Here is a 72089-nt window from a genome sequence, read left to right as displayed (position 1 = left end):
ACAATACTCCTTTATCTTTCTAGCTTATGATATGTTGAGACCTTTAGACACTTACTATGGCATTTCTTTCTATTATGATTGAGGGTGAGCTAGGAACTTGTCTTAGCCCCATTAAATCTAAAAGTTAGAGGTATTGTTGGACATATGTAAGTTGAAGATTCACTATTATGATTTCCACTTGTTTATTTATTTTCATTACCTATGAAAGTCTAAAAGAATGCTAAGAGGATTATTTGAGGCAATTTTGGATTTCTCATTTGTCATGTCACGTCTAGACCCTAGGCTTGGGTCATGACAAAAAGACCAAAATGTCCCTTTAAAAATCTGACCAAAACTGGCTTCACAAGAACCCTTCATGGTCCATGGTGCTCACCACAGCCCGTGGTGGGGTCCTGTGGTGTTTAACTTGGGAAAATATCTTAGAAAACCTATAGGGTGGGTCTCTAAAGTTTCTTCACGAAAGACCTTAATGGTCCATTTAGAGCAGCACGGCTTGTGAAGCATAGTCGTGATGTAGGTCCTGCAGGAGGACTTGCAAGAGTGACCATCAAGGATCACACCATGGTCCGTGCAGAGCTCCACCGCCCATGGTAGTCTTCCTTGGTCCTCGACTTGGGAAACCTTCTTGGGGCTTAGGGGAGGGGTCACCACGGAAGACTTCACGGCTTGTGGTGTTCACCACGTTCCGTTATCCTCCATCATGGCTCCTTTATTGCAAGTCTTAGCCTCTAAATCTTTACCACGGTTCATGGTTCCACCAAAACTCGTGATGACTTCCGTGGTCAAGTCCTGGTACCAGTTTCTACAACCTTCTGAGATTTTCTCCTTTGTTCCTTGGTTTAGGACCTTTCACATTTTTGAGATCTTACAATATCTCCCCTTTAGGAATATTCATCCTCGAATGAGAATCATTAGCATATGAAAGAACACGGCACGAGGACTAGCAACCCAATATGAATACAATGACACTTGAAATGCATCAAACATGAAACATTTAAACGTTAGCATAAATATAACCTTAAAATTTCAACTTTATGAAAATGCATGCATATGAAAACTTTGGAAAACTGGAATATAAGAGTCTTAAACACTTGAGAAAGAATAACTTAATACCTTAGGCTTGAGTAGAATGAAAGAGACGAGGGTATCATTTCATAATCTCTGCTTCTGCTTCCCATGTAGGACTTTCAATTTGTTGATTCCTCCAAAGGACTTTAACGGATACAACTTCTTCATTTCTAAAAAAATTGAATTGCTAGTCCAAAATTTCAACCGGAACCTCTTCATAGGTCAAGTTTTCTTCAACACTTACTACCTCCAAAGTCACAATAGAACTAGGATGACCGACACAATTTCTCAATATAGACATATGGAAAACCGGATGAACCGTGGCCATTTCCAAAGATAATTCCAACTCATAAGCAACTTTTCCAACACGTTTCAGGATCCTATAAGGCCCTACATACCTAGGGTTTAATTTCCCTTTCGTACGAAACCAAACCACACCTTTTATGGGTGAAACCTTCAAATAAACCCAATCAACCACATTAAACTCAAGATCTCTACTCCTAGTATCGGAATAGGACTTTTGATGATTTTGAACCATTTTAACCTTTCTCTAATAACTCTCACCTTCTCTAAAGCATCTAGTACTAATTTGGGGCCCAATAAGATAATCTCACCTACCTCAAACCAACCAACCAGTGATATACATCATCTCCCATACAAAGCCTCAAACGGCACCATCTCGATGCTTGAGTGGTAGCTATTATTATAAGAAAACTCTATGAACGGTAGATGATCATCACAACTCTCTTAGAATTCCAACACACAATCCCTTAACATATCCTCTAGTGTTTGAATTGTTCTTTCAGCTTGCCCATCGATTTGAGGATGGAATGCGGTGCTTAACTTTACCTTAGTACCAAGGCCCCTTTGAAACGACATCCAAAAGTGAGAAGTGAATTGGATACCATGATCTGAAATGATTGATAATGGCCACCATGGAACCTCACCAACTCCCGAATATACAACCTAGCATAATCTTCAGCATTATAGAAAGTCTTGGATAGGAAGTAAGCCGATAAAGTCATTTTATCAACAATTACCCAAATTGAATCATGATGCTTCCGGGTATGAGGCAAACCCACTACAAAATCCATGTTCACACCTTCCCATTTTCAAGTAGGTATTTTGATATCTTGTGCTAGGCCACCCGGCCTTTTGCATTCAACCTTCACTTGTTGGCAGTTTGGACATTCGGACACGAACCTTGCTATGTCCTTTTTTATGCCACCCCACCAATAAAACTCTTTTAAGTCTAAATACATTTTTGTCGAATCGGGATGAATAGAGTAGAAAGAATTATGAGCCTCCTTCAAAATCAAACTCATTAGTTCAATAACATCCCGAACACATAACTGACCTTGGTTGTGCAATACCCCATCTCTCCCTTGTGAAAAGACCTCTACTTTCTTTCCCTTTACCAATCGCTTTAACTCTACCAATGTTGGGTCAAGGTCTTGTTTTGACTTAACATTCACCATCAAAGAGGATTTTGACCCATTATGAACAACCATACCACAACCGGCGGTACCACTCAACTTCACCCCTAATCTAGTCAACCGGTGAACATCTTTTACCAACTCTCTCTTCCCTTCATCAACATGGGCCACACTCATATAGATACCCTATTAAGTGCATCGGCAAATACATTATCTTTACCTAGTTTATAATACACATTTATATCATAGTCTTTGAGGAGTTCTAGCTACCTCTTTTGCCTTAGAAGGAGGTCCTTTTGGGTGAACACATATTGGAGACTTTCATGATTGGTGTACACATCAACATGCACTCCATAGAGGTAATGCCACAAAAATTTTAAAGAGAAGACGACGGCTTCCAATTCAAGATCATGGGTAGGGTAGTTATGCTTATGCACTTTTAATTATCTAGAAGCATTGGCTATAACTTTACCATTTTGTATCAAAACACAACCCAAACCAATCTTTGAGGCATCATAATAAACTATAAACCATTCTAACCCTTTCGATAAAGTCAAAATAAGAGCGGAGGTAAGTCTATTTTTCAAAGTTTGGAAACTCTTTTCATATTCATATGTCCCCATGAATTTCACCTTCTTTTGGGTCAATTTCATCATAGGAGATAATATGGAAGAGAACCCTTCAATGAAACTTCTATAATACCTGGCTAGACTTAAGAAAATTCTAATGTCCGAGGGGGACAATGGTCTAGGCCAATTCTTGACAGCCTCTATTTTCTTAGGATCAACCTTAATCCCATCATCGAACACTATCTGATGAAGAAAAGTCACTTCTTTCAATCAAAATTCACACTTACTAATTTTGCAAAAAATTGCCTATCTCACAAAGGTTGAAGCACAACCCTCAAATTGTTCTTATTTTCTCCCTCACCCTGAGAGTAAATCAAAATGTCATCAATGAAGACCACCATAAAAGCATCAAGGTAGGGTTTGAACACCCTATTCATTAGGTCCATAAATATTGTTGGTGTATTTATCAGCCCAAAACTCATCACTACAAACTTGAAGTGACCATACCATGTTCGTAATGCCGTCTTGGGAATGTCACACTCTCTCACCCTTAGTTGATGATAACTGTATCAAAGATTGATATTGGAGAAGTGATTTACCCATTGCAATTTATAAAACAAATCATCTATTCTAGGGATTGGATACTTGTTCTTAATTGTCACTTTGTTCAATTGACGGTAGTTTACGCACATTCAAAGCGACCCATCCTTCTTCCTTACAAATAGCATGGGAGCACTCCATAGTGAAATAATTGGCCTTATGAACCCCTTTTATATCAAGTTCTTTAATTATTCCTTCAACTCCTTCATTTTCACCAGGGCCATTCGGTAGGGAGGAATACAGATATGTTGGGTATTAGGGAGGCATACGATACCAAAATCAAATTCCCTTTTGGAAGGGATACTGGGAGATCATTGGGAAAGACATCAGGAAACTCATTGACTACGGGGACTGACTCAAAAGGAGAAATTTGGTGTCGACATCCCTAACCCTCAAAATATGGTAAATGCAACCATTAACAATCAACTTTTGGGCCTTAAGATAAGAAATTAACTTACTTTCACCACCAAATCATGACCTTTCGATTCAATAACATACTTATTTGGAAATTGGAACTTGACTCTACGAGTCCCACAATCTATGGAAGCATAAGATGCATGTAATCAATCCATCCCAATAATGACATCGAAATCTACCATGGCAAGTTCAATGAGATCACAAGGAACAACTTCAAGCAAGATAGACATGGGACAACCCTTATAGACTTTTCTAGCAACAACCGACTCACCTAGGGGGTAGACACCAAATAAGGCTCTACTAATATTTTGGGCAATATATCAAACCTATTAGATAAGAATGGAGTAACAAATGACAAACCCAGATCTAATAATGCATACACATCAAAAGAAAGGACCTTTAACATACCAATAACAACATTGGGTGCTTCTTCAACCTCTTACCTTCCATGTAAAGCATAGAAACGGTTGGTGCGTTGGATACCTCCTTGAGCTTATTGACCATGAGAAATTTGTCATTGAGGCCTACCACCACCACCACCACCTCTATAATCCCGAGCATGATGACCTGATTTTCCATACTTGAAGCATGCATTGGAGTTGGCTAAGCACTACCCTTTGTGAGTCCTCTCACACTTCTTACACATGGGGAAAGCTTGATTACCAACATTCTCTCTTGGGGACATTTGATTAGTTCCCTTGTCCTTATTGAATTTGGGAGGAGGAGTATTAGTAGGAACTTATCCCACAAACCGTTGTCCACCTTGGCCCTTGCCATTATTACCATAACTGAACTTTTGAGGGTTGAAACCTCCACCTTCCACTCTATCCTTCTTGAACCCTCTAGACCTCTCCCTCAACTTTCCTTCTTCAATTTTCTCTGCATAGGTCATTAGTCACGAGATGTCCATCTCCTTGACCAACATAGCTATCTTGCACTCCTTGGACACCAAGCTTGAGAAACCGAAAATGAACTTGCTTATCCTTGCCCGAGGGTCGGATACCATTAAGGGAGAATACTTGGACAATTTATTGAATTTGAGGGCATACTCTCTCACACTCATACTTCCTTGATAAAGATTGATGAACTCTTGGATCTTGGCCTCCCTTATTTTCAAAGGGAAAAAGAGGTCTAGGAAAGCACCTTTGAACTCTTCCCATTCTATCGGCCCCATTTTTGGAACTCTCTCAATGACCCATTATTCATACAAAACTCAAGTCACACCCTTGAGTTGATAAGCCACTAGCTTGGCCTTCTCACGTGAAGGCACACCCATAATAGCCATGATTTGGTATACCTCATAGATAAACTTCATAGGGTCCTCATCTATTTTAGAACCATCGAACTTGGAAGGATTCATCCTTTAGAAATCTCGAATCTTAGACACCGGATTTTGAACTTCAGGGGGAGGAACACCTTAGTTCCCTTGGTTGGCTATGGTATGAGCCAACAATGTGATGATATTCTAGAATTCTTCATGGGTTACCCCTTCCTCATGATAGGGGGCATCGAGAACCGGAGAAGCTTGGTCCTCATCATCAACCCTTTCTCTTGGAGGTACTCTTCCTAGAGGAATTATCTAGAGAACATAAAATGGGTCATTAGTTACAGAAAGTCTTAGGACACTCTAGGGCACAACATGAATTTGAAAGAATTAAAAACTTTCCTAAATGTCCCGTAGTTCACTATTCATAGTTGTGGTGCTCTTCACAATCATGAGCAATACCCTATTTGACACGGTATGTTGGACTTCGAGGACCATTTCAAAACCTTAGACTCTAATACCAAGTTTGTCAAGACCCCAGTCTAAGGTCTAGGCGTGACACGGCAAATGAAGTACCTGGAGGCACCTCATCCAAGCCTCTTATCATTTTAATAAAATTTTCATCAGTAATGATAATCAAATAAGTGGAAACTTAAGGTATAACGAGACTAAGGGATTTCACACAAAATAAAAGTCCAAGTCATTTGAATATCTTACATTTTTTCCAACCATACCTTCTACTTTAAAGACTTGGTGGGTACTAAAACATGTCCCTTGCTCACCTTCAAGATATAAGTCAAAAAGTACCAAACATAACTCAACACTCTATACAAAGCATAAGCTATAAATATAGGAATGTTATTCCCGAAACATAAAAACTCACCAACTAGTAGTAGCCATCAACGATAAACTTTGTCATGGAGAGGAGAGTGTGGAGCAACGCCGGTCCCTACATGGTGATATCATGTAGGTAAAAGTATATGTTAGTACTTTGAATGTACTAAGTATGTGAGCATGATATAGAATGAAGAATATTAAGACATTTATAAGCAATATGCATAAGTAAATACATGCAGGAGAAATCAACATTTTAAAATTCATTTTATGGAAACATGACTATAACCGACATTTAAGACCATGCGGGCTATTACATGAAATCCAACATAACTCCGTACATTGGCACGGGGAGATTACTTGTTTGGTAGAACTCCATCAACTCTAATCATTTCTTTAACTTTAACTTTAATGGCTAATTGTGGATCCACTAGCCTAAATAGCGTACAAGGGCTTCTATATTGGTGCATAGTTAATGCAACATGAGATTTTACTTAAGGACCCCTTAAGTCGAGTTCGCATTTACATGCTACATTCGGTGCTAGGTCAATCCCATCGAATAACATTTAGATATCATATTAAGATAAGAAATTATATAACTTTAGACATTAAAACATCATTCGGTGGAATATCTCATTAAAACATTTTATTTGATTCAAAATATGAGAATTTTCCTATTCACATTGAATCCTTTATTTGGCTAAGAAGCCTCTTCATCATCATTCAATCATTCCATATGACTCCCTTAAACATAAACATTTTCTTTATAAACTTTCATTTGGAGTCAAAACTTTCATTTCAACTTTACTTTAACATAAGGAAACTAGGTGGGTTCATCTCATAACCTTTAAATGCATTCAAACAATACTTATATGCATAAGAGCGATGGAAATTCATTAAATTAAACATCTTAAAATAACCCACCATAAAAACTTTAAAACCACTTTCAAGCCTTAATATAAGAACCTTAACAGATCCTTATTTTCACGAAATTGAAAGTCAATATACATCAATATAGGAAAATAAACTTCAAATATATCATAATCTATCCATTTAGAATTATCATGTAAAAGCCCATAAGAATTCATCATTTAGAATTTAAAATATCAAGTTGAGGAAAACATTTAGGCTCCATGGGTGGGATAAACCATGGATGAAACCCACATACCTTGGGGGAAACAAAATCCCTAAGGAAATCTTGAGAAGGAAAGGAGACTTGAAGATGCCTTGAGATGAAACCCTAGCTTGGCTTGAAATTCTTGGTAGAATTTGAGAAGAGAGAATTTATGATTCTTAAGTCTAAGTGTGAGGAATGAGGGTTTGTAAGGGTTTAGGGTCTTTAGATGGGTTAATTCTGACCTCAAGACAACTCCACTTTGATTTAAAATGCAGGAATAGACCAAAATATACCTTTAAAAATCGGATCGGAACTAGCTTCACAGGACCCTTCGTGGCCTTTGGTGCACACTACGGCCTATGGTGGGGTCCCATAGTGTTTTACTTAGGAAAGTGTCTTGGAAAACCTGTAGGGTGGGTCTCTGAATTTTCTTCACAGAAGACCTTAACGGTCCATTTAGAGCAGCACCACCCAGGAAGCTTGGCCGTGGTGCAGGTCCTATAGGAGGACTTGTGGGAGTGACCATCACGGATCACACCATCATCCGTGAACAGCTCCATAACCCGTGGTGGTCTTTCGTGATCCTCAACTTCAGAAACTTTCCTGGGGCTTAGCCACGAAAGAATTCACAGCCCATGGTTTTCACCACGGTTTGTGGTTCTCCTTCATGGTTCCTTCCCTGTAAGTTAGAGCCTTTAAATCTTTACCACAATTTTTCACCATGGGGTAATGCCTACCACGACTCATGATGGCTTCTGTGGTAAAGTCCTGGTGCCAGTTTCTGCAACTTTTGGAGATTTTCTCCTTTGTTCCTTGGTTTAGGACCTTCCACATTTCTGGGGTCTTGCATAAACACCCAAAACAAAATTACTTATACAAGTTATAGGGTCTAACACCATAAATGGAGAATACTTTGAGACTTGGGTGAATTTGAGGGCATACTCCCTCATACTCATACTCCCTTACCTAAAGTTGATGAACTCTTGAATCTTATCTTCCCTTAGCTCAAGAGGGAAGAAATGATAAAGAAACACCTCTTTGAACTTATCCTAGGCGATATGATCCACTTCTCTAGCCCGTTCAACATTCCATTAATAAAAATAAATTCTAAAAACTCCCTCAAATAATAAGTAGCCAACTCCAGCATTTCCACCGGACTAACCCCTATAATCTCCATAATCTTGTGAATACTTTCAACGAATCCTTGTGGATCCTCATCCACTTTGGACCCATGAAAATCCGGGGGACTCATCCTCATGAAATCACAAACTATTATTGCCTCTGTACCCATATTTGGGTTCACGGGAGAAACTACCTCTTGGTTGGCTTAAGCCGCAATAGCTTAAGCAAGTACTTGGAAAGCGGCTCAAAACTCTGCATAAGAGACTTTCTCATTCAGGGGATCATTTGGATCTTTTCACTCCTCCTCAACATTTCTTCAATGAGGGATTCTTCTTGAAGGCATGATTCTATAATCTTAAAGAGAAAGCATTAGAGGGAAAAACCTTAAAGTTCAACTTTATCGCACAAAAAGATCATGAAAGAAGTGGAATTTCCTAAAATGCCTCAGAGCCTCCTATTCATAGATATGGCGCACTTCACACCGATGAACAAGACTCTACTTGATGTGGAATGTTAGACTATCTAGGACATCTTAAACCTTATACTCTGATACCAAGTTTGTCACGACCCAATCTAGGCCCTAGGTGTGACACGATGATCAAAATCTCGAAGGATTCCAACCAAGCCTCTTAGAATACATCACATACATAAGGTAATAAAAAATAATAACCAAGCATAAGTGGAAGATAAGTCTCCAACTAGAATCTCAAATAGAAAGGAAGCTCGAACACCTATGTCCAAATAAATGGAACTACATACTCAATAAATTTCTAAACATGCCTCTACTTTAATGTAGATGGGGGCATAAGACATATTTCTAGATCACCCAAAGAAAAGAGAATAGTGTCATAGGAAAAGAACATAAAACTCATATTGATTGCACCACCAAGTCATTAGGACTGACCAACTAAGTGATGATAGCATTATAAGACTCTAGCCATGAGCGGGTGGAGCGTAATTTTCGGACCTTACATTTTGATTTAATGTAGGCAAAATAATACGTTAGTACATAGAATGCACTAAGTATGTGAGAAGCATGCATGAACAATGGTAATACAACATGAGCAATATGAACATGGGATGCATGACCAATATCTTTAAAAGCATGCATAAACTTGAAAACATTTAAATAACATCATAACCATATGGTCAATACATCATAAAATTGACATAAAAGCTTATACCATAACCTATACCTTTTGTGTAGGATAGAACCATGACTGACACTTAAGATCATGTAAGCTATATCATGGAATCTAATGTAACTCCCACATCAAGAAGAGAGAGGCTACTTGCCAAGATAGACTCAGTGAGAACCTCTTAACTTGAGTTATTTATGGATCCACTAGCTAGGCCATAAGGCAAACCTATGCGGGCAACATAGTTAGGGACTAAAGGTTACTACTAGGATTCCCTTGGGAAACTACTTTAGTTTACGAACTGAACCCACCTTAAATTCCTCTTGGTTCTTAGTCATTATCCCAATAGAATACATTAAAACTTAACCATTAACTCCATCATGAAGATAGTCATAAGAGTAGCTCATAAACATGATTGATTCAAACAAAAATGAGAAAATCTTTCAATTCTTATGAATTCGTGAGTTGGTGAGAAAACCTTTCACCTTTTTAACATGAATATGTGAGAATTACCTTCCACAAGCATAGATACATCTTTGAAACATCATACTTCATCATCATCATAGTTTTTTATAAAATACTTCATCAAGTCATGATCATAATCTCATAGGTTCTTACTTGAAAATAACATTAGGCATGGGTCCATAGAAATCAACTTCAAATCATACAATTGAACTCAATTCATGCATAATTAAAACAATGATAATAAAAGTAACTATGATTGAATTGACCCACTGCAATTTCATAAGAATTAGGGATTAGCAATATAATTCAATAAGAAGAATTTAGGGAAAACCTTGGGACTCCATGGATGGGAGAATCCATGGATGGATTCCTACCTACCTTTATCAATGAAGCCCTAAATGAAGAGAATATGGAGACTTAATGTTACACCCCATATTTTTGTACCTTGGAACGTGTTCTTAAGTCTCTTGAAAGGCTCTTGAGTTTCTTGCAAGGATCGTAAGCCTCTTAAGTTTCTTAAAGTTTCTTAAAGCTTCTTAAGACTTCTTAAGAACTCTTAAGCTTCTTAAGGGTTACCATGTGAGCCGGATAATCTATAATGCTGTCAAACAAATCTAAGAAAAGGGGAATGTGATACCCCATAGTAGAGAAGATTGAAAATAGAGTTATAAGAATCTGTAAGAAGTTGGAGGCCAAATAATGAGTCATAGGAATCGAATTATTTATATAAGAAACCAACTTGGAAATCTAACATACTTAAGCTACTTGAATACATACCAAGACTACGTGGCAAGGATTACATAGGTTCATCAAGCAAGATGAGATTACGAACCCACGAGGGGAAAAGAGAGTACCACATGGCAGCATAAGAGAGTGCCACATGAAAGGAGCTGGAGCAAGAGTATTGGGCCCCCACATGCCACATGGCAGCCCATAATTGGAGGAAAGAGGTGTGTTGGCCTAAGGAGGGCTTGACATGTGCCGCCACTTAGGGTTGGATGTGTCACCACTTAGGGGTTGACACGTGTCACCCCTTAAGGTGGCCTATATATATATGGTTGATGACTTTTAAGTCATATTTATCATTTAGTAGTCATCTTTATCAAAACTAAAATTCTAGAAAGAAGAAGAGAAGAGAAACTTGAAGCTAAAGAGAGAGAGCTCGGCTTTGGGGGAGAAAAAGAGGTAAGTCTCCGATTTTGTTCTGTGAATTAATTATCTAGGGTATACCAAGATGTTATGAAGGTATTAGTAATGAATATTTATTGATTGGAGCCCCAAAACATTACCAAACAGCCAAGAAGTTTTAGGCACGCTAAAGGAACCTCCGAGGCAAGTTTTGACGAGTTTAACGAGTTCTGGGCAAGGTAAGAGTTTCTCTTTCGAACTGGAGTTTATGATGATGTTATGAGGTATATTAAATGTATTAAATGATGCTGGAAGTGGAGAAATTTCACAAGGATGCTTGAAGTTAAAAATAAGCTAAATTAAAGTCGTAGTAGCTAAATTGAAGTCGCGTAGTGTGTTGTCGTTGTGGTGTTGTGGGTGCAGCTGATGGGGTTGCGTGTTGTAGGGCTTTAAATTTTTTTAAAAAGGGTGTGGGTTCTACTGGTTACAGCCACATGACCCTCCTTTTGTATGGTTAAAGATTTTGCAAAATAAAGATTAAAAACTCTATTTTTGGCATCGTATTTTGGTGCTAGTGGTGTGGAGCTTATATTTTGCCATGTTGAAGTGATTTACTTGTAAATATGCTTCTGGTTGTTGTTGTTGGTATAGTTGTTGATAAAGGTCCGAGTAGAAATTTCATGGACATTAAAGTTACAAAGGAAATGCTGCCCAATTTTGGGTAGCTTCGGAACTAGTAATAAGCTAGTCGAGGGTAATGGATAGGAAATGAATCCTATTGGTACTTGGTTGTAGAGTGGGATATTTTAAAGTAAAAGGTTATTAACCTTATTATTACTTTCATGTCAAATAGGTTAAGGAGGTATCAAGACAAGACGGATTTCAATTAATCCCTAAAAGGTATGTGAAGCCCTTCTTTCTCTAGGCATGTTTTGGCATAAGTATGTAAAGCTACCCTTCTTCTCTCTTGATATTTCTTGACATAAGTTATGGAGTTATGATGAAATTTTATAGTACCGAGTCCCTTGATGGGCCGGGTATGGCATATGTTACTATATACGGATCGAGCTGAACGTTCCTCGGTATATATTACTATATAAGGATCGGGCCGTACGTTCCTCGGCATATATGTATATGATGATTCCATGAGGGAAAGTAGAGAGTATATAAATCCTATCCTTTCTCTTCTTTTGGCATATCCTAGATGTACGTAAAAGATGATACAATCTCGGGGGTGACTCCATTCCTAATTGTTTCTTACTCATTCTCTAACGTTGGAACTCTTACAATAATTGAGGTATTGTTTCTCAAGTTTTTCTATAAATTGGGAAGTAGAAAGTATGTAAATCTAATCTTCCTTTCTTTTTGGCATGATCTTTATGAACAAATAGATGAAGTGTATACGATTTCAAGGAAGTTCCTCTTCTTAAAGCCACTAGGATAGCCCACTTCTTGATTCCCAAAAGATATTGGATGAATACTTGATACAGGAATATGATTCCAAAAATTCCATTTTGACCTAATCCATAGTGGCAATCAAAAGGGTACTTGATATGACTCTTGTCTTGGTTTATGAATAGTAGCACATTTGAGTATTCCATCGAGTCTCAAATACGATCTACAATGCCTATGATTTCTAAGACTCTTTTGATATGATCAATAGTGATATTCGAGAGATGATTGATATGACTATCGTCCTGATTTTCAAATGACAATTCATCTTTAGTACTTTATTGAGTCTTTGATAATGATTTAAATTGCATATGGTTACTCACTACTCTACTCGTGTATACCATAACCCTTCTATCACTGAGTCCCAGGCCAGGAATGTAATCATGTGCAATTCACTGCATTATCCACTGAGTCCCTCACTAAAGGGCTGGGTACGCTATATGAGGAAATGATAATGCAATGACATAAACAACTCACCGAGTCCCTCACTAGAGGGCCAGGAATGTATGTATATATATATATGATGATGTGATATGATGTGATAAGGTGATGATAGCGCCGGGCCCTATGATGGTCCTACAAATATGTGTTTCACCGAGTCCCTAAAAGGGCCGGCTATATTGTATAATATGAGCATGCATGTTTTTATGATTCACAAGGTACAGTTACAGTATTTTCCTAAGTAATGAATTTATCCCCCTGGCTCTCTTTATTTCAGATATGTTTTCAGTTATGCTTTACATACTTAGTACATATGTCATACTGACCCCCTTACTTCGGGGTCTGTGTTCATGCCAGCAGGTACAGATGCACATTTTGGAGACCCACCAGCTTAGGACTCTTACCAACAAGTTTGGGAAAAGCTTTATTGTATGGGAACCTAGTTGTGGTACTGGTCTCTTGATTTGTACACTCATTTTATTTATTCAGGGGTACGGTAGGGGCCCTGTCCTGCCTTATGTTATCATTATACTCTTAGAGGTCTGTAGATATGTATGTGGATTGTATATGGGTTGTATATGCACGTATGCATAATTGTGTTGATATGGTTCATGTTTTGGGGGATGTTTTCCCCTATCCTGATAGTCGTGCCAACTGAGTTGTTATCTAGTATATTTGTACACTGTGACTTAAATGGGGGACAGATTTGCTAATAGCTAGCAAGGGTGTATGCGAGCGTCCAATTTGGGCACCCGCCATGGCCTACGGAGTTGGGTTGTGATACTTAAAACCTTGGAATCCTTGAACCCTAGCTTTCCTTGAGGATTGTTCCTTAGGAGAGTAGTTCTAGAGAGAGAATTATTGTAATTGAGGATTTGAGAGTGAATGAGGGGAATTCAAAGGGTTTAGGTAGTTATAGGTTTAGAATATAGGCTTTAAATGATATAGTTTAGGAATAAAGTTGTAACACCCCTTAAAAATATTGTATATGATGTTCTAATTCTCGATGAAAATAATATTGCTTCTTTATTTTAGGCATAACTTTTAATAGAATGGTTCACATTAGGTGATTCAAATTTCTAAATAACTCAAACATCACTACCTACAACTTTTATGAAAACCATATTTTAATTTTCAGAGGTTAAGTAGATCAAATAAATTAATTATTGCAAGACATGGTGTTACACCCCATACTTTTGTACCTTGGAACGCGTTCTTAAGCCACTTGAAAGGCTCTTAAGTTTCATAGAAGGATCGTAAGCCTCTTAAGTTTCTTATGGTTTCTTAAAGTTTCTTAAAGCTTCAAAAGCTTCTTAAGCTTCTTGAAAGATTCCTAAGTTCTTGAAAGCTTCTTAGAAGTTACCATGTGAGCCGGATAGGCTATAACACTATCAAACAGCTCTAAGGAAAGGAGAATGTGATATCCCATGGCAGGGAAGATTGGAAATAAAGTTATAGGAATCCGAAAGGAATTGGAGGCCAAATAGTGAGTCGTAGGACCCGACTTACTTCTGTAAGCTATTACTTTGGATGTGTTACATATGTAAGCTACCAACTTGGAAATTTTACATACTTAAGCTACTTGGGTACGTACCAATCTTACGTAGCAAGGATTACAAAAATTCATAAAAGAAGATGAGATTATGAACCCATGAGGGGGAAAAGAAGGTGTCACATGGCAGCATGAGAGAGTGCCACGTGGAAGCAGCTGGAGCAAGGGGTGGGCCCCCACATGCCACATGGAAGCCCTGGATTGTAGGAGGTGATGTGTTGGCCCAATGAGGGCTTGACATGTGTCACCACTTAGTGCTTGACATGTGTCACCACTTAGTGCTTGACATGTGTCACCACTTAGGGCTTGACACATGTCACCCCCTAAAAGTAGCCTATATATATGTGTCCTATGACTCATCAAGTTCCATACTTCTCTACAAAACTCAATACAAAGAGAGAAAATTCAAGAGAAAGAAAAGAAGAGAGGAGAAACCTTAAGAGAGAAAGAGAGAGACCTACAGTTTTGGGAGGAGAAAAAGGTAACTTCTCCAATTCCGTTCCGTGAATTAATTATATGGGATATACGATGAAGGTATGAAGGTGTTATTAATATAAATTTATAGTTTGGAGCATCCCCAAAATGTTAACAAACAGCTCTGAAGATTCAGCTGCGCTAAAAGAAATTCCGAGGCAAGTTCCGGCAAGTTTTGGCGAGTTTCGGGTAAGGTAAAGTTTTCTCTTTCAAATTGGAGTTTATGATGTTGATATTAGATATATTAAATGTCTTAAATAAGGTTGTAAGTGGAAAAATTGCATAAGTATTATTGACGTTAGAAATAAACTAAATTGAAGTGGTTATAGCTAAATCGAAGTTGAGTAGTGGGTTGTCGGTGTGGTGTTGCGGGTGCAGCTGGTTGGGTTGCGTGTTTTAAGGATTTAAATTGTTTAAAAATGGTGTGGGTTCTTCTTGTTACATCCACACGACCCTCCATTTGGTATGGTTAAATATTTTGCGAAATAAAGATATAAAAACTCTATTTTGATATCGTAGTTTTGAGCTAGTGGTTTGGAGTTGTATTGAGTAATGTTGAAGTGATTTACTTGCATATATGATGCTGGTTGTTTTTTTGGTATGGTTGTTGACCTGGTGGCATAGTTGAAATCTCGAGGATGTTGAAGATATAGGGGAGCTGCTGCCCGATTTTTGGTAACTTAGGAACTAGTAATGAACTAGTCGAGGGAAATAGATAAGGAAATGACCTCTATAGAGACTTGGTTGTAGAGTTGGAATTGAAAAGTGAAAGGTCATTAACCATAGTATTATTTTCATGTTAAAAAGGTGCAACGGACGACAAGGCGAACGTATTAGGAGTAATCCGTAAGAGGTATGTAAAGCTAAATGTTCCTTCTTTTGGCATGTCTTTGGCATAAGTATGTAAAGCTTATTCTTTCTCTTGGAACGTTTTGACATAAGTATATAAAGATAATCTTCCTTTTTGGCATGGTTTTTATGAAATAAGTATATGACTTTTATATGATTCCAAGGAAGTTCCTATTCATAGAGCCGCTAGGATGGCCAACTTTTTGATTTCCCAAGGAATATTTTATCATGCCTAGATACGTGTATATGATTCCTAAAGTTCTATTTTGATATAACTCATAGTGATATTCAAAAGGTACTTGATACGACTCTTGTCTTGATTTTTGAATAATAGCTCATTTTGTTATCTCCATCGGTCTCAAATATGATTTAAAGTGTATTTAGTTTCTCACTACTCCACTCGTGGATGCCTCAATGCTTTTTTCACTGAGCCCGGGTCAGGTTTTGTTATCATACATACTTCTCTACATCATTCATCGTGCCCTAACGTGAGGGGGAAGGTATGCCCTGTACATGGGATTTGTGGAGTTATGATGTGCCATGTACACATATGATATGATATGACCATCTGATATGATATGATTTATTATGGAGATATTCCCTACTCTAGAGTATGATGTGCTGTGATGCTAGTGACAGGGCAGCGAACATGATTTATTCACCAAGTTCCATAATGGGGACGGATATAGCATATGTTTTTCTATATACATTATCTGTGGTTATGAAAAGCATTTTGATAATCTGGATATTTTGCTCATTTTTGCACCTTCTATTCTGGTAATGGCTTTACAGTCCATGCTTTACATACTCGGTATATTATTCATACTGACCCCCTTTCTTCGGGGGCTGCGTTAAATGCCCGTAGGTACAGACGCTCGATTTGCTGATCTGCTCGCTTAGGACATCCACCCTATTGGTTGGTAGTGCTCATTTGTCCGGAGCCCTATTTTGGTACTAATTTTTCCATTGTACATTTGTACATATTGGTTAAGGGTATGATGGGGCCCTATCATGTCATATGACTAGGCTATCATTCTGTAGAGGTTTGTAGACTTGTGATGTGGGTTATGTATATATGTTTTGGTCTTTGTGTTCTGTGATGGCCTTAACGGCCCTCTTATGCTATATCTGCTCTCATGCGCTCTCTAGCGACCCCTTTTCAATTTCTACTTTTGTTTATTCTGCTAACACGCTAAGTGGAGATAAGGGTATGTATGGGTGCCCAACTCGAGCACCAGTCACGGCCTATGGAGTTGGGTCATGACACATGGTGCTGTGATGAAATGGAGTGTTTGTAGAATAAAACTCATATCTCACTGTAGGATGCTCAAAATTGGTTGATTCTTGAACTACATCAACGTAGACTTCTAGAGAAACAATTCATATGAGATACCAAATCCTAATGAGGAAGTTATCTTTTTCAAACACAGCTCCGAAAAAGGGCATTTCCTTAAAAGAAAGTTCATCTCACCAATCATGGAAAGATCTAGATTTATTTGACATCACCCATGACATCAATAGTCCTCCATTTGACATCATCCATGGCATCACAAACTTCCATTAAATTTTTAGATTTTTCTTTCTAATAATTTTAATTATTGTTAGGTCCCTCCTTCACACCTATAAATATCCACCTTATTTCATCATTTTATTCATCAAGCTTTTTCAAGTAACTCTTCTCTCTATACACTCCTTTAATCATTCTCAAAATATAGTTTTAGTTCTTAGTAGTATAGAAATACTATTTTGGTGATTCATATACTCTGGGTAGTATATAAAACACTACGGCGATGAGAAAATGCTAGAATTTAAGAGTGTTTATTAAGTCCTTCGATTCTGAATAACGCTTTGGATTCCAAGTATGTAACGCTTTATAAATTATGTTTATTTTCTTTAAGCTTTACTCTAAGTTATGTGAGTGTTTATCCATTGTTTCTTTCACCCATGTAGTCCAAACTCTTTCAACTAAATCTCTTAATTTCAAGTAAGATTTTTTTATAGGTAAATTTTTATTTCTACTTAATAGCATGAATCATGGTTAAACTAGTGATTATTGGTCTATTTTGATGCAAAATAATTTCATATGTATGAATTGATGGTTTGCAAGTATTTTCTCTATTTAGGTCTTTAAAGGTTCTTGAAATTAATGGTGGGTTATTTAAAACATGATTTTTAATTGATGGATTTCAAAGTATTTATGTATAATTTCATTTACATTCATGTTTGCAAGTTGAAGTGATTTGAACTCACCTAGTTTTACTATGTTTTCAATAAAGATTGAATTGAAAGCTTTGACTCTAAATAAATGTTTATGAAAGCATCTATGATCAAAAGGGAGTCTTATGAAATGAAAGAATGATGAAATTATATGAACGATGAATTCTTTATGAAATAAGGATAATTTTTGCATATTTGAATTACCAAAGGTTTTAATGAGCTATTCTACAGAATATGATGTGTTGAATTCTCAAGCTATATGCTATGACTATTTTGAAGTATTAAACTACTCCGTGGGATTGACTTAGCACCGAATGGTTCATTGAGGTGGGATTCGATAAGGGAATCCTAGTAGTAACCCTTTGTCTCATTAACTATGTGCCAACATAGGAGCCCTTGTAGACTAAGGCTAATGGATCCACAAATAGCCCTTAAGTTTAAAGTTAAAGAAATGAATGAAGTTGACGGAGTTCTACCCGGCAAGTAGTCTCCCCGGCTAACGTAGGGAGTTATGTTGGATTCTATGTAATAGCTCGCATGGTCTTAAATGTCAGTTATGGTCATTTTCCCACAAAATGAATGTTTTAAAGGATATCTATATGATTGATTATGCATGCATTGCATTATGTTTCATATTACCTAATTGTTTTAATGTTACCTCAATGTTCATGCATGCTTACATACTTAGTACATTCAAAGTACTAACGCATACTCTTTTTCCGACATGATATCACCATGTAGGGACCGGTGCTCCTCCTCATTCTCCTCCATATGGCTAGTTGATATTTCGTTTGAAAACTACTTTTGGTGAGTTCCCATGTTCCGAAAATAATATTTTTTTATCTTTCTAGCTTATGATATGTTAAGATCTTTAGACATTTACTATGACATTTTTTTCTATTATGATTGAGGGTGAGCTAGGGACTTGTCTTAGCCCCGTTAAATCTAAAAGTTAGAGGTATTTTTGGACATATGTAAGTTGAAAATTTACTATTATGACCTTTGCTTGTTTAGTTATTGTCATTACCTATGAAAGGCTAAAAGAATGCTAAGGGGCTTATTTCAGGTACTTTCAGGTTCCTCATTCGCCATGTCACTTCTAGGTCCTAGGCTTGGGTCGTGACAAAAACGAGCTGGAAAGGACAAAAACAAGCCGAAAAGGACAAAAACAAGCCGAAAAGGACAAAAATAACCTTATTTAAATTGGTGGAGGACATTAGGCGAGATAGGTCGTGCTCGCTGACCCATTCAGTGAGATACCAACCTTTCCCTAGTCCTCGCCAACCTTTCTCGAGTTCTGACTAAAACCCTCAGGGAGTATTGTCGAGCTCGACTTTGACCGCCTAATGGATCGGTGAGTCACTAACCTTGACATCCCCTCCTCATGTTCTTCCTTTTATTTGCTAACCTCTTTAATTTTTTTGTGGAAGGATAACTTGCTCGCCTATCCAACTCGATGTGTCGCCATTCCCTCCTAATCGGCAACTTGCTTTGCTTCTGAGAAGAAATTCTCAGAAGTTTTTAGTGAGGCTAAGTCCATTTTGATGAGTCACACTTTCCTTTAGGCGAGCTTCAGCAGCCAAACTTCATTGTTTTCCCTTTTCAACTTCAAATTTCAACCTTTTAACTTTTGGGCCTCACACGGTGTCCCAACTTGGGATAGAGAACTAAAGGAAGTCAATTGTTATAAAAATTATATGGCTATGCTAAGCTTGATAAATATTCATGTCCCATGCAAGAATGAATATATCTTACTACCAAATAGTGCTCAATTGATTAAGGCATTAAGTGCATCATTTGACTCCCTTGATGAGAAAAAGATAGAATCCACTAAGCTTTACAATGATGTGATGCTAAAAGGAAGAATGAAGATGTATAATGAGCATCGAAAGTGGAAGTTTCATGTCAAATATGAAAAAGGGAATGGATGGATGCTTTTTGCGATTTAGAGGCGAATGTCAACATCGTGCCATTGATCACATTCCATATTAGACCCTAGCTTCCATCTCAAACAAGGTTGATATTGGGGAACCAGAACAGAAAGGACATTGTGGGAATTATTCAAGACGTGTTAGTGACTACCAAGCATGTGACTATGCTGATGGATTTTATGTTGGTACACATGGAGGATAACAATGAAGCACCTATCATTTTGGGATGTCCATTTTTTATCACTGGACAAGCACTCTTAAATAAACAAGTAAAGGAGTTTAGCCTAGTGATGAATACAGAAAATTTAAAATTTGATGTGGGCCAAGACATGAAGAAACCTCTTAAGAAAAAGGTGATCTCTTAGATAGGTACAACAGTTGGGAATGAAGAGTGGGATCCAGAGTAGTTATTTGTGAAGGAATCATTACAAGCAACCTTGTGGAATCATTCGAGTGTCTATGTCAAGGAAATTGACAAAGTGTATAATGCATTGGTGGGAATGAGATCTTACTCTTACACACCAAATAAACTTGGCTTAGATCTCAAGAACCAGCAAAAATACTCCTTCCAAGCCCTCCATAATTGAACCCCCAGACATTGAGTTAAAACCGCTGCCTGCACATCCAAAATATGTTTTTTTGGAGAGAATGAAAACCTACCCGTAATTGTGTCTGTCAAATTGAATGAGGAGTAGGTCCAAGCATTAAAGGAGGCTTTGAAGAAGCATATCAAGGCCCTTTCCATTGCAGACATCATCGGTTTTCCACTGGGTATTTGCACTCACAAGTTTACACTCCAAGAAGGGAGTACTCCTTCTATTGAACATCAGAGATGACATGATCCTCCAATTCAAGATATTGTAAAGAAGGAAATCATAAAGTAGTTGGATGTGGGAGTAGTCTACCTAATCTCTAATAGCACTTAGGTGAGCCCCATGCAGTATATACCAAAAAAGGAGGAATCATTATTGTCCCTAATGAGAAGAAAGAGATTATAGCCATTCGACCCATATCAGGGTGGAGAGTATACATGGATTATAACAAACTGAATGTAAGCACTAAAAAGGACCACTTTCCTATACCTTTTAGGGACTAGATTTTGGATCGTCTTGTCAGCAAAGAGTACTACTACTTCTTGGATGGTTATTCAAGCTACAACCAAATTTCGATTGATCCGAAAGACCAAAAGAAGACAACATTCACTTTCCCCTATAGAATATTTTATTTCAAGCGAATGCCTTTCGATTTATGCAACGCCCCAATCATATTTTAAAGATGTATGATGACAATATTTTCAAACATAGTGAAGACACCATAGAAGTTGTAAGACCTAGGAAGTTGGACAATCCAAACAAAGAAATTATTTTATAGAAAAAATGCTAATGCAGGCTTCAACGAGCTCACCTAAAGGATACAAAAAGGTTTATGACCCATATGAGGACAGTCTAGAAAGCCCAAGCACTTGGAAATATTTGAAATTTTAGAAGTTTTGACGAGCTCCACTTACAATCCATACAAGGACCTACGGACCATAGGAGGCACTCATAGGAAGAGTCCTAAGGTCTGAAAAATATCAAGTCTGAATTTTTTCTATGAACCAACATGACGGTCCATAGAAGGGACCCATAGGTGAGGTCCTAAAGTTGGAAAAATTGGCTAAGTGTTGGTTCAAGTTACAAGTGGCATCTACGAATAGTATAAGGTCCTACTATTCGTAGATGGGGATCGTGGGAAGGTCTAGAGGAAATGGTAAATTCTATTAGCTAAAGTTATGTTTGATGAGAGGTTCTACGGACTGTAGACAACAATATGAACCATAGATGGCCTCGTACTCGAGATTAAGAGAAGTTGGTTTGGGGGGTTTTAGATTTGTATAGGACGAGAGGGTTTGACAACCCATAGACCGGGGTCGTAAGGCTAATTCCAGTTGCTCCAAATTATGGGCATGGTTTCTACGAACCAAGGCACGGATCATAGGAGGATCGTAGGTCACTTCCAGTAGAACTAATCTAGGGATATTTTGGATATTTCTCATTCTTATAACACCTAAGCTACGTTATTTTGACATACATGGGATAACTTATATCTACCCAAACCCTACGAATTTCTCCTATTCACTCCCATTCTCCTAAAATCACTTAGGAATTCAAGGGTTTTCTCTTTAAGGATCTGCTTCTTCTCCAAGCTAGGATTAAAAGAAGTCAAGTTTCCTCTCAAGTCTCAAGGCTAGATTTCAACGAGGTATGTGAAAATTTCATCCATGGATCCTTTTCCATTTTTGGAGTTCCAAAGATTTCCCTACTTCTTTCACGAATTTCAATCCAATTTTCTAGGATTTTGATAATCTTGTATTGGATTCACTTAATTATGCTTTTATTCAATCTCAATGATCTTATTATTCTTCAATTGATTTTAATTACATGTTTATGATGAATTTCACATGAACCCATGCATTATGCCTATTTTATAATTATGATCTATGTTTGAAGATTTATGTATGCACTATGAATTTATGAACTATGATTTTAAGGATTCATTAGATGAAGTATCATCATAAATTTTACAAACTAAGGTTTTCTTCAAAAGAGAATTAATCTCATCATGAAGGTTTTTCATGATTTAGCTGCTTTGATCTAAGTTTAATTTTCTATGAAAAGCATATCATGATCTAGATCTTTTGATTAAGTATCTCTTATGACTTGATTGGGTTGAGGTTCATGATATATTTTAAGGACCTATTCTTATGATTTTCAAGTATGTTATGATGAAGTTATGATACGATTATGACTATTCCGTTGAGAGTTTACCTAGCACCGAGTGAACTAGGAGAAATCATCTAGGTCCTATATCTATGTGCCCTTGTAGGATGTCTCAAGTTGGACAATCAAAGCTTAAACTTGTGGATCCACAAATAGCTCATGTTAATGCTCCTTACCTGGCACGTAGGACAACCTCTTTTGGTGTGGGGAAGAGACTGAACTCCAAGTTATAGCTCACAAATTTTATGTCGATTGAAAATATCTCTCACTATGGCTCATGATTGTCACTATTTTATGTTCTCATTATGACCCTCTTATGATTTTCTTATGAATATTACATTGACCATGTTTTACGCTTTTAACGATGCTGTTGAAGAATTTCATTATGATTTAGCTTGGTCATTGCATTATCACATGTTATGTCACGTATTATATATTCTCCAACTTTTCTGGGCTGGGATCGATAAGTGGAACTCATAAAAAAGAAATCTTTCTCTTCGCAAATAGATTTGTTGTAACAATTGCTCGATTAATGCAACAATGTAAAAAATGTGTTGCAACAACCACTAATTTGTTGCAATAAGTCTTGTTACTTGTTGAAAATTCCAACAAGTAAATATGTTGTTGCAACAACTCAGGTTACGTATTTTCAACAAATGACATAGATAATTGCAACAACTTTCGTTACTTGTTGGAAAACCTCAATAAGCGATAAAGTTGTTACAACAAGCGCTATTACTTGTTGGAACTGTTCAACAATTTTATTTGCAATCGGAACAACATCAACATAGCATACAGATCAAGTTCACAAATAACAATATATATTATAACAAGTAAGATTTGTTTCTATCAATCATTTTGCTTCGGGCATGCGGTTCTTTTGTGAACAATCCATTTGCATACAGAATATTTATTTTTTCTTCAATGAAAATGATTTCCCGACTCCAAATTTTCTCTTTGTTTGTCTTTTTTTCCCATTTGTCAGGCTCAACATATGAAAGAAATATTTTTCTCTATAAAATCTCCTGGGGTACTTTCCAAAATTCTTAAAAAGATACAGAATACATTAAAAAACTTTTGAATTAATTGTAACAGCTAATAAAGAGATTTTGCAATAAATGTAGTAGTTGTTGCAACTTTGTAAAAACTATTATAGTTGTAGCAACTTCATTATTAGTTGTTATAAACACAATTGCTGCAGTGGCGTTGCAAAAAATTATATTTTTTTATACATTAGTTACCTCAGTTGTTGCAACATGCAACAACTATAACTGCTACTAAAGTTGTTTGAATAACAATAGTTTCATCCATAGAAAAAAATTGACACAACACAACACTATTCACATATCAATGATTGAAAATCACTTCTAAAGTAAAGTAATATCTAGTGTTATACTAACAAAATTCAACCCAAAAATTACATAAATCAGGTGAATTTTTTTTATTTCATCATATTTTTCTCAATAAAGAAAAAGGGGAGATGAGAAGGAGGAGAAGAAGAAGAATAACAAGAACAAAATGAGGAGGAGGAGGAGAAGCAACGCAGGTTGTCATCCCTACTCAACAATTATAACTTGTATTACCTTTTTTAATATAGAAACTTTTTTGTCACCCTTTAACTCAATGACCCAAGATTCATTAAATTTGTATCAGAAAATGTGTTTCTATAAAATATGTGTTCTCATTCAATATATTTCTTTATCTTCCCTTGAGGTTTAGAACTTCTTGCTTATCTTCTCTTAATTTGTTTAATTATTCTCCTTAGATACACTGTTGTTTTGAGTATAATTGTTTTTTGCATTATGTCCAAATTATAAGATAACGTACTTTTCCCCCCTTTTCCATCAAAGCTGGTGCAATTGTTAGTTTGGAAGGAATTTTAAAGCTATTTGGCTAATGGCACGGGTATTATTAAGCTACTTATTAACAATAAGATTGTTTTGTGAAAATTGAAAGAGGATAAAACCATCCCACTACAAATAATTTAAGGGTAAACTTTATCTTTTGTTAGGAAGAAGTTAAAGGTTGTAATATCCTTTGTATACACGTGTATAGCTTATAGTAAAGATACATTCTTCATTCTTCCATACAGATTTTCATTTCCTGCAAATTTCTTTCTTGTATTCTTAGTTCATATCAGATCTTCGTCATTGGAGATTTTAACAAAAGTGGAAACATATATAAAGGGTAGTGGAAATTGGAAAGGAGAAAAATGTACATTTACCATAGGGATGATTAGGGGTGTCAAAATAAACAAATATAACTAACCCGCCTAAACTTTTGTAGGTTGGGCTCAAGATAATTTGTATTGAGTTCAATCTCAACTTATTCAAGCCTTAATCCACTTTAAAAGAATCTTCAATTGAGTCCAACTTAATATCCAATTCAATCCGTTTTAAGAGTCTTTATTTACATTGGTATAATATATGTTCTCATATTAAAGGTATGAATTACCATATATTTTATATCTTTTAGGATTAATCTATACATTTGTAAATTATTTTTTTATTTTCTTGAGTTGAAAATCAAATTGTGGTTAGAAAAAGTAAATAATAATATGTTAAAATTATTGAGATTAAGTGGGTCAAATTGGACGGATCATGATCCAACCCGAATTTTAGCCCAATTGAACCCAACCCATTTGAGCCCAAAGTAAATTTGGGAGGGTCATGACCCAATCCAATTTTTATTTCAACCCATTTTAATATTCTTAATTTCAATCCAACCCACCCACTTGACACTGATAAAGAACACATAACTTCCGTCAAGAATCCAAAAGAGCACTGCCAAAAATGTGCACAATCTTCTAGCTTCTAGCGGACAAGGATTCTTTCTGCAAAGAAACCACATTACATATATATTGACCAGCTTTTACACATTATCATTGACATCTCTTTCTGATTCTTCAGCCTTCTTTCCAGCAGCCAAACGCTCAGCTGCCAATCTTTCTTCAAGTGCTCTGGCACCTCTTTCCCTGCAATTTATAAGTGAACCATGTATAACAACAAACTAGATGAAAATTATCCTTCCATCTGTAATATACAATATCAGCATGCAAGACGAAAAGTAAAAGAATCACAACAAATATGAAGCTATCCTTCACTAACCAATCTTATGCCCACTGGAATGGAATACAACAACAACAACAACCCAGTGAAATCCCACAACATGGGGTCTGGGGAGGGTAGAATGTACGCAGACCTTACTCCTACCAAGGTAGGACGGCTGTTTCCTGGAGACCCTCGGCTCAGTAAAGGCATAAACGCATAAAAAATGTTAGATAAGAATAGGAAATTAAAAGCTTTATGAGAAAAACAACAAACAAATAACGAATAGATAACAAATAAATACAAATAACAAATAACAAATAAATAAATAATGAAAGCGTCACAGATAAAATAGATTAGTCAAAGCATAGAAAGTAATAAATAGTAACAGAAATCAGAAGTCAAAGCGCAAGAGATCGTAATTCACTACTACGCCTATGAATAGAGAAGAATAATGAGACTATGAACTAGTCTTCTACCCTAATGTGGGTCCTCCACACCCTCTTATCTAAGGTCATGTCCTCCGTAAGCCGTAACTGCGTCATGTCCTGTCTAATCACCTCTCTCTAATACTTCTTCGGCCTACCCCTACCTCTACTATAACCATCCATGGCCAGCCTCTCACACCTCCGCACTGGGGCATCTGTGTCTCTCCTCTTCACATATCCAAACTATCTCAGTCGCATTTCCCGCATCTTGTCTTCCACCGAGGCCATTCCTACCTTATCTCGAATAGCCTATTTCTAATTCTGTCGCTCCTGGTGTGCCCACACATCCATCTCAGCATTTTCATCTCGGCAACTTTCATCTTTTGAATGTGAGAAATCTTAACTGGCCAACACTCCGTCCCATACAACATAACCGGTCTAACCACCACTTTGTAGAACTTGCCCTTAAGTTTTGGTGGCATATTCTTGTCACATAGCACTCCGGAAGCGAGCCTCCATTTCATCCACCCTACCCCAATACGATGTGTGACATCATCATCAATCTCTCCGCTGCCTTGTATGATAGACCCAAGATACTTGCAACTACTTCTCTTTTGGATGGCCTGAGCACCAAGCCTAACTTCCACGCCAACCTCCTGAGGTGTCTCACTGAACTTGCACTCTAAGTACTCTGTCTTGGTCCTACTCAACTTAAACCCTTTAGACTCCAAGGTATGTCTCCAATCCTCTAGCTTAGCGTTAACTCCGCTGCGAGTCTCATCAATCAGGACTATGTCATCCACGAAAAGCATACACCATGGCACCTCACCTTGAATTTGTCGCATCAATCCATCTATCACCAAGGCAAATAAAAAAGGACTAAGAGCTGATCCTTGATGCAACCCCATCACCACTGGGAAGTGATCTGAGTCCCCTTCTACTGTCCTTACCCTGGTTTTGACTCCCTCGTACATGTCCTTGATCACCCTAATGTATGCCACAGGTACACCTTTAGCCTCCAAACATGTCCATAGTATTTCTCTTGGGACTTTATCATAAGCCTTTTCTAGGTCGATGAATACCATATGCAAGTCCCTCTTCCTCTCCCTATGTTGCTCCACCAGTCTCCTCATAAGATGAATGGCTTCTGTAGTTGAGCGTCCCGGCATAAATCCAAACTGTTTCTCTGAAATAGACACGTCTCTCCTCACCCTCATCTCCACCACTCTTTCCCATAGTTTCATAGTATGGCTTAGTAGCTTGATACCTCTATAGTTGTCGCAACTCTAGATATCCCCTTTGTTTTTGTATAGAGGAATCATTACGCTCGACCTCCATTCTTCGGGCATCGTTGTCGTTTTAAAGATGACATTAAATAACCTAGTCAACCACTCCAAACCTACCGAGCTCGTGCTCTTCCAAAATTCCCCAGGAATCTCGCCAAGTCTGGTTGCTCTTCCCCAGCGCATCCTACGAACGACACTCTTAACCTCCTCGACCTTAATACTCCTGCAATACCCAAAATCGCGACGTCTCCCTGTAAGTTCTAAATCTCCCAACACAAAGTCTCTGTCCCCTTACTCATTCAAGAGTTTATGGAAGTAGGACTGTCATCTCTGTTTAATGAGGGTCTCGTCTACCAATACTTTTCCATGCTCGTCCTTAATGCACTTCACTTGGTCCACATCGCGTGCCCACTGGAATGGAATAAACATTCCTAATTTCTCGCAAATCATAAGTATGAGAAAATTCCTTTTATAGGAGCACCAGTAAAATGGAAATGATATTCACTTGTCCTTGCATCCAAAACAACTCATTCATTGGTTGGTGAGTGTTCTTCACTCACTTTGGATTGGAGCGCTGACAGAATAAACTCTCATTTGACCATGTCAAAATCAGATAAAATGCATTAGGGCTTTGTTGGAGAGGAGAGAGAAAGAGTGAGCAATGAAGAGATATTTTTAGAGTGGAGAAAAATAAAAAAAATGAGCCAACCGGTTCTGAAACCATCCATGGTTCCCTTATATACAATTGGCTAACATGAACTAAGTCAAAAGGATCCGGACACACTACACTAACCAACTTAATTAAATAAGCGGGGCTAAGCTCAAATACAAAGAAAAGAAATAGCATCTGAGCTAACGGCTAAAGCTTGAGCAGCTATGATGGGTCTACAGCATGGTTATCTCCAAGCCCAACAATCATAAATAAATATTAGAAATTTTCAAATAAAATACAGAGTATAGTTTTCTCATCTAGGGCTAATTGCATACAGGATAGTACTTCACTATGACCAAGTCAAAAATCAGTGAATTCTTAGTTAATGTATTACCAGATCATTCACATAAATGATCAGAGCATGAATACATTGCTTAATTTAATATACAGTTGTGCATTGAACTGATAACATTATCTTCAAGGAAATTTTCAATCTATCTTCTTTGATACTGGGGGGGGGGGGGGGGAGGGGGATGAGTATATATTAACCATGATAAACTCAGCTCTGGGAAATTTTGTAAACCACTGCAAGATGTACAAAAATTTAATTTATATACCTCCTCCTCGATGCTTCAATGGGATCAGAACCAGGCAATGTGGAACCACCTAGAGTATAGCCCCTTTCCTCATTAGAAGTCTCAGATCTTCTACCACAAAGCATCCGTTCAAATATTGTTGCAATTGGATCAATTACTGGTCTGCATTACAGCGAACAAGATGTCAATGTGGGAACACAGATTAATTAAGAAAAGTAGTTCATAGCAAGAGGGAAAATTGGAAAATACCTCAAAAATTCAGGGAAGAAAGAAGAGAAGGAAAATTCATCACTTGGGTCACCCTTTAGTTTTGTCTCTGGTTTCTTCTGCCAGTATCTTAGGTAAATCCAACCTAAATATGTCCCAAATACTACTGTTGGAAGGTATGATACCGAATCTGCTGTAAAAAAGCTTATAGCAATTGAGAACAACAATGCAAGGGAAGGCAACCACTGCAAAGAGTTCAAAACAGCAATCACAAGTGATGTTAGAGCACAATTTAATTTGAGAGATTAGTGTCTGGAGATGCCTTTCAAAATCAATTGGTAATTCCAGTGCTTGTACCTTCGCTTTGAGTTTCAAAATAGACAATTCCTGGTCGGGCATGATTTGCTTGACGCCAACTAAGAAACCAGAAAGAACTCCTTGGAAGCCGGAAATGGGCATATAGCTAACAAATAAGGATCGGCAGAGCCGTAAAAATAAGGAGTTATGCAATACTTCCATTAAGATAGAAGATAGTAAATCATCCACATTGTGCTTGTGCAGAGACAAAGCAGGGAATCCATAAGTAGAAGACAACGAAAAACAAAATAAGCAAGTCTAATTCCTAGGAAAACTACCCCTGAGTCACTAACTCCTTAATCCTAAAGTAATAAAATAATAACGAGAGGAGGAAGTAACCAGGCAAGTAAAGTAATTCACTGATAGTATTAAGTCTATGCAACTTACAGATAAATTTCCAGTCTTGTTACGTAGTACAATGATATGGCTGTGATGAAAACAAAGACAGATGTCAAAAAGTTGACAATAAAGATGAACTTCAAGAATTCCCTAGAACCCCAGATGGGCTCAAGCTGCTTCCCCAGGTAAAGAAGACCGATAGTGCTGATGATTGCCTGGACATAATAGGTGATGTCAAGGAGAATGATACACTGAATAATGTTGAATATATAATTAAGAAAATAACAGTATACTCCCTGTAATAGCTTAAACTTTTAGATGAGATAGTCACACACTTGAACATTGTTTCAAACCAACAGAGGTCCTGGGTTCAAGTCTCACCATCAACAATTATCAAAAAACACTTCCCGTGCTTGGCCAATGAAAAAGAATCAGGCTCGCACATGAAGGCACATGCAGAAGACATAATTATGGAAAAAAATGTATGTTCTTTCTCAACATCTTAAACTTTTAAATTATTAAATAAGATGATCACACACTTCAACATATATATACACATTAAAGAATTGTTAAAAGTGTGAGCCTTGGGATTCTCTTTAAGGCAGCTGTGAAATGTAAGCTATAACCAAGAAAAGTAGTTAACGCCAAAGAAGCATACCCCATACACTGTCTGTTCAGTGTAACCAGCTGTTATAAGATTCCATGCAAATGGAATAGTCCTGCAATAAACACAAAAGATCACACTTTAGAAACAGTTGAAGAGAAGAGATACAACTGTTTTCCCAGATTCTAACAGTATACATCATGTCCTAGTAGTATAGGGTGCAGAAGGTCACAAGTTTTGAGAAATCTCCAGTTCTATTAATACAGGACTACAGAACACAAATGGTCATTCTTCAGTGAACTCATCAAATATCCCTTTCCAATAATTAGGTGGTCAAGGCTGGACTGCTGAGTATAGTCTCGCTATTAAAACAAGGTTCACACAATATTCTGTCCAAGCATATATGGGAAAGGGGATATTGTTTCGGACTTTATGTAAAAGTTACTCTGCATCACCAGATCTCCCGTCCAAAATATTGTCTTTTTATAATGATCTACTGTCAAAAATATTAGATAAAGCAGAACTTCAAGCTCTGACTTGACATGCATACAACCCACCCACTGTGTTTGATTGTTCTACATATACATTTGACATAAAAAAAATGACAAAATGACAAAAATGGTTTCTTATATTAGGGGGCTAGGTCTAAAATAGTTCCATGAATATACTCTTGAGCAGTTTGTCCTTTAAGTTTGCCAAAAGTAGGCATTTTTTGTCTCGGTAAATTTTTAACAAACTCTAGTTGTTGGATTTAACTGGAACAGTGAAAAAAATGATTTAATGGGAACTCACATTCGGAGGTGCAGTTTCTGCTGTTTTGTCTATTTTTGGTGTGTAATACAATTTTTGAGGCAGTATTTCTAGTATTTTTGGTCTATTTCCGATATCTAGTGCAATTTTTGGTGCTGCGATTTGTGAGATTTGATGGAATTTTCCTAGTGTTTCTGGTTAAATATTTTTCAAAAAATCGAAAATCCTCGAGAGCCATTAGCGCAAGGTTTGAAACTTGGTGGATAATGGATCTGCCTCTCTACCCTTCTGTACTCGAGTACCGGGATTTTATCTGACATGGTTTGAACCCGTGACGTGCACTTTATCTACAAATCATGCATTTTCTTCTTACCATCACAAGACCAAAGCCCTTGGGGCGAACTCTTTTTTCTTTTCACATCCATTATATTGAACAGTCAAACTTTGTTAAATATTTATCTGACCCTAAAAGTGATTACATTTGACAAAGACCAAAACTTATAAGGAGTATATTCAAAAGACAATCTTAAACTGACCCCAAACATAAGGAATCGTTTTTTTCATTTTCTTTCTTTTGTGATTAGTAACATGCAATTGCCATAAAACTTATGTGAATCCCATGAATTAAGAAGTTTAAGAGGGAAAAGTGAAAATCTATATACTAAACAATAACAATCATGCCTCAATCCCCAACAAGTTTCTTTGGCTATATGAATCCTCAAAATGAAATCTTATATTTGCTATCCCACGATATGATAACAGCTACTTTTACTTGTAATAAAGAGTCGGCCCTCCCCCTTCTTATTGAATGAAAGGAATTTACATGTTTGATAAAATATTTAAAAAGGAGGCCGGTTAAAAAGGAAAAGTTAAAAGAAAGGGGAAGTGTTTCAAGATTTCAGAGGAAAGTTTTTCAAAACCATATCCCAAGGAAAAGCCATTAATAGTCAAAAGCTAGGCATCAGGCCTTCTGCAAGAATGGAGTACGTGTCAGTTTCAGAAACAAGGTTGTGCTTCTTTCTCAAGTAGGATGTGCGTATATTTGAAGTTAATTTGGATATCCAGACGACAAGACGGAGCAGCTTTATTCTTCCTTACTTCATGGCATTTGCTGATGACCATTCTTGTGGCTATGTTACTTCCAATAAAAAGGATATCTGAGTTATTTCGATCCTCCAACTTTCTTGTGCTAACATTCTTTTGAAAAGTAACAATGACCTTTATTAATGATACAACAATACTAAGTGCATATAACATAGTTACAGATTTTGCAGGTCCCCAATAATGTCTTATGTACAAAGACCAGAGTTCACCAAAGGCTCGCAAAAAAACAGATCTATGTTTTAGGTTAAGAATATTTCTATTTTGCCATTGAAAATTCTACTATTTCTTGCTGCCCAAATTGTTTCCCAAATAACATGAGGAATAGTGTTCCAGCTCAGAAGCCTTCTTACTGAGACGTTTTGCTATTACAGCAGTTGAGAAACTCCAATGTGGAATTTGGTGGTCTAGCTTATATCCAAGATGGGGGGGAAAATCATGCTCCATAATTTGACTCCAACCTTACAGTGAAGAAATATCTGATAAACATCTCCTATTGCCCCTTGTAAAGATAACATAGTCGGAATCCTCTTTTCTGAAGGTCAGTCGAAAGCCTCCTTAGGCACAAACCACGAATAAGAAGAAACCTTAAGGAAGCCTTGTTGTAACAAATTTTCTTCTATACGCAGAAGTTTGTGTTGTGAGAAATCAACAACAAGCAACATGATTTTACTGAGAAACATCCACCAGAGTGACCCTTCCAAAGAATTGAGTTAGGCTTTTGATGACTGAAATAGTATTGCCAAGCATTTGTCACAAAATACACATCCTTTCTAACTCCCAATCATTGATGTTCCTTCTGAAGAAAAGATCCTGGCCTGAAAACTGATATTTTAAAGGTGAGTGTCCCAACCACGCATCCCAAAACTTTAATCCTTCTATTTCCCAGAAGAAATCCTGAATTTTCAGCAAACTTGCTCCAATAAGAACGAATGTACTTCAAGACTCCAGTACTATGAGGTGCACATGTTGAACCTTCACTGCCATTTCATTTTTGATAATTGATAAATCTTCCAAACATGTACGTACACATGTCAAAAGTGCACATTTCGAAAAGCTTCAAGTTGAAATACTAACCCATAACCACTACAACTCCTAAAAGGCGATAACAAAGCAGAGAACCATATCCTAATCATACTTGGAACGGAAAAAAGTCACCATATGCAATGATAAGTCAAGAACATCAAATGATTCATCCCCTAAACAATTCAAAATGAAAATGACCGAGAAAAAAAACGAAGGCATAGAAAACAAAGTGCAAATGTGAAAACACATATTTACCCTCTTTGTTTCTACCAAACTTCAGCGATTATTGTTGGGACATTCTCACGCAAAATGACTTTCTTCCTCACTTTGGAAACAGCAACCTATGCTGCCATCACTGGAGTAGCTCCCATCTTCACTGTCATAGCCACCACCTCCACCTCCCTGAGTATCAAGCCTAGCAAAATGTCCGGTATCACAACACTTAAACACCCAGTTCCTCCACCACCATACCCACTTCCTCAACCCATGTATCCTCCACCACCACCATGAGACCTACTACTGCCACCACCGTATAGCTATTGCAGCTGCTGCCTTCGAGAGCCGCTATGGGGGTTCCTTGGATAGGGGCACGTCTAGGCCAGTGACATTGGCGGCTTTAGTACGGCTATCGTCACTGAATTCTATAAACCTTCTCTATAAAGCTAAAATTATAGAGAAGCAATTTAAAGAGTAAGCGTTTTAGGTGTACGCCTCATCAACAATGGACGTTTTCCTGAAGACGCGACCCTAAATAATAAATATTTTACTTAATTCTAAAAATTTGAAATTTCCTTTGTCCATATAATTGTCATTTTTGTTTATAATTATTATTCCTGAATTGCATATGTTCTTGTTTTATTTTTTTCATTTGAGCCTTTCTTCATTAATGCCTGCATTATTTTTATAACAATGGTGTCCAGGCCAACTTGCACGCACCTCGATTAGTTCCACGGGGTACCTGCTACCCTCCACACTTTATTTGTACATCGGGCTTAAAGCCCCAACAAATCTCTTACCTTTTTTGCGCTCTTTGCCTTTGATAAACCAAGATATGCCCCCTATTTCTTGCCAATAGATGTTATTTGTGAGGTTCAAGAATCAATAGAACACCTATTTCTCCATTGCAAGTGCTTCAGGCAGTGTTGGGACTTATTCCGAAATATTTGTGGTATTCCTTGGACAATGCCTAACAACGGAGGGGTTTATTAGAGTGCTGGCAAGGAAAAGAATTTCAAAAGGATATGAAACAGATTTGGTTCACTATTTCTCTATGCATCTTTTGGAAAGGAATAGAGCATGTTTCGAAGGACAAAAAAGTCACAATTCTAGGATTAAGAACAAATGTTTGCAAAATCTTTTTTTTTGATAAGGTAACATATTGGGGATTCAAAGGAAGAACGTGAGGGCTTCAAGAGATTGGATAGATGACAAATGGGTTGAAGCTAAGGGAGAGAAAGACATAAAGTCGTTCATAAGCTCGAGTTTAACTGATGTATCCAAGTGCAGTATCAAAGAACCTGGGAACTGTGAAAAGCCGATGGCTCCCAAGCTTGAGGCACCTGAAGACAACAAAATGGCGTCAACTTCTAAACACTCAGCAGAGAAGCAAGACACTGATGTGCTTAAACTGAAAAAGCGATGGTGTATTGATCTTTCTTGCAGGTAACAAGAACTTATTTCAGACAATTCTACAAGTGATAATGATGGTGTCTAGCAGTCGTTAGTTCTTTTCGATAATTCTGAAATACTTTTGGCACTGAGGGTAAATTTTGACTTGTAAGTAACTTTCAACGGTGCTCGATTTGACTTTGTAAATGTATAGGTCTTTGACAACAAAACATGGAAAAGGCATCTTATAGAACTATAGGCAAGCACTCTTTTTTTTAACCCCTCCCTAGGAAACTCCCACATTTTCGCTCTCTTGGTGACTTGAACTCACAACCTCCGGGTTGGAAGTGGAGGGTGCTTATCATCCAAGCACACTTTTCTAGTTAGTATATGTATATATTACAAATTGGCCAAGAAGTTGGTATGCTCTTGTATTGTACACTCTCTCTTATTGGTTATGCATAAAAGTTTTAATTTTATTAGTTTCCTCAGAGTATGTGTTTGCTATGTTACTCTAACTCTCCAAAAATGTTGCCCCACCCGTTTTTAGACTCTTTTTTCTTGAAAATCTATTACCACTTTTTTTTAAGAAGATTAAGAGATTAAGAGAGAAAAGAGATGAGTTCTTGATGAACTCTAGAGAAATAAGAAGAAGAAGAAAGTTGTAGAACTCAGAGAGAATTGAGAGTAGGAAGAAGATCTTTTCATTATTGTATATTGTGATGATCATTATTTGATTGTACAGTGCTATATATACAGTTACGAACTACTAACTAACTTTGTGAAAATAACTAACTTCCGGGTTCTCTCTAACTGACTAACTAGCTAGTCTTCATTGTTAATACTTGCAGTTGGTTGCAATGTATCACTGACATTGACACTCCCCCTCCAGCTTGGAAGTGAAAAAATATTTTGAATTCCAAGCTTGGAACTAAGAAACTGGTGCTGGACTTTGGTCAGTCCCTTGGTTAATATATTAGCAGGTTGTTCTTGTGTTGGTATATATTTTGTACACACTAGTCCTTGTACAATCTTCTCCCTTATAAAGTGACAATCTATTTCAATATGCTTAGTCCTCTCATGATAGACTGGATTGGCTGCTAGTAGTATTGCTGCTTTGCTATCTGTAAACACATTCACAGGTTTCTGTACTTCAATACCTAGATCATTCATAAGACCTATCATCCAGATGACTTCAGTCACAGTGGTGGCCATACTTCTATACTCAGCTTCTGCTGAGCTTCTAGATACAGTGGACTGTTTGATTTCCAGGAGACTACAGAGTCACCAACCTTAATACAATATCCAGTTAAAGACTTTCTTGTGAGAAGGCATGATGCCCAATCTGCATCACAGTAGGCTGTGATGTTGTTATCTTGAGTACTTGACAGTAGAACCCCTTGACCAGGTTGACCTTTTATATATCTCACAATTCTAAGGGCTGCTTCCATGTGAGTCTTTTTTGGTTGTTGAAGAAATTGACTTAAGGTTTGTACACAAAAAGATATGTCAGGTCTGGTCATGGTAAGATAGAGTAGCTTTCCTATCAACCTTTGATAGGCACCTTGATCAGCTTGAGGATCACATTCAGTAGCATCTGAGTTGATGTAGTCATCATACTGTTTTGAGGTCAATGTTGTTGTCAATGGGAGTTACTGCTGGCTTTGCATTTCCCAAACCAGTTTCTGATATGAGTTCTAATGCATACTTCCTTTTATGCATTAGTATCCCTTGTTTTGATCTGGCAAATTCAATTCCTAGGAAGTATTTCAGATCACCTAAGTCCCTCATTTTAAAGGTTTGACTCAGTTTGTCTTTTGTTTCTTTAATAAGCTGAATATTGCTTCCTGTGATCAGCATGTCATCCACATAAATGATAACCAACACTGTTCCTGCTGATGTGTGTTTTGTGTACAAAGAGTGATCATGTTCACTCTGTTTGAACTGAAATCTTATCAATGCCTCGGACAATTTTGTATTCCATTGTCTAGGTGCTTGCTTCAACCCATACAAGGATTTAATGAGTCTGCATACCTTGTTCTCCCCCTGACTCTGAAATCCCTGTGAAAATTGCATGTAGATTTCATCAGTAAGATCCCCTTGAAGAAATGCATTAAACACATCCATTTGATGAATGTGCCAATGATTTTGAGCAGCAGTAGATAACACAGTCCTAACTGTCTTCATCTTGACGACAGAACTATATGTTTCTTTGTAGTCTATCCCTTCCTTTTGACTATATCCCTTAGCCACTAACCTTGCCTGGAATCTCTCAACTTCTCCAGTAGACTTATATTTGATTTTGAATATCCACTTGAAACCTATAGGACTTTTTCCTTTTGGAAAATCCACAATCTCCCAGGTATGATTATCCTGTAGAGCTTTGATCTACGCACGCACACACGCAGTCGATCAGCTTCTGCCAGCGCCGACTTGCTGCTTGGATTCCGGCGAGATCTGTAAGTACCCAAATCTTTCTCCCTTTCTCCAGATCTGTCTCCTTCTATATTTTCTGGCGAACTTCTTCTCCCTCGTCTTTATTTGTTTCCGGTAAGGTTTTTTTTTTCCGGCGAAACTCCTCCGTTCTTTTTCTTTATTTTCCAGCGAAGCTTTTCGTCTCCTTATTGTGTTTTCAAGCCGTTAGCCAGCGAAATAGGTTTGTCCAGATCTGAACTAGAGCTCCAAGCAAGTTTCCGGCGACGCACAGGATTCCATTTTTCTCCGGACCAGGTTCTATCTCTCCTTTACTTAATTGATTATTTGTGCTCCGTTTCATATTTTAGTATCACTTTCTGATCAGTTTGCTTTCTGTTCTTTTTTCTTAGTCCTACCATTATTGTTCAGATATTGTTCCTCATTTTCTGTCTGTGAGAAATATAGTAGAAAAATATTATTGAATTGTAAGAATAATATTACATAAAGACCCTATTTATAGACACTATAAACCAATCCTTTTCCAAGTAGGATACTATAAACTATTATTATTTTTATTCCTATTCTAAGTAGGATTATGTACACCTATTTCTATTCTAACACTCCCCCTCAAGCTGGTGCATACAAATCATATGTACCTAGCTTGTTACAAATATAATTAATACGAGGACCGGTGAGGGACTTGGTGAAGATATCTGTAAATTGATCATTTGACTTCAAATACTTTGTAACAATATCTCCTGAGGGTATCTTTTCTCTGACAAAGTGACAATCAATCTCAATGTGCTTATTCCTCTCATGAAACACTGGATTTGATGCAATATGAAGGGTCGCTTGATTATCACACACAAGTTTCATATCACCGATTTCTCCAAATTTTAGTTTTGTCAACAACGGTTTGATCCAAAACAGCTCACAAGTTGCCATAGCCATTGCTCAATATTTTGCTTCTGCACTAGATCAAGCAACCACATTTTGTTTCTTACTCTTCCAGACACCAAATTACCTCTTACTAAAACACAATACCCGGATGTAGAACGTCAGAGAGTGATCCTGCCCAATCAACATCTGTATATCCAGTGATATGCTCATGGACGTGATTCTCCAAAAGTAGTCCTTTACCGGGAGCTGATTTTATATATCGCAGAATACGAATAATGGCATCCCAATGACTATCACAAGGAGAAGTCATAAACTGACTTACAACACTTACAGGAAAAGAGATGTCAGGTCTAGTCACTGTAAGATAATTCAAACGTTTGCAGCTTGGATAGACTCGGATGTCCCAAACGTTTGTGAATTAGGTCTGGAGGATCTGTACCGAAGCATGCTGTAAAGGAGTTTGAAGAGGTAAGATAATAAAGGCCTTGTGATTCATGCCCTGTGACAATCGTATGTCCCGTACTGCGGTCCTGCATGAGAAAAAAATCATCAAAAAAGAATATGCCACAATGTAAGGCACGCGTCAAACAACTAACAGATGCCAGATTAAAAGGAGAGCCATGGACATAAAGAACAAAATCTAGAGTGACAGAAGATAAGGGTTTGGCTTTGCCAACCCCTTTTGGTTTTGTTTGGATCCCATTAGCTAAAGTAATAGCTGGAAGAGATTGTGAATAAACAATATCAGACAAAAGTGATTTATTACCAAAGATATGATCGGAAGCGCCTGAGTCCATGACCCATGAACCAAGAGTACTAGATTGTGAAACACAAGCGAGAGAATTACCCGTAACAGAAACATCAGGTTGTGCAACCGAAGTTACTTGCGGTGACGTTTGCTTACTTGCTCGATACTGGAGGAACTCATAATATTTTGTATGAGCAATATGATCATTATTGGATGATTGATTAGACTGAGCCACAGATGCTACTTGTGGAGATGTCTTCTTACTTGCACGATTTCGAAGGAACTCATTATATTCCCTTAGAGCAATAGGATCATAATTGGGTAGTGGACCATGCAAAATATAGCATATGTCACGAGTGTGCCCAAGTTTATGATAATGACTACACTTGGATCGAGGTTATCCAAAATACCCTCCTCGTCGATTCTCCATACATTGATATGTTCGTTTTTCTATGGTTTGAGACGCAAGAACAGAGGAGTCAATGGTGGGTGATGAGGCTACTTTGTGATTGGGAGGCCGGGAACGACGAAGTAGACGAGAGAATAATTCATCAATTGTAGGAATCACTAGACTAGCTAGAATCTGATCACGCACTGAATCATGGTCTGTAGGAAGTCCAGCAAGTGTAAGAACTAGAAACAACGTATGTCTGTGCTCTTGTTGTTTTTCCACATTCGTAGTAACTGGCATCAACATTTCAAATTCCTCCATGACTGCTTGTACCTGTCCCAAGTAACTAGACATATCAGAATCTTGTTTCTTTAAGTTGGTCATTCGAGATATCACATCATAGAATCGAGATATGTCATTAGTGTATAAAGCACGAGCCTTTTCCCAAACTAAATAACATGTCTGGGATGGGCGAAACAAGGGCATCAACTTGGAATCGATAGATCACCATAGGAGACTACATAATTGAGCATCAACCTTCACCCATTGTGCTTTGACTTTTGCATCTTCCTCACTAAGCTTGGCCTTTTCATCTACCACACAAACATTATTAGTTAAGAGATCTTGAACGCATTGACCCTTACACCACAGCTCAACCGGGGAAGCCCAAGCTAAATAGTTTGGGCTTCCCATTAATGGTTCCGAAGTAATCATAGGGCTTAGAACTTCCTATATTTTTGGAGCCAAAAATATCAATCCCAAAAGACATTATGAAATATAAATATATAGGAATCTAAAAAAAAATTGCGAGAAAGTTCAGTCGCCGAAAACCGAAAAGACAGATCTGACTGCCGAAATCTAGTCTGGAAACCCTGATTCACTGGAAACTCACCAAAAACTGGCTAAAAATTGTCAGAAACCTAATTTCGAGTCTCGGATCTGGTCGGAATGACTGGACGACCCCAACCGAGAAAAAAAACTCAAAAATAACTGATCGAAGAAGCTTCACACGCCGGCGCGTAAACCAGATCTCGCCAAAAAATTTCACCTTCGAACGGCCGTGACAGCTCGTGAGGTGTTGTTTTCCAGTGGTGTTGGTTGGGGTTTGGTCGCCTGAGCTTTCTGAGCTTTGTAATGGTGTTGGTTTTCCCACAACACCCACAGAACAAAGAACAAAAAACTGACAAAATTCAGCCCCCAAAGGTCGCCGGAAAAATAATTGACACACGGTGACTTGAATTTTCTCACCAACGCTCTGATACCATATAAGAAATATAGGAGAAAAATATTATTGAATTGTGTAAAAACAATATTACATAAAGACCCTATTTATAGACACTATAAACCAATCCTTTTCCAAGTAGGATACTATAAACTATTCATATTCTAATTAGGATTGTGTACACTTATTTCTATTCTAACACTTTCAATGATTAGTGATTAGTGTACATTGATTTGCTTATTTTTTTTATGTGTATTGTCTCTATTATATATTCTATACTGTCAATTATTATCTCGTTGCCTGTTTGTATTCTCTAGATTTATTTGTTCTCAGTTTATTACTTTTGTACCATTATTGTTCAGATATTGTTCCTCATTTTCTTTCAATGCTTAGTGATTAGTGTACATTGATTTGCCTATTAGTTAGTGTGTATTGTCTCTATTATATATTCTATGTTGTCAATTATTATCACGTTGCTTGTTTGTATTCTCTGGATTTATTTGTTCTCAGTTTACCACTTTTGTAGTTCATATCTTTGTAGTGGCTTCGGTAACTAATTGTGGACTAGGATCATGTCCTCGATTGGGGCTGAATGCGAGGGAAAGTAGTGGTAAGAGGGGGACGGGTTCTCTTATGATGAGAGTAGGATCGTGGAACATAAGTTCACTTACAAGGAAGTTTATAGAGCTAGTGAAGAGTCTTAAGAGGAGAAAGATTAATATCGCTTGTGTTGAGGACACTAGATAGGTAGGCACCAAAGCTCGAGATATGGACGGATTTAAATTACAGTACTCAGGAAGCTCAAGAAATAAGAATAGAATAGGTATTCTAGTCAACGCGGAGCTTAGGGAGTGTTGTGGTGGAGGTAAAGAGGCTTAGTGATAGAATGATGTTTATTAAGCTAGTTATAGGTAGGCTTATTGTGAACGTGATTAGTGCATATGCAACCCATGTGGCTTAGATGAGGAAGTCAAAATACTCTTTTGGGAGAATTTGGATGAGGTAGTGAGAGGTATACCGAGCACCGAAAAGATTTTCATTGGTGGGGATTTCAATAGTCATATCGGTACAACTTCTAGTGGTTTTGATGATGTCCATGGAGGCTTTGGTTTTGGGGAGAGGAATGGTGGCGGGGCATCTCTACCGGAGTTTGCTAAAACTTTTGAGTTGGTTATTGCTAACTCGTGTTTTCTAATGAGGGAAAATCAATTGGTTACCTTTACCAGAACAGTAGCTAGGACTTCGATTTACTACTTACTCCTCCGGAAGGGTGATAGAGGCCTTCGTAAGGATTGCAAGGTCATTCCGAGTGAAAATATTACTACCCAACATAGGCTTTTGGTGATGGACTTGGAGATTAAGAGGGATAGGAGAAAGAAAACCCTTTTATGACTGACCGAGGATTAGATGGGGGAGCCTGACTCCCGCCCTTTCTTGGGAGATGAGGGAGAAGTTGATTGGTTTAGGGGCCAAGAGTAGTAGCGAAAATGTGAACAACATGTGGAACATGACTGTTGGTTGCATTAGAAAAGCAGCTACCAAGGTTCTAGGGGTTTCGAGATGAATCTTTGGTAGTCGTCAAGGAGATTGGTGGTGGAATGGAGAAGTTCAAGCCAAAGTGAAAGCTAAGAAGGTTGCGTATACAGAGTGGTTAGAGTACGTGGATGAGGATGAGAAGTGTAGGCTTAAAGATATCTATAAGAAGGCCAAGACAGAAGCGAAGTTAGCGGTCACCAGTGCAAAGACAGTAGCTTTTGAATGGTTATATGACTAGTTAGGGGAAAAAGGTGGGGATAAGAAATTATATAGCCTCGCCAAGGCGAGAGAGAGAAAAGTGTGATTTGGATCTAGAAAAGTACATCAAGGACGAGGAAGGTGAAGTGTTAGTGGATGAGACTTCTATCAAGCAAAGGTGGCAAACTTACTTCCACGGACTCTTAAATGAAAAAGGAGACAGATACATTGTACTGGTTGATTTGGTGCACTCTTATAGTTTTCGGGACTTAAGGTATTGCAGGTGTTTCAAGGTTGAGGAGGTTAGATGTGCTATTAGCAGAATGAAAAGGGGGAGAACGATCGGACCTGATGAGATTCTGGTGGACTTTTGGAAGAGCACTAACAAGGCAGGTTTGGAGTGGTTGACTAGGTTGTTTAATGTTATTTTTAAGACAACTAAGATGCCTGATGAATGGAGGTGGAGTACTATGGTTCCATTGTATAAGAACAAGGGTGATATCCAAAACTGTAATAATTACAGGGGTATCAAATTGTTAAGCCACACTATGAAAATATGGGAGAGAGTGGTGGAGATGAGGGTGAGGAGAGAAGTGTCAATCTCGAAGAATCAGTTTGGATTCATGCCGCGGCGATCGACTACTGAAGCAATTCATACGGAGACTGGTGGAGAAATTTAGAGAAAGAAAAAGGGATCTTCATATGGTATTCATTGATCTTGAAAAGGCTTATGACAAAGTTCCGAGGGATGTTCTCTAGAGGTGTCTGGAGACTAAAGGTGTCCCGATGGTATATATTAAGGCAATAAAGGACATGTATACTGGAGCCAAGACTCAGGTTAGGACGGTTGGAGGTGACTCAGAGCATTTTCCTGTTGAGATGGGACTACATTAGGGATCAATACTGAGTCTGATTTTTTCTTTTGCCTTGGTGATGAATGAACTGACACGGTCTATTCAAGAGGAAGTACCATGGTGTATGCTATTTGTGGATGATATAGTGTTGATTGATGAGACTCGGGACAGAGTTAATGATAGATTGGAGGTTTGGAGACAAACTCTAGAGTCCGAAAAGTTCAAATTGAGCAGAACCAAAACAGAATACTTGGAGTTCAAATTCAGTGTTGCGATGGATGAAGAGAGCACGGAAGTGAGGCTTGCCACTCAACCTATCCCCAAGAGAGAAAGCTTTAAATATTTTCGATCCATCATCCAGAGTAGTGGGGACATCGACGATGATGTCACGCATCACATTGGGGTAGCATGGGTGAAATGGAGACTTGCCTCTGGAATCCTATGTGATTAGAAAATAGAAGGTACCACCTAAACTTAAAGATAAGTTCTACAGAATGGTGGTTAGACCAGCGTTATTATATAGAGTAGAGTGATGGCCAGTTAAGAACTCGCATGTTCAAAAGGTACATGTTGCGGAGATGAGGATGCTAAGATGAATGTGTGGACACACTGGGAGTGATAGGATTAGGAATGAGGTTACTCGAGAGAATGTAGGAGTGGCCTTTGTGGCAGACAAGATGAGAGAAGCGAGGCTGAGATGGCTAGGGCATGTGCAGAGGAGGGGTGTCGATGCACCAGTTAGGAGGTATGAGCGGTTGGATTTGGGGGTTATGCGAAGGGGTAGGGGGAGACCAAAAAAGTATTGGGAAGAGATGATTAGACAGAATATGGTGCAACTCCATATCACAAAGGACATGACCTAGATAGAAAGGAGTGGAGGTCGTGGATTAGGGTAGAAGGTTAGTAGGTTAGTAGGAGTAGGGATAGAATGATGTCTTGCCTTGTGACGGTTTAGGATTGGTCATAGGTCTAGGTGCGCCATTGTAGTTGTATTGTTATTGCCTTTTGATTATCACCGTATATTGCAATTGTTATTGTTATTGTTATTGTCTTATAAAATTTGCATCGCTTTTCGTTTTTGTCACTATGATATATATATTGGTTTTTCTCTCAGTCACTCTATCTCCGTGAGGTAGTAGTAAGGTCTAGGTATATTCTACCTTCTCCAGACCCCACTTGTGGGATGTCACTAGATACGTTGTTGTTGTTATAAGGTAACATATTGTATTAACCAAAAAGAGTTGTTAAGCCATAATTACATGTAAAGAGAGCAAGCTAATCTAAGCAAGAAGATCTAAAGAGACTAACAATTGCATTGAGTCTCAGTATTTTCTATGTACTCCTGTTTACGCCAAAAGTGAAAAAGTAAAATACAACTTTACATTATCTTCTGGATTGGGTTGCTCTTTCCTTCAAAGCACCTTCGATTCTTTTCCCTCCGGATAGTTCACCAAATACAACCTGGGATCATACTCCATCTTCTTTTTTGGTCTATGCTACCTCTCGTTTTGTTCCAACTATAAAGCATGTCTAAAGTAGACTGAGGCATAGACCAATTCAAACCAATCATAGCAAGAAAAACGTCCCAAAGTTGAGTAGTCACTCTGCAATGCAGAAATAAGTGGTGTTTGTTTCTGCAGTCTCACCACAAAAAAGACAAATAGAGCTAAGTTGCATTCCACTTCTCAGTAAATTTTCCTTTGTGAAGCAAGCTTGCTAAACTACCAACCAAACAAAACAATTCACCTTGTATGGTATCTTAGTTCTCCATATGTGCTTTCAATGTCAAGAGCTAATCTGGGAGCTAGACTTGTTAAGGTCTTGTAAGCTGAATTAACAGTGAATCTACCTCTACGATTCGATCTCCAAAGCCCAAACTTCATAAATGGCGACTGACTCTTCCACTGCTACCTGCTAACCAGAATCTGCAGTCCTCATTGGCATCGAATCCTAAAATTATTCAAGTGTATTGAGAAACTCTAGTAGCCTGTCAACCTTCCAATCGTTTAATAGCCTTCTCTGAAGCTGATTTTCCATACTATATTAACCCTTACCTCCTTCACTGTTGCATTCCTCCGATAGTATAAATCTAGAAACTATTGTATCAAAGAAGATTGGCCTAGCAATACATCATCCCAGAAGCATGCTTTTCCCCATCTCCTACTTGGATGTTGAATCTATTATACAATATAGGCCAGTTGTTTCTGATTGATCTCCATGAACTGACTCCATATGTGCATTCACTTCATTGGTGATACACTTATCTTCCATACCATACTTTGTTATGATAGTCTCCTAACATAATGATTGTCCTGGAGTTGAGAACCTCCAAAGACATTTAAGCATAAGACTTTGTTTCTAAAAATCTCAAATTTTTAACTACCAGTCCACTTTCCTTCTTGCTTTTTGTAACAATGCCCACTTAACCAGGTGGATCTTCTTTGTTGGACTATTCCCCTGCCACAAAAAGTTTCTTCCAACTTCATCAAGCTTATTGGCTACATTAAGTTGCATAGGAAAAAGAGACATCATATATGTTGGCAATGCATCTAAAACACTGTTGACCAAGGTCAGTCTTCCCCATATAGATACGTATTGTCCTTCCCAACTAACTAGTTTCTTTTCACACTTTTCCAACACTGAGTTCCATACAGATTTCAATTTTCTTTTTTCCCCAAATGGCATGCTCAAATATACTGTTGATAACTCCCCAATTCTCCCCCCCCCCCCCCCCCGCAAATATGTTCGCCAAATTGCTCATTTCAGGCACCTCATTAACAGGATAAATGAAGCTTTTAGTCCAATTAATGTTAAGACCTGAAGTAGCTTCAAAACTATGAAAATGATTCTCAAAGTTCTCAATTGGTCCTTCTCAGCATCACAGAACACCAAGGTGTCATAGCATATTGTAAATGGGTTGTTGAAGATCCCTGGTTATCATCTTGGTTTGGAAAAAAAAAACTCTGATCCAGTTGTTAAACTGAGTTGTTTTAAGCAAGTCACTCAAACCCTCCATGGCTATAATGAATAAGAAAGGAGACAAAGAGTCACCTTGTCTTGATCCTCTTCCAGAGGAGAAGAAACCAGTTGAAGAATCATTGATCAAAATTGAAAATTTAATTGTGCTGGTGCAGAATTTAATCCATTCTATCCATCTCCTGCCAAATCCCCTTTTTTTTCCGGAGACTTCTATAAGTAGGCCTAGTTGAGGTGATCATATATGCCTTCTCAATGTCTAGCACACGGAGAACCCCAGCAGTCCCATCTCTGATCCTTGTATTCACACATTCATTTGCTACAAGATTTGCATCCATAGTCTGTTTTCCCTTGATAAAAGCCATCTGTTGAAGATTAACCAGCTTAAATATCACTCTCTTAAGCCTCTCGGTAAATAGTTTTGAGATGACTTTATAGATGCACCTTGTCAAACTGATAGGCCTAAAATCCTTAAGCTCTTTTGGTCCCACCTTCTTAGGAATCAATGCTATAAAGGTAGCATTGAAGCTCTTCTCGAGAAAGCACTGGATATGAAAATTTTGTATAGCATCCCCCACCTCTTTCATCACTACCTCCCAACACTGAATGAAGAAGGCCATTGTGTAGCCATTGGTCCAAGAGACTGGTCACTTGCACATGCCATCACACTATCTTTCACTTCTTGTTCCCCAAATTGGCACTGTAGCATTTGGTTTTCTTCGTATTAATCAGATATCCTTCTCTAAAATTAAATTGAGGTCTGCATTCATCATTTCAGAGTATAGTTCTTGGTAGAAGTTGACAATGTCTCTCTTGATGTCATCCAGATCCTCTGAACTATCCCCATTAACCTGCAGACAGTCGATGTTGTTATATCTACTGTGATAGTTAGAAGATCTATGGAAGAACTTTGTATTTCTATCCCCTTCTTTGAATACCCTGGATCTTTGTCTCTATGACACTTCCTCTTTTTAAACAATATCCTCAAATTCTACCTCTAGCTTAACCTTCAGGTAAGTCTCATCATCATTTAAACATCTTTGATCTTGAATCTCTTCTAGGGCTGCCATTTGGTCAAGGATACTCTGCTTTTGCAACCCTAAATTGCCTTGAATTGTCTTGCTACAAACTTTAAGATTCTCTTTTATGTCTTTCAGCTTGAAAGCTAACACATAGTCGGGGTCTTCCTTCACAGATACTAGAGCTCCACCATTCTTGAATTTTCTCCTTCAATCCTTCTGTCTTAAGCCACCAATTTTCAAACTTGAAATAAGATTTCTTCATTTCCTAACTTCCACATTCTAGAATTATAGGAACATGATCAAAAGTGACTTTTCTGAAGAACTGATTGCTTGATGTTTTTGAAGGTTATATCCCATTCATCTGAGATCAAGAACCTATCAAGTATGGCTGCTATGTCATGTCCTACTCCTTTCTCCAAGTGTAACTCCCTCCTGCTAATTGAAGGTCTTCAAGTTCCATATCCTCTATGAACTCAGAGAAGTCTACCATGGACTTATTAAATCTAACACACAAAAAAATTCCAGATGGGAATCTAACTGTATTGAAATCCCCACAAATTACCCAAGGCCCTGAAAACAACCCTTTGACTGAACTCAATTCCCACCAAACTTCTTCCCATTCCCTCCTATCATTTGGGGCATAAAGACTTTACACTGGATTGATGCCACCAAAAATCCTGAGTCTTTCCACTAAATTTACATGAGATGGAGCACATACCCAAACTACACACCTCTCCCTCCCATATTCTTCTACCCCACATCAATATTATTCCTCCTCTAGTTCAGCTTGCCTCCAATTGTGCAAAATTCACCCATTTATTTTTCCATAGCTCTGTAATTTCTTCCTTTATATTACCTTGTAATTTTGATTCTTGAAAACAAAAAACATTAGCTTTCCAGTTATTCATAATACTTTTGATCAACAATCTCTTTCTCGGCATGTTTAGTCCCCTCAAATTCCATTATACAATATTCATTCATGACTCCGAATTAGTTGTAAAAAAAACATACTTCTTGATCCATAATTGTAAAAGTTACTTCCTATCTCCAAATTCTTTAACTCTTTTGACCCCTTAATCTTAGGGATCGTTAGTGTCTTGTTACTAGCTTCTTCCCTAGTAGCTTGGCTCTTCTCATCTATCTTCATAAATAATTCAAGTGTCTCTAACTTAAATCTTTGAAAGCATGCCCCCTAATTCCTTCTTGATTCTTAATACATTTTGTTGAACCCAAATAGAACTGTCAAAATTTGGATCCTCTTCAACTAATTGTTTCGAGAATTTAAAAGGATTGCTTCATCTATGTTGATAGCCCTAACAATATCCTGCTCTTCCAACTTCAAATTTTTGGTAGCATGTCCCTCCAGAGCCACCTGCATTGAGTATAGATGATGTACATCGCGTCTTCATTCTCCGATGACTCAATCTGATTTTTCTACATGTGTACCTCTCCTTCTGTGAACAACATTGTGTCTGTAACTGGAATTACAAAAACTCCCGCTTGAGTTTTCTTCTGTTCAAAAGTGAGGTGGATGGCCGGCCTGTACTTCCTCAATTAAAATGTCCAGCTTCCCTTTAGTAATAGACCTATTGTAAGCCCCCAAGTCTAGAATGTTTTGCACACCGAAAACTTTCTTAAATACTTTATTCTTAGTTCCATAAGTCCCAACACATGGGTGGGCACGAGGGTGACTTAGATTTTCAAAAATCTTTGAGGGGACTAGGATATCCATTCAATACAGTGAGCTTGTCCTTCAATATCCAAGGGTGCAAAAAAAGACCCTCTTCTTCTTCGACAGAGAACCTTACTAGAGTCTCATTCCAAATCACATATTTAGTTCCTTCAAATTCCACCATCACCTCCTTCAAAGTCAAGTTGCCATCTCCTATAATCAGCAACCTTGCCCATTTCAGGAGATTCCTCAACTCGGTCTCCTCCTCCGTCTTGATCCACCCACCACAGTAGTCACCAAGTTCCTTGAAGACACTAGGCGACCAAAGATGAAAAGGCAAACCAACCAACCTAATTCATGTTTGCTTCATAGAGACACTTGATGAGACTGCTCCCACCTAGGGTTCCACTACTGAAGTTTGAAATATGATTTTTCCACCTCCATTCACCTCTCCGCACCTATTCAACAACTATCTTCGAAGAGAAGCAATTGTTTCCCATCTCGTAGATGTTGAGGCCATGGGCTTGATTCTAGTTAGCACTAGCCTGTCTCCTGATCTCCGAAAGTGTTGAATCTGGGATATCCAATGGAAATTGCACAAAAATGCTCCAATTGAGAGTCCCATTCTGTGCAGCACTATGGCGTCCTGCGATGATTATATAACCCCCCCCCCCCGATTGAATCAGAGCTTCACTTAATTCTCTTGAGGTCCATCTACTGCTCCTGACAGCCTCCGTGTATGGGATATTCTCATCTGTAGTTCTATAACTGACTGTAATAGGCCTTTGACATTTGTATTAAATGAACTTCTCTATTTTAAAGGCTAAATCAGACCAAGCTACATTGAATGAGACTTCTAGAATGATGTAACTAGATCTCCTCTTTCCTTGGATGTAAATGATGCTAAAATAACTCCCATGTTTATTGAAGTTCCTAGAACAAAAGTACTGAGAAACGTGGTCTCGTAGCTTCCATAACATTTCCTTTTACTCTTGAAGCTTCCTTGAGAACATTGCACAACCATTCCAAGTCTTTTGATTGAAAGAGGATTTGCACATCATACTTCTACCTCTTTCTACCCAATTGTACAATACCTTTTCTCTAGTTTCTGTTCTGTTTATGTCAAAAGACTTGAATCCTGCAAAATCGATCATATTCCTTTCCATATCTCTAGTAGAAGAGGAATGTAAAGGGGGGAAGACAGAAATAAACTACCACAGAAGGTGGAAGCTAAGGAGGGACCGAGAAAGGTAAGAAGGGAAAAAAAACATTCCATCTAAGAACCACCGGAAAGGAGATCTTCCCTCCTACAAAGGAGGAGAGAGAAAGGTCTTGGGGAATGTGCCTAAGAGCATCTGATGTAAAAGTAGGCAAATTGATAGTATGGAGCATTTATGATTTTGCTTGAAATGTTAGGAGGGAGGAAGTAGTTGCATAATTGATGTAGTTCAAAATATTTTAGTCCTTCTAGAGTCTTGTACTTATGTACCTTCTTGGTACCTTCATTAATAATACCTTTACCATTTCAAAAAAAAAAGAAAATGGTTGATGAATCTTTTCCTGATTAGTTACATTGCCACTTTATAGGGTTAGAACCTGCTTCAAGCATTTTAGATTGTTGTAAAATATGCATTCAATAAGCATAGTTTAACTCAAGTTCAAGTGTTTAATAGGTACAGTCTGATGTTCAAGTATCTAAATGGAAAAATGTGGCAAGTTTGAGGGGTCATCCATCAGCGACGGATACAAAATGCAGATACCGACTTCATCTAAACCCAATGCTTTTAACGCGGAACACAAATTTATGTTCACTAAAATGGTAATAATAGTAAGTTTGAACTCATCGTTTTACAAATACAATGAGTTCAATACTAAGAACCTTAAAGATTGAACCCATAAAATTAAAATCCTAGATCTACATCTCTCGTCCGTGTATTCAGCCTATACTCAGGAACTCATGCACAAGGAAGCTGCCTTGTAATTGGAACATTCACATCAAGAACAATAAGGAGTAACCTATACTCAGGCCAAAATTTTCCTTTTCTTAAAGAGGTATTCAAAAATTCCATAGCTCGCCAAGCAAGTCTTTATCTAGCATTTTGAAAGAATTTTTTTCTTCTAATGAGGACCATTTCAGAAAAGGATACAAGTGTGAGCAGACAAATGTATTAAAGAGATCAGCACATGATCCATGAAGTTGAGATTCAATTGAAGCATTTACAGATACAGAAACTACATTAGCATCATACTGTTTACTACCTTAAAGCCAATCCAACCTTTAAAAAAAAAACAATTCGAATTGGGGAATAAAACAGCTAATTCCAATTCTAAAATCCCGTGATCCGAACAGAAACCAAGCAATATTTAATAGTAATCAAAATGGAGATAGAAGAGTACTTGGCAGGGATGAGAGCAAGATAAGAAAGAGCAGAAGGAAGAATCTGAACAACAATGTGACCGGCCACAAGCACAACTGCTAGACCCTTGCAAAGCCTCGTGAACCCCGTATACATATTGATACTCATAGTGCCCTATTACAAAACACTAACTGTCAAACTCCAACAACCCAAATCGAATAAACACAAAATCAAATTTCAGATCTGCGGCTAAGTACACAAATTATTGGGATCATAAGCATATGAAACGCAAACTTACAAGTGATCACAGAAAGCAGAGAGTTGTAATGGTGGTGCGTGTTTCCGACGGGTAGGAGATGGGTTGCCTTTGTTGCGGAGAGGTAGAAGATGGAGTTAAAAATGCTATTTGTAATTTTCTTTTTCTTTTTTTTCCTGTAATATTCAGTGTAGTTCGATGGGAGACTAATGTGAAGTGTCACAAAAAGGAACGATTTCCTTGGAACAAGTTGTCAATGATTTTTAAAAAATTGACTTGGACAAAAAAAAATCGAATTGGATGAATCGATTTTTAGATTCTTTGTAATAAATTTGATGATTTTTATATAAATTTATAATTGTATTGATTAATTCCATCAATTTTTTAATATATAAAAAATAATTTTAAAAAATATAAAATCATACCAAAAAATACATTTGTAAAATTAATTTTATAAATTAGTAAAATATTAGATTTTTTGTTTTAAACTCAGGGTGATGCAAGCGAATACAAGCGGCAACATAATTGACACTAAACTTTTTAACACCGAAACTTATGATCCTACTCTGATTGAAGCTAAATTAGTTTTAGCTACTCGACTATCGAGTAATAACTAGTAAGCTACAAGGTATTCCAACGATTTTGGGTAGAGTTATTACATATTTTTCCTCTCTTTCTCTTATAATTTAAATTTTTCTTATTGGATAGTTAAATTAAGCATGCTCAATTCTTGAGTTTCATCTTGATTCATTTCTTCACGCTAGTGTGACCTAAATTATAAATTTTATTTTTGTTTAATATTATTTTACATTACCGTAAAATAATGGGATGAAATTCTATTCTTATTTTCTATCAGGACTCAAACTTTCATGATTGGTACTCACACTAACCCCTCGATTGGCAAACCATATCTTACCAACTAAACAATGACATAGCCAACTCATCTAAAACATTTATACACATTAAGGCATGAAATTAGGAGTTGTTTGTTTGGGAATAAGTTATTTCAGAATTAATTATTTTGAGATAAGTTATTCTACCATGTATATGAAAGAACTTATCTCATTACTATGGTATAAATGGTGGAATAAATAACTCAAAGACTATCTAACATTTCCAACCGAACACAGAATAAAATAATCCTCTATTTTATCCCGTGATTATTATACTTTATACCTCACCCCAAATGACTTCTAAGAGTTCTAAAATTTATAAATAAAACAAAGAGAGAATCTAATTATTACACTCCAGAAATTTGAATATCACCGTACCATACCTCTTACTAACAAATGTCTTAAAGCAGCAAAACTAATAAAATAGAACAATGTCGGAAAAGAATAAACATTTGTCATCAAAAGATTTGTGGGCCTATGGCAGCCTGGATAGGAGTAGCTCACCTCATATAGAATAATCGGTTGCTCTAGATGTAGGGTCGCATATAAAATGTTGGATCACAATCTGCATCAACAAAAAGGTGTAGAAATGACATTAGTACAAATTCTATGTACTAGTAGGCATCATAGGTCAACTCAGATTAGTAATAAGTATATATTATAAGCCAATAAAACAAGTAGACAGGTTCAACAACACATATTTAATAACTCAACAATTCAAGTAGTCAACACTAGCTAGATAATAACTTTATTCCCGACATATCAATGCCAATAGACATATAAGTCATCAAGTACCAAAATAATAGTAATCAGAATCTTTGTAAATATAAAACAATCACACACAATCATGGAAGTAAGTCCACACTTATTCACAAATTACATAGCCTTTGTATCTCATCAGTCTCACACAGTGCAATATACCACACATTACCCAGTCAATCATATGTACACGCATGCTAAGGGACTTTAATCTTGTCCAACTAATTATGACCTACAAGAGACCCTAGGCATGTACCGTACTGTCGTGGCACCCCATCTAATACACAATTACTTTTCCATAAGCTCACATCGGACTTGAGTGACGGTCGGGACCCAAGCGAGACCCTAGACATGACCTGATGACTAGAATCCCGAAGGACTCCAACCAAACATCTTAGCATACATAGCATGACATATAAAGAATGAAAATGAAAGTAAACTTTAAACATGGAAGAAGTCTCAACATATAGAATCTTGAATATAAGAGAATTCAAACATAACAGCCAAATGAGCTAAACATACTCTTTTAATCTGGACATGCCTCTACTAAACTAGACGGAGGCATATGACAAGCTTTAGCCTATCCAAACCATGAAAGTAAAGAAAATCTGAACATAATAAAAGACATAGCGGTTATAACCTCAAAACATGACGACTAACCAACAAATAGAAGCTCTGATTAAGAAGCTCGAACTAACCACGTGGATGGGCAGGAGTATTGTAACCTCTATTATAAAACAATATAGGCAAACGTATGTGTTAGTACACGAAATATACTAAGTATATGAGAAATATGCATAATATGAGTAAAAGGACACAATAAGCATGAACATGAGATGCATGAGCACAATATCTTGAAAAACGTGAAGTAAATCATGAAAACATGTAATAAGATCAATGCATCATAAAACATCATTTAAGAGCTTATAATAAAACATAGTTATTTTATGGGATATGGACAATAACCGACAATAAAATCATGTGAGCTATAACATGGAGTCCAGTGTAACTCCTACACTGAAAAGGAGAGGCTATTTGACAAGATAGACTCTGTATCATTAACATCATGAGTTATAGGTAGATCCGCTATCTAAGTCATTTAAGACAAGCTATAGGTGCAAAGTAGTTTAGGACTAGAGATTGTTACTAGAGACTCCCTTACCAAGACTGTCACGCCCCGAACTAGATGGCGATCGGGAACCCGAAGGATCCCTACCAATCCTCTTAGCATACATTGCATTCATAAGGTAGGATAAAATATAATAAGAACAAGCAGAAGAATAATTTCAAACATGAAAGTCTAGAAATGAAATGAAATCTCAACTCATATGTCCAAAGGAATACATCAACTCTATGTCTAAATACTCCTCTATCATACTAACATAGGTGGGGGCAAAGAACAAGCCATAGCTCCCCAAATAGAAAAGAACGTCTAAAAATGACAACATAGTCTAGAAGTAACAAGGAAATACAAGCTCGATAGGTAGTCCCCAAAGCATGAGGACTTACCAATATCAAGTGAACACGTCTTCTATTGTAAGGCCCTAGAAGTTGGAAAGTTGGAACCCAAAAGAATTCTTTAAATTGTCGACTGACCTCTACGAGTCACTCTACGACTCGTAGCCATTCCTACGACTCGTAAGGATGAGTCGTAGAGTGTACCTTGGTGTTTGATCAGGATCAAAACTCAAGAGAGGTCCTATGATTCAATATTATGACTCGTATTCCACTTAGCGAGTCATAACATTGAGTCATACCAAAAATTCAGAGACTACTATATTGCAGGTTTTCAAGACGTGTAGGACGATTGGGTCTATGACCTATAGAGACTTTGACAAGTCGTAATCATGACTGTTAAGAAAAGATCAGAGACCCTAAAATCAGAGTCTTTTCAGTAGGATGACTGAAAATGACGAATCATAACAATGACTCATAAGAAAATATTAGAGGCCTTTGCTTTAGAGTTTCATCAGGCCTGCAATGATATGGAAAAATCTTTCTAAAGTGAGAGAAGGGGGAAGGGTGTACTCCTAGGCTTTTCTCCTAAATATCTCCTTCTGCACGAGTGGCTATCGCACCTAACATCTTACCTAGGGTCTTACCGCCCGAACCACCTAATTTTCAACCGAGGAACAAAACAAAATCATTTCGTTCCATTTTTAGTAAAATAGTGAAGGATATTCCATTAGATGATTCCCTCTTACTAATAAAATTTCCCCGACCTTCGATTAACCTTACTCATAAAGGGTCTTACGGTCGGGAGAACTACTTAACTAAAAAAAAATAAAGTTCTACTGCACCCTTTAGTCAAGTAAACCAAGCTCACACAAAAAAGGAAATCTTTTACACCGATGTATCATACTCTCTCGACCAAAGGAGGTCAACCTTTCCAAAGGAGGTCAACCTCTTTCAAATATACAACATGAATTCTGACAATGTAGTTGGACTCTCATGTCGATCCGAATGAATCATTCTTTCACCTTTTGATGACAGATATGAACAAGAAGCTCCGAGAAAACTAATGTTTTCTTAATTATATGAAGCCAGTAAGCAAACAACTACTTTGTCAACTTCTTAGTCCCTCGTGAGTGTGGCACGAACCTCTACATCTTTTCCTATCTATAGTCAGGGGACTGTTGTGTCACGCCCCGATAGGGTACCCTAGATGCGATCGGCACTCAAGAACCATTTTTGGCTCCCAAGCGAACCACATAGCCTGATCACACATCCGTTCATTCATTCAATCAGTGGAAAACTTAAAATAAAGAGAATATTTGGTGGACAAATCCCAAATCAACAATCTAACTCAAGAAAGAAAGGTCATGAGCCAACAAATCAAACTCCGATCTTCGTCATTAAAATAGTTTGACAAGAATAATTCAAGGAAAGAAAATACTCAATTGACCCATCACTATCTAATCTATGAAGCCTCTATCACTACTATCTAATTGGTGCCAATGACATGTTCATGGCTACCTCAAATCAAAATAAAAAAAAAGCTAACTCGAAGCAAGAATAACATAAGCGGTGTCCTTTGAATGTAGGGGAGGACTCACCAATATGTTGAGTGTGAATAGATCCTCAATGATGCTCCTATTGACGATCTCTTAAACTTGTCTTTGCATCATGAAATGATGCAGGTCCAAATGGACGTCAGTACATGGAATGTACGAGTATGTAATATGGCAGAATGAAACATACCTCAAGGAAGAATAACGTTGGTTCGAATATCTCACTTCAGAAAGATAAGAGAGACTCAATCAAGGTATCATAAGTCTAAAGTAAGAATACATTTTAGACAAAGACCAATCACACACCATACAATCCAATCCAATCCAATCATGTACAATACAGTTCAAATCCAATCATATACAATCGGTTCAATCCGATCATATACGATCCAATCCAACCCCAATCATATACAATTCTATTCAACCCAATCACATATCACCTAATCCAATCCATCACACATCATCTAATCTGATCCAATCATACACAATCCAATCACATATCATCTAATCCAATTCGATCATATACAATCAACTCAAAGGACTCAACTCAATAAATATGCAAATTAAATTATGCAATGTTTTACGATTCAACTCAATAATCTACAATCACAATCAAACCAATTATATCATGCATAATCCACTCAATTTGGAAGTTTCTCAACCGACAATAATCCCACCAACTATATATAGGTGATGCACAATGAGTCACATCGTTGCTCCGTCCGTTCATACTTGCCAGGGTATGAACGACTCAACCAAATTATGGATCCATCAATAAATCAAGTCCTATCATTTCAGGACAATGAAAATAGGGAAACATCCGACACGGTACAACCCCTTCTTACGTTGATGGCGTAGTTTATGGTATTTGAGTATGGACTATACTCTTACCCAATTTGGTGCTCAATACTCCTCTCAAGACTCAATACGCACATAGCTATTAAGTGAGTAAAATATTCAAAATACTCATTTAGTCTCATTGGACTCTTTCAAATCAACTCATTTAGTCTCATTGGACTCTTTTCAAAACTCAATCAAATTTGGCCTCATTCGACCTTCTTTCAAATCGACTCATCTCAAATCATCAAACTCTTCTCTTAAAAATTTATACAATCTCAACTCAATCTCAAAATTGACATTTAAAAGAAAAAAAATGCTCAACTCATTTATACTCTAAGTACTCATATTCAAAAATAATTAAAAGACTTCTCAAACTCAACTCATGTTTAAACTCTTTTTAAATCATAGATGAAAATAATCATTCTTTAAAACTCAAAATAGTGTATAAATAGTTTATGCAAAAATGCTCACAATCATTTATTTAAAACTCCTTCTCAAAAGATCATTTATTTTCAAAATGCTCATAAGACTCCAATCAACTCAACTTATGCAAATCACATATCACATAATCACATTAAACTCCAATCTACTTCACCACACAACATCCTCATCAACATAACCTCTTCATTCACATCATCGTCAAATATCATCATTCACGTCATCATCAAACATCATCATCACATCATCATCAAATATCATCATTCACATCATCATCAAATATCATCATCACATCACAATCAAACATCTACCCCAAAATCCTTATTTAATTCTATATTCCATTTATAGAAATAAAAGTGACATTCTAGCTCTACCAATGTTTCATTTCTTTTTATGCCATTCACATTCATAACTATCCCCAATTCTCATATAACTCAAAATCAATTTTATCAAACTCAAGTAAAAGAATACCTCATTTCATTATAAAAATCAATATTGTTTTTATTATACATAAAAATCATCAATCTCATCCTCAAGATAAATTATGACTACAAAGAAATCTCATCTTGGGTTCATGTGAATGAATACATGAATTCATACTCTCAACCAAGTCAACTCAAAAATATCATTAACACATTTTAGTAATATTCTATAGTTTAGGAAATTTCAAGAAGAACTTTCATAGAAGGTTCAAATCTTTCACAACTTCTATCCAACACATCTATGGGCATATGGAAGAACTCGATCCATATTTTAGGTTAGCCTTACATACCTTAGAGTAGATTTTGAAGAAACCTTATTGTTGGGTCTTCAATGGGGAGCTTGAATTCTTGAATTTTTTAGGGCAAATCTTGTTGGAGATGTTTGGAAGAGAAGAGGATGGAGATTAGGGTTTTTAGAGAGAGGTACAAGACTGAAAATATGGTCCAAATCATCCAAGGCTAGAGTATATATAATTAGGGAAAAAGTCCAGTTTGCCCGTCATCGAAATCTGGAAAACTAGGCAAAATTTCCTGCTGGCGCTATAGTGGCGCATCGCGCCAAGCCAAAATAGGCTTAAAACCTGCACATCTGATAGTGGCGCGTCGTGCCAAGGACCAAACTACTGAGGCTGTTTTATGGTGCTATAGCGGCGCGTCGCGCCCTTACAGCGCCAAGCCTAAGTTTTCTGGGTTCTGGAAAATAGGCTTAAAAACTCTGCACATCTCGTAATGGCGCGCCGCGCCAGGAACCAAACTACTGAGGCTTGTTCCTAGCATGATAGTGGCATACCGCGCCACTGCGCCGCCAAGCCCAGGCTTCCTGCAGTCACAACTCAGGCCTGAAATTCTGGCAGTACTAGTCCATCTTAGGATAGTCATAACTTTTGACTCCGAACTCCAAAATTTACAATCTTGGCGGCATTGGAAAGAATACTCAAAGAACTTTAATTTGACAGGTCATAGGCCACACAATTCATCCTATTTTAGGAGACATGGTCGTTAGAAGTCGACCCCTTATACGAACTCATCCAAAAACTTAATCTATTGGGATTCTTTGGACTCGGCTAGGTGTTATAGATACCTTATGACCCCTAAACAGATCTAACACATTTCAAATACTTAGGAATTAATCCTAACTCATAAATATAATTACAAGTCATACGGTTCGAGTCTACAAACACGTGGAGAAATGTTCAAGTCTTTGCGAAAAATTTTCCGGGGTGTTATATGCTGCTCATAACTACTAGCTATTCCAATGCCAAAAATGTTCACGATGTTCAGTAGCTATTTGATGGGTGTAGTTTCTTAATCCGAAATTAATGAAGGGCAATATTATCTTTTCATAAAGTTTGATTCGATGTATCTAGACACAATTATGGCTAAGTTCAAGCCTATAACTACCTATCCCTTCAAAATTCCCTATATTCAAAATCATTCTTCAAAATTCTCCTAAGGCAAGATCATAAATCCTCTCAAGCCTTCCTTCAAATTCCAAGCTAGGGTTTCAAGTTCATCAAGATTATTCTTCAATTTTGAGTTGATTTCACCAAGGTATGTGGGGATTGATCATGGGTTATTTTCACCCATGGAGTCCCAAGATTTCCTTAAAGTTTTCTTAAAATTTTCAATGGTTTATTAAACTTAGTTTTGATGAATTACATTGGGCTATTTTAATTTCATTTTTAGATGTTATTAATGATCATTATAAGCATGTTTATATATGAATTGTATGATTTTAAGTTAAATTATGAATGCTCATGCATAAAGTTACTTTGATTTATGATTATGAAGTTTAATGATTATTTACATGAGTTTTGATTATGAATTCAATGATTTTTCAAAAAAACGCTTGCATGAATAAAGTTGAGATTATTACTTAATGATGAAAGTTATGATGATGGTCAATTTTTATCCAAGAAAGTTATTATGGTGTGATAAGTACAATTCTCACACAAATCATGTTTAAGATAGTGATAAGGACAATTTTCTCCAAAGTTTATGGATTCCTATGAATCACAAAAGTTGATGAGCTACTCTTATTATGTTTTATAAAAATGGATTGATAGGTAGTTACTATATTTTTCTTATAATGTTTATGATCATATTTTAATGAATTCTGTTAGGATATTGACTAAGCACTGTGAGGACTTCTAGGTGGGGTTCGGTTTGGACATGTAGACTAAGCATTGTGAGGTCAACGTAGTTTGGTCTAGTAGAAACCTAAAGTCCCAAACTACGTTGCCCACGTATGTTGCCTTTATGGTCTAGCTAGTGAATCCACATATAGCTCACCAAGTTAAAGAGTTCTCATGGAGTCTACCTTGGCAAGTATCCTCTCTCTTCTCACTGTAGGAGTTACATCGGATTCTATGTTATAGCTCGCGTGGTCTTAAAATGTCGGTTAAAGGTCTTATCCCATATTCAAGTTATATGCAGAGATGAAGAATTTACTATGAAGTTTTATAATGCATTGGCCATAAGTTTTTCATATGTTTTCAAATACTTTTAAGCCTTACTCATGTTCATTATGATTGGTCACGCATTCTATGTCCTATTACTTATTCGTGCATAACTCAGATACTTAGTACATTCTATGTGCTAACGCATATTTTTCCTACACTGTCTCATAATGTAGGAGCGGACGACTATCATCTTATTTGTGGCTAGAGTTGCTTAGTTCTCAAGAGTTGGTGAGTCCTCATTCATCGAGGACATGAATTTCCTTTCATATTGCTACTTTGACTTTCTCTTATAATTCGGGTGAGCTAAGAGCTTGTCTTAAGCCCCCAACTAGTCTTGAATAGAGGCATGCTTAGTTTCAAATTGATACAAGTCCATTTTGGACATTTGTTTGGAGTTTGCTTTCCTTCGAGTTCTTATTGAATGGATTCTTTCACTTACCTTTTCATGTTTCTTTACCTTATGTATGAAATATATTCTAAGATGGATTGGTTAGGATCCTTCAGGTTTTCGATCATTGTGTCACGTCTAGGCCCTAGGCTTGGGGCGTGACAAACTTGGAATCAGAGCACAAGGTTTAGGAGTGTCCTACAGAGTCTAGCATGCCGTATTAAGTAGAGTCTTGTTCATTGGTGTGAAGCGCCCCACATACATGAATGGAAGGCTATGAAACATCTTAGGAAAATTTCACTTCTTTTATAATTTATGTCATGCGGTAGAGTGGTACTCTAAATCTTTTCCTTTAACGGGTGTTCTTTGCGATTTTTAGAAAATGCCTCCACGAAGATACCCCACTTGAAGAAATATGGATGAAGAGGAGAAATAAGCTCTGAATGATCCCTTGAATGACCAAGTCTCCAATGCTGAGTTTTGAGCGGCCTTCTACATCCTTGCTTAAGCTGTTATGGCACAAGCAAATTGTGAGGTGGTGGCTCTTGTGAATCCAAGTATGGGTATAGTGGTGATGAGGGTTCGTGACTTCATGAGAATAAAACCTTCGAAGTTATAGGGTTCTAAGGTGTTGATAGTATTTATAAGATTGTAGATATTATAGGGATTAGCATAGTGGAGAGGGCAGAATTGGATACTTACCAATTGAAGAGTGTTGCTCGTATCTGTTTTGATCAATGAAAAAGTGAGAGGCCTAGAGAGACGGATCCCTTGACTTGGAAGGAATTCAAAAGAGTGTTTCTTGATTGTTTTTTCCATTGGAGTTGAGGGAGGCCAAGGTACAAGAGTTCATCAATTTCAAGCAAGGTAGTATGAGTGTGAGGTATTATGCCTTCAAGTTCACCTAATTGTCAAATGCTCCATTCATGGTTGCTGACCCAAGAGCTTGTATGAGCAAGTTCATGTCAGGTGTGTCGGATATGGTTTCTAAGAAGTGTAAAATGGCTATGTTAATTCAGGAAAGGTACATCTCTAGACCTATGACCTATGAGGAGCAAATAGAGGGTGAGAAGCTAAAGGATAAAACTAGGGATTCCAAAAGGGCAAGGACTAATGGTGGTGATTTCTCCTATATTAAGACCAAAAGTGGTAGGCGTCCTAATTTTCGCCAATGGTACTCCAGTCAAGGATCTTCAAATGCTACTACTCTAAGGTTTGAAAAGGATAGGGTGCCCAACCCGAAGTCTCAAGGAGGTGCCCCTATTGTCCAAGTTACCCCCGTATGCAAGAAATGTAGAAAAATACCACAAGTGAGAGTGTCTAGCGGGTTTGAATAAGTGCTATCGATGTGGCAAGCTGGGTCATCATCTTAAGAAGTGTAAGGTTAAATATGGTCATCCTCAAGGCCAAGTTGCTCATGGAGGCCAAGTGCAACAATGTGCTCAAGTGCAACCAAAGGGTGGTAATCATAATAATCAGTTTTATGCTCTTCATGGTAGGCAAGATGTGGAGGAGACTCCCGATGTTGTTACCAGTATGTTATGGGTCTTTTACTATGATGTTTATGCCTTACTTGATCCGGATGCAAAGTTGTCTTTTGTTACTCCTTATGTGGCCATGAGATTTGATGTTAGCCCCCGAAATATTGTTAGAGCCTTTTTTTGTTTATACTCTCGTAGATGAGTCAGTTATGGCTAAAAGAGTCTATAGAAGTTTTCCGGTTTTAGTTTTCCATAAAGTTACTCTATGTAATCTAGTTGAGCTTGAGATGACCAATTTTGATGTTATCTTGGTATGAATTGGCTATATGCATATTATGCTTGTATTGATTGTAGAATCTGAGTGGTTACATTCCAATTCCCTAATGAGCTGGTCGTAGTATGGAATGGTAGTAATTCAGTGTTCAAAGGTCAATTTATTTTGTGCCTTAAAGCTCGGAAAATAATTTTCAAGGGTTGTATCTACTATCTTATGAGGGTTACGAATGCTAATTCGGAAGCCCCTACTCTAGAGTCGGTCCCCATTATTAATGAGTTTTCGAATGATCTACCTAGTGTTCCTCCTAAAAGGGAAATTGACTTTGGCATTGACCTTCTTACCGATGCTCAACCCATTTCTATTCCTCCTTATCGAATCACTCTGGCAGAACTAAAAGAGTTGAATGATCAATTGAAAGACTTGTTAGACAAAGGTTTCATTATACCAAGTATATCCCCCATGGGGTGCTCCCATTTTGTTTGTTACAAAGAAGGATGGTTTATTTTGTATGTGCATTGACTATCGGCAATTGAATAAAGTAATCACCAAGAATAAATATCTAATTTCAAGAAAGATGATTTGTTTAACCAACTGCAAGGGGTAGGTTACTTCTCTAAGATTGACCTCCTTTTCTGTTATCACCAACTAAGGGTGAGGGAGTGTGATATTCCCAAGATGGCATTTCAAATAAAGTATGGCTAGTATGAGTTTTAGTATGTCGTTTGGATTGACCAATGCCCCTGCGGCATTCATGGACTTGATGAATAGAGTGTTCAAACAATATTTGGACACGTTTGTAATTGTGTTTATTGATGACATTTTTGTTTACTCTCGAAATATGGATGAACATGCTAATCACTTAAGGATTGTATTGCAAACTCTAAGGGATAAGCAATTATTTGACAAGTTCAATAAGTGAGAGTTTTGGCTAAGGGAGGTTGTTTTTCTTGGTCACATTATGTCCGGTGAAGGAATTATGGTTAATCCTAAGAAAATTGAAGTGGTTAAGAATTAGCCTAGACCATTGTCCCCTTTGGATATTAGAAGTTGCTTGGGCCTAGCCGGATATTATAGAAGGTTTGTGGAAGGATTTTCATCAATCTCGTCTCCTTTGACAAAGTTGACTCAAAATCAAGTGAAGTTTTAATGGTCGAAAGCCTGTGAGAAGAGTTTCCAAGAGTTGAAAGATCGTCCTACCTATAAGACCCCGAAAGTCGGAGAATTGGAATCCAAAAGAAATCTTCAAAATTTTAGACTGAATCCATCTTTAAAGGTCACTCTACAACTCGTAGACAGTCCCATGAGTTGTAGAGTGCACCCTTGAAGTTGATCATGACAAACCTCAAAGAAAGGTCCTATGACTTAAGTTTATGACTCGTAATCCTCTAGATGAGTCATAGACACGACTCGTAGGTAGAGTTAAGAGACCATATTTTAGAAGTTCCTTAAGGTCGAATCTATGACTTGACATGATAATCCATAGAAGTTTTTATGGGTCATAGAAATGACTCGTAACCAAAGTTTAGAGGTCCTCAAATTTGCAGGTTGGCACCTGCAGGACGGATCAAGTCTACGACTCGTAAAAGAGTTGATGAGTCATAACAACGAATCGTTTGCAAACTTCAGAGACTCGAATTTAATCCCTTTTCTCAGACCTGTAGGACAAGTCGTCTTGATGATTCATCATCTTCTTTACGACTCACATGGTCAATCCGTAGGGTCAGTTTCAAAGTTCTCATGAAGGATATTTGTGTTATTTTCCAAGTTTGATTCAATGAACCTAGACACAATTATGGCGAAGTTCAACCATATATCTAATTAATTCTTTGAAATTTACCTCATTCTAAATCATTCTTCTAAAAATCTCTAAGGCAAGGAACTCAATTCTCTCAAGGTTTCTCTTCAAGCTCAAGTTAGGGTTTTTAGATTTCACCAAGGTTTATTCTTAATCGTAAGTGATTTCAATCAAGGTATATCGGGATTGATTCATGGGTTCGTTTCACGCATGAAGTCCCAAGGTTTTCTTAAAGTTCTTTTCAATTTTTAATTGGTTTATGAACCCTAGTTTTGATAAATTGCATTAGGCTGTTTCAATTTCATTTTGAACTTTTATCAATGATTATTCTAAGCATATGTCGACATGAATTGCATTGTTTTAAGTTGAATTATGAATGCTCATGCATAAAGCTATTTCCAAGTTATGATTATGAAGTTAAAGATGATTTTCATGAATAGATTATTAGTTCAATGACTTTTAAGTAAAGTTTTCATGATTTAAAGTTGATATTATGATTATAATGATGATTTTATGATGATGATCAAGTTATTATCAAAGAAAGTTATTATGGTGTGATAAGTTCAATTCTCACACAATCATGTTTAAAGATGGTGATAAGTATAATTCTCACCGAAGTTATGGATTCTTATGAATCACTAAGTATGAGCTATTCTTATGTTATTTTATAAAGATGGATTGATAGGTAGTTTACTATCTTTCCCTATTATCATATGATCATGTTTACATGAATTTCCGTTAGGATATTAACTAAGCGCCGAGAGGACTTCTAGGTGGGGTTCAATCCGATAACATAGTTAGTTACCTAAGGAAATCCTTGTACCAACCTAAAATCTCAAAATACATTGCCCACGTAGGTTGCCTTCATGGCCTAGATAGTGGATCAATCAACAATACAGATTAAGAGGATATCAGGGGTAAAACAGTCCAAAATGGAAAATGATGTATGATGCAATGAAATAAAATGCAATGCAATGTCACATATAATGATGCATGTTTGTCCTAAATGATACATATTCGCTAACTAGCAAGTTGGAACCCATGAGGCCCACACAAGTAGGGGTGCTTATCGGGCGGATTGGACGGATTATTATGTTTAACGGTTTGACTTAACGGTTATCGGCTTTTAAAAGTACTAATCCGCTAGCCAACCTATAAGATATCGGTTGGATTGGTATCGGATTAGCAATTATCGGACGGTTATCGGGTGGTGTATCGGTGGTATGATAACATGTAACAACAATATAATCAATGTCATATGAAAAGTTGTGAACAAATTAACAACAATATATAGGCCTACAGGCTATAGCCACTTAAACTTCACACTTTCAAAAATATACAAGCCTATAGAAGTACAAAACAGCCCATTGCAGTCAAGATTCAAGAAGAGTCCTGACATTATCAAGGAAGTCAAGAAGAAGCAAATGGCCCCTTCACACTTCAGAGGTTCATCCATGTGTAAAAAAACTTGTCAAAACTGACTCCAAATTCAACTGTCCTTCATGTGGCTTTTGAGCTTGCTTCTCAGCTTCCATGTCATATATACTACTAGCAACAAGACTTGAGAATACTAATGAACCAGCTGGGTTGGCAATAGTGAGGAAATTGTACAAAGCCCCAAAAATGCTGAAAGCAAACAAAAACAGATGAACAAAAGAAACAGATAATGAAACAAATAAAAGCAAACAAAAATGTTGAAAGCAAACAAAAATAGTGTATTTATTTATACTGAAACAGATAATGCACAAACACTTCTCAAATGAACAAAATAATAACTAAAAGCAAACAAAAATGCTGAAATAAGAAACAATTATCTGTTTCTGGGCAGCGAACCTGAACTCGAGCAGAAAGATGAGAACATATACATTTATATGTCAACTACAGTAGGCGTAGGATATTTTCCAGCACTGGCTAAATCTGAAGAGAAAATTATCATAATGAGTCGTGTAATAAGTATAAACCATGTACAATAATAATATACAACAAATATAATAAAAAGTATCATTACCTTGTTCAAGCTGTTCGAGATTATTAAGATCTTCCTCAACGCTAACAGATTGTTGTAATTTTTCACTTCGAAGCCAATCTTGAAGACACACTAGAGCTTGCACTAAATTAGGAGTCAATGAACTCCTAAATGAATCAAGAAGACGTCCTCCCGTACTAAATGCAGATTCAGATGCTACACTTGAAACTGGTACAGCTAATACATCACGAGCCATTTCAGCAAGAATAGGAAATCTAGCCGAGTTCATTTTCCACCAGTTTAGGATGTTAAATTCTTTACTATCATCCTCAGTTTCTTCACCAAAATATTTATCTAACTCCGTTCTAGCATCCACACCTCCATTCGCTGTTTTATAGTTCTTTAGATCTTTCATGAATGATTCTAAAAGTCCTGTACTTTGGGTACTTACTTGACTGTTAGGAAGCCCAGAAGTAGAAGTGTCCAGTGAAGAGCAAGGTGAAGATTGAGCAAGCACACTGCCTTTTGAGTTGGATTTTACATACTCGCTAAATAATGAAGTCATGTACTTCTTTATTTCTGCTTGTATAGATGGCCCTTTTTCACCAAACATCTTTACAAGTGCATAGCTAACTGATTCAAGCTTGTAACGAGGATCCAAAATACACGAAATGAAAATTATCTTATTCATTTTTGCTGGATCTCCCCAATACTTATTAAATTTTTCTTGCATTTTTTTTGCCATATCGCTTAAACCAGTGTCTTCGCTTGCCATCAATTGATTCAAATAAACAGCAACAGCACAAATTTCAAGAAAATGAATATTTGACGTAACATAACGTGATCCAGATATTTTCAAAGTAAGAAGATAAAATATCTCAAGAAATCTGGTAATTCTTTTCACATGGACCCAATCACTACTCAAAAGTTCACCAGCAGTGATTCCAGTTTCAACATAAGAATTTTCAAGATAATGTCTCAGGCCAATTTCACGTGAAGCATAATTTGAAAATGCATTCTCAAATTCAACAGCCCTACTCAACATCAGGTAGGTGGAATTCCACCTAGTTGGAACGTCTAAGCATAAAGATTTTTTGCAACTAAGTTGTTCATCGTCACAACTTTCTTGAAATCTTTTCAACCTCGCAGGAGACTGCCTAACATATCTAACTGCATGTCTAACACGTTCTATAGACAAAGAGCATTCTTTTAAACCATCCTGAACAACAAGATTCATGATATGAGCCATACACCTCACGTGAAGGTGATTACCATTCATTAAATTAGTTCCCATTTTTGTTAATTGCTTAGACAATTCTTTCACTGTCACGTCATTTGAGCTTGCATTATCAACTGTGATAGTAAAGATCTTATTTATCCCCCACTCACATAAGCACCTACTAATACCATTTGCCATATCTTCACCTTTATGGCTAATAATAGGACAAAAATTAAGTATTTTCTTACGCATGTTCCAATCACTATCGATCCAATGGGCAGTGATACACATGTAATTGATCCTTTGTATAGAAGTCCATGTGTCAGTGGTAATACAAATTCTTTGTTTTGTTTCTATAAAATACCTCCTTAACTTTTGTTTTTCTTCATTAAACAAATTAAAACAGTCCCTAGTTACAGTACTACGGGATGGGATCCAAAAATGAGGTTGAGCCATTTTCATAAATTCTTTAAAACCTTCTTTTTCGACAAAGCTAAAAGAAAGCTCATCAACTATTACCATACGACATAAAGCCTTCCTACACTCTTCTTGGTCAAATTTCCAAGAGACAACAGCTACATCACCTTGACTTCCCCCTAGAATAGATTTAAAGCCTATGGTTGATTGTTTTTTATCAACAAGAGGAGTAGGAAGTTTAGGACATGTCGACAAATGACCAAGAAGAGTCGACGTACCATCTCTTGACTTAAAATAGTACAACTTACAGCAATGGCTATATTTTGCTTTCGTACCTTCGGAAGTTTCAACTTCTGTAAAATGATCCCAAGCAGCAGACCTTTTTCTCCTTCTTTTAGCACTAGCTGACAGAGTTATCTCAGCATGACTTGCTGCATTTGAAGCCTCACTTTCACCTATCACCTTATCACTTTGTTCAGCCATGCTAGAAGATTAAGAGTTTAAGACTTTGCGTCCCTGTATTTCAATTAACAACTAAAAAATAAGCTAAGATATGGATAATCAATTTTATATCAGTAGTTTAATAATGTCAAAATCAGTGAAGCACATACCAAAATTATCATAAATAATCAAAGCAGATGCGAAGTCGATTTAGCACAAAATACTGCTTATGCCACTAGTTACAGCTCATGGTTATTCAATGGAATTTCAGACTTCAGTTCATATATACTAAGAGCTTACACCTGGACAAGAAGGTTAACTGAATTTCAACTCAGCATAGAACTTGATCTTCAAACCCGACAGATTCAATTTGGAAATGAGAAAATTCGATCCGTGGCCGATCTTTTTTCGCCGGGAATGGAGCCGCAACTGGCCATTCCTGGTGGGTTTTGCCGTCACCGGCGCTATCATCACCAAGATGTCCCTCGGCTTCACTGAGGAGGATGCAAAGAACTCTCGATTTGCGCAGAGGCATAAGAATTGAATCTCATCTTCCTTAATCTTGCTGCTGAATGGAGGCTACCAGACGCTACCTTCCTGGACAACCCTTTTTTCTTTTGTACTACTTTTTAATGACTATCGAAGACAAATTTTGTATTGCATAAAATGTCTCCTGAATCGTTGGTGGAGAAACTCATGTTACTAGAAGCTGTCATTTAACTGAAAGCTACATTTGTTTTCTGTTACTACTGATCTAAGAATTTTATCTTTCAAGTCCCTCCTTGAATGTGAAAAAAAAAAAACGACAGAGAAGCTTTGATAGCAAAGATCAAGGACTTATACAATGATATTCTTGGGAGCAGCTAAAAGAAAACAGAGTCCCGATGCTGCTGCAGAGACATGATCAAAATAGATTTCAGTTGAGCAATCTTGCAGCTTTGCTCTTCAAAATGTAAACTCTGCTTCGTTCTTTTGCTATCTTTTTATTCTAACAGATTAAAACCCCAAAAAAAAAGAATCAACTTCAGCATCTCCCATTTCTGAGGCAGATTTACGCAATAAGAATTCACATACATTAAAAGTAAAATCAACAAGAAGTTTCAAAAGACATACTCTCGATAATTTCTTTTTTCTTGATCAGTAAATCCAAAGGTTGAAGTTCTAAAGCTCTGTAGAAGAGTTGATTGTTGAAGACTTGAAGTTCTAAAACCTAAACTCCTAAAGTAGGCGGAACTTCCTATTTCCCAAACCCTAAAGACTAAAGTGGGCAGAAGAAGAAGAACTGCTGAATAAACCTATTTCAGTTTGGACTACTGAATAAATAATGAAGTAGTCAAGTTAGTAGGGCTTCTACTAGAAATGGGCCTGCCTATTTAATTAAATTGGCTAGGCCTGTTTAATTAAATGGGCTTGGCCCTTATTTTAGGTTTACAAATAAAAATTATCAATATTATATATATTTTATATGTTTAGGGATAAAATATATTAAAATATAATAAATTCTTAACGGATTAACGGTTTACCCAATAACAAAATTGAGTAATCCGTCCCCCACACCGATAAGCCGTTAATTATAAAATTTAAATCCATTCTCCATCCGCTAATCCGATAACTCAATACCAATAAGCCAATAAGCCAATTTTGCGGTTGGGTTATTGGTAGCGGACGGTTTTGAACAGCCCTACACACAAGGACCATGTATCTGCCGGAACCATTTTCCTTTGGCATAAATCCTCTTTCCTCGGAACCATTTCCCTTTGGCATCGCCGGAATAATTTTCCTTTGGCATAAATCATTTCTCGCCTGAACTATTTTCCTTCGACATAATCCTCGAATCAAATTCGATCTCAAAGTATCAAAACTAATGAAAATAGTCAATGTCCATGTAAATACAATGATGGAATGATAATATCAACAATTCACAACATCATATTCAAGTATTCACAATAGGTCAAGTATCAATTCGTATACCATCTATTTTACAATCTAAAACCCCCTATTTTATTATCAAATCCATTTAAACATCAAATAAAATCATCTAATCCCCAAAATCACTGTCAATTACTCCCAAACACATAAAAACACAAATACATGACCTTACAAACTTAAACATAGGTTTAGAAATTCACTTGTCTCGATTTCAATCTCGAACTACTCTGGAATCTGAGCTTTACCCTTACGCCGATATGGCAAATCAAGATAATCTATTCAAATAAGTAATCCCAATAAGAATACGAGTCTACGATACCCAATTCGACATTTTAAACACCTGGCCCAAAACTAACCCGAACAGCCCAAAATACCCGATTTTGAAAAATGAATAGAAATCCAAATTTTTTTACATGAATATGATCCTTGAGGTATTTAGAAACTAATAGAGAAAACCAATTTGAATTTGGAGTTAAAATCAATCCTCAAACACCAATTTAAAGAAATAAAAAGTTTTTGGTGAAATCCCACAATTTTGAAGCTTTTAAATCATGAATTCGAAGTGAAAATCACGTGAAAATTATTGGATAATGGAAGATTTTAGTCAAGAACACTTACCCACACCAAAATCCTTGAATATTCTTTGCAAAATCGGCTAAGATGATATTCTAGGGTTCAACAATGGTGAAAATAAGATAAATCTCGATTTGTTGGGAATTTCAGATCTGCCCAGGTATTACTCTTCTCGATTGCGACACCCTTCCTCGCGATTCTAGTGAATAACTTCGGTCAACTCATTAATTGACCATTGTGATTGCAGGAAAACCCTCACAATCTCGATTACTAACTCAGCTAACCCTTCGCGATCGTGACTAGGCCTACGCGATCGCGAAGAACAAATGTCTCGAGCACATAAAATTTATATGCTACCATACTAAAATCGACGTTCCGGACTCAATGGAACCATCGAAATTCAAATTCGAGGTCTTTTTGACTCAAAACTCAAAAAGTCGCAATTAAACTAACTTAGGCCTCCAAAATACTAAAACAGGCTCTGGACCTCTAAGATTTAACTAACACTTCTTCTAGACTAATAACCATCCTCCATATCCAATGGAGTCATTGGAATTTCATTTCAGCATCTGAACTCTTAAAGTTGACCAAAGTCAAACTTTGGCCTAAAATTCATTATATTCCCAACTCAAGACCTCAAATCTTCGTTAAAACCCCAATTCTGATTCTGTAAATCATCCTAGACCAATTTCCCTATTCTAGAGCTGCTGGAATCAATGGAATTCTGTTTTGAGACTCGTAGCTCTAATTGACCTAAAATATCACTTTTAAACACTTAAAGCTTAATTTCAATCAAATCAATGTCCCAACTATTTTCAGTCATTTTTCTTTGCCTTTTGATAGATTTTGGTTAGAAAAAGAAATCTTTGGGATCTTTAAACATCATGAAGTATGGATGTTCAGCCATTTTCTCAACACAGATAAGTTTCAATTACATGACAACTAGAAAATAACTCAAAAGGTAAATATGTTAGTCCATGTTCATAATAAATAATGCAAAATATATCAGACGAAGAAAAGCATACACATAAATATTGCTTTGTTTATGCAAAATATCACACATGGAGAAAAACAAACACATAAATGTTCCTTCGTTTAAGGACAAGGTAACCCACAAATACTGGGAGATGACAAAATACACAGAAATTTGTCTATTCAATTTTGAGATTAGTGAATCAAAAAGTTTAACTTGCGATGAGCCAAGGTCTTCACGCATCTTTCATGGTTGTATCTTGACATCTATTGATATGAAATTTCTAATTCCTTCTAAAATAAAAAATGAAGGGGGGAGTAATCTTTTAAAAGATAGGGGCCGGACCTTGAAAGGTTGTCTACA

The 72089-nt window shown here is 37.2% G+C and overlaps 3 protein-coding genes across 3 annotated transcripts; 1 reads left to right on the top strand and 2 right to left on the bottom strand.

Moving 5' to 3' along the window:
* Nucleotides 1–25364: 25364 nt before the first annotated feature.
* Nucleotides 25365–51596, bottom strand: LOC129903393 (rhomboid-like protein 19). The gene is made up of 8 exons (XM_055978941.1): nucleotides 51425–51596; nucleotides 51167–51300; nucleotides 30405–30465; nucleotides 29795–29961; nucleotides 29408–29513; nucleotides 29093–29295; nucleotides 28865–29005; nucleotides 25365–25808 (listed from the first exon to the last, which is right to left on the bottom strand). The coding sequence occupies exons 2-8, from the start codon at nucleotides 51292–51294 to the stop codon at nucleotides 25706–25708; spliced, it is 909 nt and encodes a 302-aa protein (XP_055834916.1). The 5' UTR covers nucleotides 51295–51300; nucleotides 51425–51596; the 3' UTR covers nucleotides 25365–25705.
* A 14060-nt stretch (nucleotides 51597–65656) lies between these two features.
* Nucleotides 65657–68293, bottom strand: LOC129892427 (zinc finger BED domain-containing protein RICESLEEPER 1-like). The gene is made up of 3 exons (XM_055967998.1): nucleotides 66217–68293; nucleotides 65938–65959; nucleotides 65657–65834 (listed from the first exon to the last, which is right to left on the bottom strand). The coding sequence occupies exons 1-3, from the start codon at nucleotides 68291–68293 to the stop codon at nucleotides 65657–65659; spliced, it is 2277 nt and encodes a 758-aa protein (XP_055823973.1).
* A 333-nt stretch (nucleotides 68294–68626) lies between these two features.
* On the top strand, nucleotides 68627–69028 carry LOC129887691 (ATP synthase small subunit 6, mitochondrial). Its single transcript, XM_055962874.1, has one exon. The coding sequence runs from the start codon at nucleotides 68628–68630 to the stop codon at nucleotides 68793–68795; it is 168 nt and encodes a 55-aa protein (XP_055818849.1). The 5' UTR covers nucleotide 68627; the 3' UTR covers nucleotides 68796–69028.
* Nucleotides 69029–72089: the final 3061 nt, after the last annotated feature.

This window comes from Solanum dulcamara, chromosome 1, assembly GCF_947179165.1.
Source record: "Solanum dulcamara chromosome 1, daSolDulc1.2, whole genome shotgun sequence".
Classification (NCBI taxonomy): domain Eukaryota; kingdom Viridiplantae; phylum Streptophyta; class Magnoliopsida; order Solanales; family Solanaceae; genus Solanum; species Solanum dulcamara.
Note: the sequence above shows the minus strand (reverse complement) of the source record. Positions and strands in the feature narration are given on the sequence as shown.

What these genes read in the sequence shown, in the direction of transcription:
- LOC129903393 (XM_055978941.1), bottom strand. Translation starts at nt 51,294, where the DNA reads ATGAGTATCAATATGTATACGGGGTTCACGAGGCTTTGCAAGGGTCTA. An exon ending in CTTGCTCTCATCCCTGCCAA is followed by an intron (nt 30,466 to 51,166) that starts GTACTCTTCTAT and finishes TGTTTATTGCAG; the next exon opens with GACTATTCCATTTGCATGGA. An exon ending in TTTTGAAACTCAAAGCGAAG is followed by an intron (nt 29,296 to 29,407) that starts GTACAAGCACTG and finishes AACTCTTTGCAG; the next exon opens with TGGTTGCCTTCCCTTGCATT.
- LOC129892427 (XM_055967998.1), bottom strand. Translation starts at nt 68,293, where the DNA reads ATGGCTGAACAAAGTGATAAGGTGATAGGTGAAAGTGAGGCTTCAAAT. An exon ending in TCTCGAACAGCTTGAACAAG is followed by an intron (nt 65,960 to 66,216) that starts GTAATGATACTT and finishes TCATTTGAGAAG; the next exon opens with TGTTTGTGCATTATCTGTTT. An exon ending in TTTGTGCATTATCTGTTTCA is followed by an intron (nt 65,835 to 65,937) that starts GTATAAATAAAT and finishes GTTTGCTTTCAG; the next exon opens with CATTTTTGGGGCTTTGTACA.
- LOC129887691 (XM_055962874.1), top strand. Translation starts at nt 68,628, where the DNA reads ATGAGAAAATTCGATCCGTGGCCGATCTTTTTTCGCCGGGAATGGAGC.